The sequence below is a fragment of the Talpa europaea genome (genome assembly GCF_964194135.1).
Source record: "Talpa europaea genome assembly, chromosome: X".
NCBI classification, from domain to species: domain Eukaryota; kingdom Metazoa; phylum Chordata; class Mammalia; order Eulipotyphla; family Talpidae; genus Talpa; species Talpa europaea.
In genome coordinates, this window is record NC_140081.1 from 25,335,554 (window position 1) to 25,407,642 (window position 72,089).

The following is a 72,089-nucleotide window of genomic DNA, read 5'->3' on the forward strand; positions in this document are numbered from 1 at the left end:
AGACTAGGGTCAAACAAGGTGGGAGTCATAGGTTTGAGCACTCGACAGGTTTGCTTAGCACCCTCCCATGAGTAAAGACTGAACCTATAAGGTAGATATTCCAATTTTCAATTGCTGTGCAACAAATAGCCCTCCCCAAACATTGTGGCTTGAAATGACCACCTTGTTACTGTATCCCATAATCTTGTGGATCACGAATTGGAACGGGACTAGGATGGGTGGTTCTTCTGCTGCATGTGGGATCAACTGGGGTTGTGGATGTGCTGGTCTGGAGGGTGCCAGAGGGCTCCCCAAACATGTGTGGTGCTTTGGTGGGATAGCTGGGGTGGAGAGAGGTTGGGCAGGGCTGGGGCTGTAGAACATGGCTCCTCTCTGTGACCTCTCCAGCGTGGTGGTCTCAGGTAGTAGTACTTCCAGGGTGGCCCAGGTCTTGCAGAGAGTGTTCTGAAATGCCAGGACAGGATCTATAAAGCCTTTTCTGACCTAGCTTTGGACATTCTGCAGTATTGCTTTGTTGATTCACTTAGTTGTAAGAGTCACAAGCTCACCCAGATTCATATGCAGGGAGCCATGCAAGTGTGTGAACTCCAGGAAGCCTGGGCCGTGGGGGGACATCTTGGAGACAGTGGAACAACCACTCATATATTTGTGTCCTTAGTCCTGGAGTGCAGAGGGCGAGCATAGGGGTGGGAGAGTTCAGCTCCATTCCTGTTCATCATCAGATGGGTCCCGGGAAATCCTGAGAGAGGAGTAGGAGAAGGAGACACTCTGGGGAACATCAGCCCCAGAGTATCCGAGAGCTAAGTTCCTGAGCTTTGGCTGTTAAACCCTAGCCCTGCTTCAAAACCAGTCTTGGGCCCTTGAACCTGCAAAAATAATCTCAGATTCCTATGAGGGAGTTAATATACTTATGTCCACTTAAAAATATATATATTTATTTATTTATGCACACAAGAACTGGAGTACAGGCCAGAGGTGTGTGTGGGGAGCTGAGGATTCACCAGACACAGAGTGGGGAACAGAACAGGCAGACTGACTGAAATACACTGCTGAGGGGAGCAGCGGGAGAGTCAGGAGAGGTTTGCTGTGCCGTGTGGGTAGTTCCCTTGCCAGCCGGGGATTGAATTCATGCTGCAGAGGCTGCAGATAGCTTCATAGTGCTGTGCTTAACTCCTTGCGCCACCAGGGAGGCCCCCACTTTTTTTTTAAGATTTGTTTTATTTATTTATGCATACAGGACCTGGGGTGTAGGCCACAGGTGTGGGGGCAGGGGTGACAGGATTCACCAGAGACACAGTGGGGAGCAGAACAGGCAGACTGAGTGAAATACACTGCTGAAGGGAGCAGCAGGTGAGACAAGAGAGGTCTGCTGTGCCATGCAGGTCTCCTCCCTGGCGGTGGATCGAACTCATGTCGCTGTGGTTAGGGACAGCTTGATGGCACTGAGACTTGCATCCCTGTGCCACCAGGGAGGCCCATGTCCACTTTCTCTATGAGAAAACTCAATTAAATTGCTGAGTCACAGCTAGGAAATGGTGCAGCTGGAATTCAAACCCAGACATACCCAGTTTAAGTAGCTCTCGCAAGGTCACAGAGAAACCAAGAATACATTTCATACCCATTCATGGTAAAACCCTTAGCAAACTTAAACAAGCATGGACTTCCTTCATCTCATAGATATGTACAAGCAAAACATTCAATAAGCATTATATTTAATGGCAACATGTTGAAAACTTTCTCCTCGAGATTGGGAACTAGACAAGGATGCTGTTATCATCCCTTTTATTCATTATTATACTGGAGGTCAAAGCTAGTGCAATACAGCCAGAGAAAGAAATAGAATCATTCAGGTTGGAAAGGAAGAAATGGAATTGTCATTATTGGCAGATGACTCAGTTGTACACATAGAACATCTGAAAGAACCTATAATCCAACTATGAGGGTTAATCAGAGATATCAGTAAGGCCACTGATTTAATGTAGGGATGTTGTTGATGATTCAATGCGAAATTTATATCAGATTTGAAACACTTGTTTAGCCTTCATAACCCTCTCTCTTTGGTTTGTGACACTGGGGATACTTCCCTTACTCTGGCTTTCTAGACAGTGTCCTCCTTGTGCTGTCTTCTTCCTCTCCCCCTGGATTTCTCCTGAAGTCTGCACCCCTAACATTAGCTATGCTCGGGGTTCTGTGCACAAGCATGCAGCATTGAGCTCCACTTCATCATGCTCCACGTGGACGGCACCGCCCTTGGCTGTCTGACCCCTCATCATTTCTTCCTTGGGCTCTTTTACTGACCTGTTCCTTGAATCTCCCACTCTCCCACTTCTGTTCTTTTTCAGTTTCCCCATTTTTAAAAATTGTTTTATAATACATGTAAATAAAATGTAATATCCTAACCTTTTTGAGTATGCAGTTCAGTGGTAGTAAGTACATTCATATTATTGTGCAACTACCACCACTATCCTCTGCTTCCAGTTGTGCTCAGTTTGCATCCATCTGTCACATGGCCCGAGGGGGACTTTCCTAAAATGCAAACCTGATCTTGCCATCTCTTTCCTGTTTAAATTCTTTCAAGACCTTGAGGTACCTTGATTGAGATCGGCATCCTCTGCATGGCGTAATAGCCCTTCATGTTACCGTCCTGCTTACCTCTGGTGCACCACGAATGTTCTCTTGCTTCCATGCTTGTCTCAATTTGGATACTTTCAAAAACGGACCCTGAGCCAGGAATTCTAGGGCATAAGAGAGGTGATCCCAGGAAACACAGTGAGAGAGTGGGAATTGGGACAGGGAAGGGAGGAAGACAACAGAGGGTGTCTTAACACACAGGTTATCATGTGGGCCACTGGGGCTCAATCCTGTGGGTGCCCCTCTGGGATCCCATGCAGTACACCCCTCAGAACTGTTCCAGAGAGGGGTGAGAAAGCTGGTATATTTATCCACCAACTCCCATTCAATGGTGTGTTAGTAAGCCAACTTTCTGGGAGAACAAAGAAAGTCCCAATGTGTGGTGTTTGCCAATTGCCATGGTATAAATATTCCCTCTGTGGTCTATTACAAGCTACCAATGACTTGACATTTGGCTTGCAATTTTTTTTGGTCTATGTAACACCCGGGCTCTCCAGAGCTAGTACCATTGCTTCAGCACAGCACAGCTCTTTTTCCGCATTAGTTGAGGGTTATTTCTGGGAAGCTAAGCATTTTGGATCTGCCCACACATATGGCGACCTGCTGAGCACGCTCCAGAGGCCAGAGAACACTCTTCCGTGGAGTTTCAGGAAGTCCTCTTTTGTATTTGGGAAGTCTTTTCAGGTTTCTAAGGTGGGTGGAGGGACATGGGTGGGGCTACAGCAAAGCTTGCTATAAGGTCTTTGTAGGGCCTGCTTTGGAAAGCCTGCTTCTTCTTAGTCCTCCTGCTGAGCTCCTGATCATCCTTCACTACTCAGCTCTGATGTTGCCACCCCTTTGAAGCCCTCCCTGAGTTCCCACAAACTAACCTTGCTCTCATTACAACCCCCAAAGTATGCCTTGGGCTTGTTATTATTACCTGCCTTTGTCCCTCACTGCCAAGTGAGGACTGCAAACTGCCAAAGCCAAGGCCGATGTCTAATACTTTCTGTGCCCACAGTGTTTAGCCCAGGGCCCAGCCCAAGCCTAGCTACTTAAGAAATAGGTTACTTGCCCCACCCCACCTGGCACATAGTAATGGTTGAGTCAAATTTGCACTCTCCCCTTCTCCGCTCCCCTCCCATTTATATATCTACTGTTCAATTAATCAGTTGGTCTCCATGACTTTATTGCTTATTCTTATCCATTTCCCAAAGAGGACTTTAGGCAACAAGCAGGTGCTTCCGTTCCCATGAAGGTGTGAGCAACCATATTTTCTGAAGCAATGATCAGGACACGTGATCTCCCACATGTTCCAACACATGGTCTGACAATGGGACAGAATATTTTAAATCACTACCGTCTCAGAGAATCCGAGCTGCGTGGCTCCATGTAGAAAAGAGCCAGGAGCCACGGCCTCATAATGCGCACTCAGAGCAGGCAGGAGTTCTGTTTTAAAGACCTCTGTGATTTTAAGAGCGGCATGTGAAGATAGCTGAGGAGAGAAGTTGATTTCTGCGCACTCTAGCTGGAGTGATCATAGGGAGCAGGGAAAAATTTGTGGCAGAAACAAGCTCTCATTAAGACCATATGCTGTATTTCTAATCGATGGCTCTTAGAAGTAATTCCCCGACATTTCATTCATTTTTACTGCCTCCCCTTCAGGGGCGGGAAGAACGGCGTTGTTAGCCCGCATTTATAGATGAGGGTATTTAGAAACAGAGAGGTTAAATGGCTCAGCCCCCGTCACAGAGTGAATCAGAGACACCGCCAGCCTCGAATCCAGAATTCCGACTTGAGCTTCTGTGCCAAGATCCCTCGGGGCACATTTCCTCTCTAATTTGCATAAATCATCAACATTTTTTTCCAAGCTTGTGCTGAGAAAGCCCCTTTTCAAACAGCGGAAACTCCCTTTGCCTTCTGTCGCCTTAGTTTTATTTTATGAACCAAATTCTTTTACTTCAACATGTAGACTTGCTATTTTCCTTTCCGTTGAGCCCTTTTCAAAAGAGGTCGTGACCTTTGCTTATAGATGCAGTGGAAACGGGTGAGCCCAAATGAAATAAAACAGATGATCTGGAGACCATATAAAGTGTAATTTCAACTAATGTTCAAAATCCCATGCAGTTGATTATAAATCTTGGCTCCTGGCAGGCTATCAGAAAAATAAGAATGGATAAATGTTGCTACCAGTGTTTGAACCCTGTTGGGTGTAAGACAAGCCTCCAACTTGGGGAGCAGATTCCTAGGATTAGAAATGAATCAAATGTACCAGGGTCACACAAGTTTTGAGAAATTTCAATTTGGAAATACATAGGGCATCAGACCTGAGATTGATGGTATGATAGAAACGTGGGCTTCTAATCACCAGCATAGTAACACAATTACTTGCAATCCTTTCACATATTTAAGAAATTCTTAGCTCATGACCTCATCTGTCTGATGGTCCTTAGGTGACTCCGGTACTGAGGTTTCTGGGCATGAACTGCGCTTCCTGGAATCCCAGGTCAGCATTTAGCACATTGCTGATGCTCACAAAATAGTAATAATCCTGAAAGTAAAAACATATGCAATGTGTTTGGGAAAAACTTCCCCTTCTCATTCAAGTGCATTAGATACTCAAGATAATATATGGCTCTTCTGTTTAACAATCAGAAAAAAATAAGAAGTATATCTATTCCAAATCTTTGGTAAAATAAAAGTCAGCATAGAGAAAAAGCTTTTTGTCTACATGGTGTTGGGATCTACTTCACTGCCTATCACATTAGTCAGCTATTGCTGCAAGGATGCCGTGTAACAAAAGTTTTAAACACACCCAAACTCAGCAGCTTAAAATGTTTATTTTATGCTGAGGCTGGCTTGGGTTCTGTTGATCTCAGCTGAGTCTGGCTGCATTCTGTGGCTTGGGTCCAGGCCTGCTCCATGTCTCCTCATTCTCCTTGGACCAGAGCTTCCTGGGGCATTCTTGTCTTTTGGCAGATCACCGGAGAGCAAAAGGCAAGCCAAATGGTGCAAGCACATTTAAAGCTTTTGTTGGCCTCATATCTACTCACTTTCCATTGGTTAAAGCAAGTGACATGGTCACGCCCAAAGTCAAGGAGTGGAGAACACACTACCCCAAGGGGGGAGGGGAAGGGTAGTAAATATTTAGTGGACAATACTCCAGTCTCCCACTATCATCATCCCTTATAACCTGTGTTATCAGCTTAGCTGTGTCCCCCTAAATGCATACGTTGAAACCCTGACCCTCTCAAAGCTCAGAATATGATTGTATTTGGAAATATGGCCTGTAATGAGGTGATTAAGTTAAAAGGAGGCCATTAAGTGGGCCCTAATCCAATCTGATTGGTGTCCTTGTAAGAGGAGAAAATTTGAACATACAGAGAGAACCCAGGATCACGCGCACAAAGAAGAAAGGCCTTGCTAGGACACAGCGAGCCGAGGAGAGAGGCCTCAGAACAAACCAAACCTACTGGCACTTTGATCTTGGGCTTCCAGCCTCTAGAACTGTGAGGAAAAACATTTCTGTTGTTTCAGTCACCCAGTCTGTGGTATTTTGTTATGGCAACCACAGCAAAGGAATACAGCTTATAAACCCCTGCGGCTACCTCAGGGCTGTGCCTTACTCATCGTGTTGTCTTCTCACAACACTTAGCACATTACCTTGTGTATGTATAGCTGACATCACTTAACGTTTTGGTCAATGCCAGACCACCTATATGGTGGTGTCCCAGTAGGCCACAGCATGCAGCCTAAGGGTGTAGCAGGCTGTACTATCGAGGTTTGTGTAATTACACTCGATGACCTTCACACAGTCATGAAATCACCTCACAGTGCACTTTTCACAATGTATTCCCATCATTAAGAGACACATGTCTGTATTTATATATATTTGGTAAGTGAATAAAATCTGTTTCATAATCAAAAATTATTCATCAGTCAGGATGCATGGTTGTGTTAGAAACCCAATGATATTTGTTTAAGCAAAAAGTTAATCTTTTGCGTCAGATGTCTGGGAATGTTCTGGGGTAACTTCTGCCATCTGAGGACTGATTCCAAGGAAACAGGTACCCAGGTATTAGCAGCGGGGACCGCACATCTGCCGTCTCTCTTCATACGCTCTCATGGCCACACTTGACTTTGTTCTTGCAGAAAGCCTGGCGAGCATGCAAATGACAGACTATATTTTCAGAGAACAGTGGCAACAATATCTCATCCCAGATAGTCCTCTTACAGTGTGACTTTGACATTCCTCCCATTGAGAGGTGGGGGCCTATGTTTCCTGGCCTTGAATCTGGATGGGTCTGCAACTGTAGTGGATGTGATACCATGTCACTTACAAGGTTAGGTCATAAGGACAATGTAGCTTCTGCCTTGTTTGCTGGAACATTGCCTTTGGAGCCTTCAGTCACCATGGCAGAAATGAGGCTGCCATGATGCCAGGAAGGCCAAGCTATATGGAGAGGTCACATAAAAGCTTTCTGGTCAAGGGTCCCCACTGGGGTCTCGACTAACAGCTGTTTCAACCACCACAGGTGAGTGAAGATGCTTCTGATGATCCTGGGCCTCAGTCATCCAATCACTCCTGGCCTTCCAGTCCCCCCTACCAAGGTCTCTGATATCGGGGAGCAGAGACAAGTCTTCCTGTGCCCTGTCACAATTCCAACCAACAGAATCTGGGAGCATGATAAAATGGTTGTTTTGAAGAGCTGGGCTTTGACAGTTTGTTAGGTAGCAATAGCAAAAGTGAAATAAAGAGTCCAGGGTTACATCCTTATAGGTTACCTCTCCACTTCTTTGGAAAATTCTGGGAAAGAGGTCCAACTGGACAGACTTGGGTCAAGTGCCTACATGTTGGCCCAATTACTCTTTCCAGAAGGAAGTGAAGTAGCTCTAATCTAGCTTATGTGTAAATTTCTGAGGGCAGGACTCCTATGACTGCCCACCACACCAGTGGTCGGTCCACTGCTGGAATTATTCACTGAAGACCAGAGTGGTAGAATCACAAAGGGTATGAGAATTGTGTTCTAGGCCGACTGAAATAATAGTTACATTTTTTCACCTTTAATTTTTTTTCTTTTGAGGTTTAAGATTATTTCCTTTCCAAGAATACTGGAGATCAAGCTCTATTACTTACAAGCAGTGTGACTTTGGGCAAGTTACTTTACCACCCTGAACCTAATAAGGATATTTTTTTTATACTTCTCTGGCAAGTTGTTAAGGGTTTGTTAAAAATACTTTTTGTTTTGGTCAAAATTCACATTGGGCCAGTCGTCACTGGGAAGCAGGGACTTCAACACCCAGTGAATTGACCACGTTGCTTCTTGCATTAACTTCCATGTGGCCGCATCTTCCTTTCCCACCCCAAAATCCACATACATGCAACCAGTCGCCTATCATGTGTACACATACATATTACTTATTTGTTTTCCATGCATTTCAAACTTTTCTTCTTTTCTGAAAAATGGGTAGTATTTTTGCAGTCTAGAACTATTTCTAGGGTCAAGATTTACAGGGATTAGCAAACTCTGTAAAGGGCCAGAGGAAAAATATTTTAGACTTTGTGGGCCATATAGTTATGTTGCAATTACTGGACTCCACAGACGAGCGAAAGCAGTCACAGGTAAGAAATAAGCGAGTGGAGGTGACTCGGTTCCGATAAATTTTTATTTATAGTAACCGGTGGCTGTCTGGATTTGGTACCCAGGTTGTGGTTTGCTATAGAATCTATAGCAGCACTGCCCAGTAGGAGTACAGTGCAAGCCACATTTACAGCTGCAGGGAGCGATGTCTCTGCAGCGTCAATTCCCAGCATTAGGTAGCACCAGCTCCTCTCGTGCCAGGCAGAGCATCAGAGGCCTGCAGATGCTGGAGGAAGCAAGTTGTCAGAGTACAGCAAACTTTCCCCGGCAACTGCGGGCGAATCCAGGTAGGCTGACGGCATCAGGAACAGAATGTCAATAATGTCTGCCTCAGAAAGCAAACTTGAGGAGGAAGAGTGCGCCTTGGATGGCAGAAGAGTAAAATAGCAAGGTTCTAGGGCATTGGGGATACCATGGTGCCACCAGGCCAAGGCTTCCCTGAAGCTGACCCTACCCCTGGACTTTAAGGTCATGTGTACCCAACATCCCCCAATCAGTATTATTTTTTAAAAAGATTTATTTTTTTATCCATACAAGGACTAGGGTACAAGCCAGAGGTGAGGGGAGAGCCGGCGGGTGTGTGTGTGTGTGTGTGTGTGTGTGTGTGTGTGTGTGTGTGTGTGAGAGAGAGAGAGTATTCACCAGAGACAGAGCGGGGAGAAGAACAGGCAGACTGACTGAAATACACTGCTGAGGGGAGCAGCGGGCGAGACAGGAGAGGTCTGCTGCACCATGTGGGTAACTAACTCCCTGGCTGGGGATCGAACTCGTGCTGCAGTGGCTGCGGACAGCTTCATAGGTTGCGTCGTAACCCCTAGCGACACCAGGGAGGCCCCAGCAGCTTTCTCCTTTAGGCGGAGCAGCACGGGGCTGGAAATGCAGTCGCCATTGCCAGTGCTGGAAGAGGGGGAGACTGGCCCTGGCTCCTTCTTGGACTTCTCGAGCCACCCTTCTAGAGCTTCACTTCTTACTGCTTGAGACAAACAGTTCCTTTCCCGTGAAACCATGACAGTTGTTGAGCTTCTATTATGGGCAGTTGAATGCAGTCCTGCTTGACACAGAATTATGTAAGTCTCTTTATTTTTACCACAATAGACCTTTACCTAGATGACAAAATGCCACCTTCCCAAGGTTCATGGGTATGTGGGAGACCTCAGGAGACTTCACTGTGGCCAGGGCTACAGATCCAAATCAGGACAGATGAAAGTAGGTTTAGAGAGCTAAATGTCCACGGAGGACCTAGCCAAGCATAGTTTAAAAATCTGCAGGGAATCCAGGGGCCATCACGCAGGGTTGGCTGGTAGATCGGGGCCAGTTCTTGCCCCTCATGGATACAGACCATTGATGACTCCCTTGGACTCTACCAGAGGGGAGGGAGCCGTTGGAGGCTAAATGATAACTCCAACCATCATGATGGTGACACCAGACGTTTCTCTAGACCTGAGTGGTCACTAAGCCCTGTCCCTTTCATTTTAGCTGCCTGCACTTTCAGGATTTCCCAGCATTCTCTCCACTTGTCTTCACTGGTAGTTTATGGCATTAAATAAGCAGCCATCACAACAAATTTCCTTTTCTTCTTGTCTTTCCAGAAAGAAACCTAAGAGCTAATATTATTTTCCACTTTTAATCAGGACTTGACAGAGATGGAAAGTTAAGTCATGTAATTGCTTTTGTGTATTGTAGTTCTTTTTTAAAAAAGATTTATTTATTTATACATACAAGAGCTGGGGTACAGGCCAGAGATGTGTGGGAGGGTGAGAGGATCCACCAGAGACAGAGTGGGGAACAGAACAGGCAGACCGACTGAAATACACTGCTGAGGGGAGCAGCGGGCGAGACAGGAGAGGTCTGCTGTGCCATGTGGGTAGCTCCCTGGCCGGCTGGGGATCGAACTCCTGCTGAGAGGCTGTGGATTGCTTCATAGTGCGATGCTTAACCCCTTGCACCACCAGGGAGGCCTTGTTTTTGTAGTTCTTTTCACTATTTTGGAAAAAGAGAAATAGTTCAATCGATAAAATGTGGGCTTACACCAGACCCCAAACATCATGAGCATTAATGGCAAGCATGTGTTATTCTAGAGAATAGGTACCAAATTTGTTTGAGGAGGAAAAACTATGGCGCAGCCCCATGTGTACACAGGCACCAGGGTCTCAAGACATGTTCGGAGACAGGTAGCTGTCTTAGGAATCTCGGGAAAAAAAAAAAAAGTATACTTGTTTTGCACAAACTGAAGATGTAGATTACAACAGGACCATTTGAAGCAAGATTGGCTTTGAGTCAAGAAACAGCTGTCTCGGAACTGGAAGACTAGGAATGCCTGGAGGCACATCCGGGCCATTCCCTGCCTTCTGCCTGGATCATGTGCAGAGTGATGGGCAGCTCGTGAGCCTCTGGGCAGAGGCCAGGAAGAGGGGATCTAAGCAGGTGGGGCAACAATCAACTGTGCATGCCCACCCATGACGGTGGGGCAGGAAGGGGCTCTCTACCCAGCGCTCATCCTCCCCATTGCCAGGAGCCCGGGTGGCTGGGGATGATGGAGGAATGATCTCAGAGACCCACTTGACTCTGTGACTTTCAGCCACTGCATTGTGATTTCCTGCTAAAAAGGCTGGTGCGACCTTAGTCACCCCAGCCCCAAATTGTACGGTGGGAAGGAATTTTTGCTTGGTCATAAGCTTTGGTGTGCAAAGATGAATGCTCTTTATTTTCCCAAAATGAAAATTGCTTTGACCCTGGAGTACACGGTTCCACGGGCGGCGGGCAGATTCCAACCTGTCCAAGCACTTCCAGATTAAAGGTAGTTCCTTTCAGGGGGTTGAGGCTCTTCCTCAGCCCCACTTCCTCTTCCCTTATTCCTAGGGGTAATCAAGAGCTGAGCCCTGGTGCTGGCCCAAGGAAGGGTCCCAAATGCCTCCAGTGGTCCTCACTGACTTCTTATCAGGTCGCCTAACTCCAGCTGCCTGCCAAATGGCTCCAAAACTTAAAACTGGTACCACATTAATCCCCCACCCAAGCCTGTCCTTTGATTGGGGTTGAGCAGGGGCGGCTATCTTTGTTCCACTTGGTATCAACTGGGGTGGCCCAATTACTGGGGGGGGGGGTTGGAATCACCCCAAGGTCATCTGGGGCTGTTAAGTGGCGCACCTGCCCATGGCCTCTGCCTGATGCCTGGGCATCCCCACAACATGGCAGCTGGGTACTAAGGGGGAGGCAGAAGACAGAGAGAAAGAGAGAGGAGGCAGAAACCAATTTGTCCTTTGTGACCTAGCCTTCAAAACTCATGCGTTATCACTTTCATCACATGCCATTTGTCAGGGTGGTCACAAAGGCCTACCTGACTTCAAGAGGAGAAATAGATTCTACCTCTTTCTAGGGGGAATGGCAAGTTTTGGGATAGGCCACTTTCAAAACACAGTCTACAACACCTCTTGTTGATGCATTTCCTGCTGACATTTTCAGAGCTGCCATGGCCTCTGCTTTCAGTAGGGACACTCTTGTTCCCTCACTGCTAACCTAGAGGCCTCTTGGTGTTCCAGCCGTGCAGACAGATCTGCATCCATCTTGAACGGGGAGCATTTGTAGAGCTCATTTCCACATGCTTGAGAATGCTGCTGGCCTCAAAGCCTCCTTGCCCACAGCTACTCTGCTGCTTTGGCACCATGTGGGAATGCAAGTCTTCCTCATGAAGGCTGGCAACTACGGTCCCCTCTGTTTGAGCCCCAGCTTCCTGGTCCCTGTTCTAGCTGCCGGAAGAAGAAGCAAAATTGAAACACTCCTCACTAAGGACACTTATTATGAATTGTATACACCCCTTCATTTGCACCCTTTTGTCACATGACCACATCTAACTGGGGAATGTAGACCTTACTCTGATGAACTATGTCTTCAGGGAAAAATGGAAATTATTTATTTATTTGTTTGTTTGTTTATTTATTTATTTATTTTTACAAGCACTGGGTATAGTCAGAAGCTTGGGAGGATAAGAGAATTCACCAGAGCCAGAGCGGGGAGCAGAGCAGGCAGACTGACGAAGTACACTGCTGAGGGGAGCAGCGGGAAGCAGGAGAGGTCTGTGTGCCATGTGGGACCCTCGCCGGCAGCCGGGGATCGAACAGGCACTGCAGAGGCTGCGGGCAGCTTCGCAACCCAGTGCTCAACCGCTGCGCCACTGGGGAGGCCCCTGGAAATTATTTATTAAGGAAGGAGAGAAGAATGGACTTTTAGTGGGAACTCCTATCTTGAAAGAGGCAACTTTTAACTTGTGTGTTTTGAGGGTGAGTCAGAGATACTAATGTTAGAAGCAGAGGAAGAGTATTTTAGGGAGAGGGAAGAGAGAAAACAAAGGCTCAGAGGCAGGAAAGGGTATAGCTGATTGAGGAACAGGGGTGTATTTCATGCAGATGTGACTTAAGGAAGTGAGGGCAGGTAGATAGGAGGTGAGAGATGCAACGAAGGGAAAGTTGACCAGTACTGGATCATGCAGGGTCATGTTAACTAGGATAAGGAATTTGGATTTTGTTCTAGAACATGTTTCCTAACAGATTCCTCAATGTCTATAATTCCCACCACTAGAAATGATCTGTTAGCGAAAAAAAAAGGCCATTTAAGACATTTATTGAGTGCCTACTTATGATAGGAAAACAGAAGGCATGTTGGGAGATCAGAATAACTTGATATTTGCAGTATGAACATTTGGAAGATACCCAGTTTGACCAGCTTATTAACTGAGTAGCTCTGGGCAAATTACTAAGTTTCTCTGAGCCTGGGATTCCTCTCTAGGAATGCTATGAGTTTTAAACAAAATAATATATGTAACAGTTCATGGCAAATCCTCAGGAGCCTTGTAAGTGCTATTGCTCTTGATATATTGTTACCATATCGGCTTAAATGAATTCATCACATTCTTTCTGGAGAATCCAGGAGCCTATTTGAGGGTAGGTAGCATAGCAGAGGGTGAATATGGAGATGACTCTGGCAGGGAGAGGGCTAAATTTGGTGGCCATAGCAGACACTACTGATGCCAATGTCTATCTTCTCTCAGCCTACCTCTGATTCTCCTGTAGTTGCGTGAGCTGTTTCTGGAATGTTTACAACACTCACCTCTTGTTTCTTTTCAGTCTGTGGGCTTTCTTTGGTGCCAGGGATCTTGCTGGAAGCATGCAACTTGTAGTAACCCTTGATCTATAATGATTGGGAATCAGTGAGTAGGAGGGTACCAAGTTGGGTATTTGGGGTGGGGGTGTGTTCTCAGGCATGTCCCACAGAGCCTCTTGGGGGTCTCCACTGGGATTCAGCCTCAGTTGCTCCCGGTGGTAACTTGCTGATCAACATCCCCAGAATCCTTTGCTCTCTTACTTCTCCCACTTCTTGCTTCTTGGGGTCACCTTCCAAATAAGCCACCTGGACTCAAGTCCTTATCTAAGCTCTGCTTTGGGGGGAAGCTCAATCACCCTTATGCCCACCTGTCTCCCAACTATGTAAGACGGGAGGGCTGACTGATCTTTCCCAGTACTCCTGAGTTAGGTGACCCTGTGATACATTGCAGCTATTGGCTCACAAGCTGAAGTCTTAGGGATGGCTTTTTGGAAAGCTTTCATTTCTTTATAAAAGGAACAAATATTTATGGTGCTGCCCACCTCCTTCCTGCCTTCCTGTCTTGAATATGAACCTGCTCTTGGAGGCTCAGCAGCCACCTTGAGGCCAGAAGGAAAGGCCAAGAGCATCACAGAAATACCGTCCCTGATATTTTAAGTCTCCTGACTCATATCTGCAGACATCTAAATCTACACTTCTTCTTTTGTGAGAAATAGAGCCCTTAGGTTTGTCAGGTTGCTGTTCACGGCGTCCTTGGTTACTTACTCCCTGACACGTTCTGAAGTGATACAGTTGCTCAGAGTGCCAAAGTCAGTGGCAGCTGCTCTCCAGATTTCCCATGGGTAGAGCCAGAGTCAGGCTTCTCTGGAATAGGCCCATGAATGTGGGAGCAGCACAACTTCCCCTCCCTGGTCAACTTCTAACCCCGTGCTAACCCCCTCCAAATTCCACGGCTTCTCCCATGGATGGACAAGTCCCCTGGGAACTCTGCCTGCCGCCTTCTCTACTTGAAGTGTAAGGAATGCAACGGGCCTTGGAGACCACTGGCAAGTCTTTGACCTGCCCCATTTACTCTCTGGCCTCACTTTCCTTCTTTTTCCATTGCAGATTTACAAAGAGGGCAAGCACAGAAGGGAAATGAGAAGCAATTCCCTAATTCACTGTGATTTGCAAATTTTCTTCCCTTTCTGTCTTGTTTGGTCTTCAAATACAACTAGACCTATGGCTTCTTCTTCTTCTTTTTTAAAGATTTATTTATTTTTATTTATTTATGCATACAAGAACTGGGGTGTAGGCCAGAGGTGCAGGGGGTGAGAGGTTTCACCAGAGACAGAGTGGGGAGCAGAACAGGCAGACTGACTGAAATACACTGCTGAGAGAGGCAGCGGGCAAGACAGGAGAGGTCTGCCGCGCCATGTGGGTTAGCTCCCTGACTGGGGATTGAACTCATGCTGCAGTGGCTGACGATAGCTTGATAGCCTGAGACTTTAATCCTTGTGCCATCAGGGAGGCCGCACTATGGCTTCTTTGGAAGGAATCACACGCAATAGTTAACCAGTACTTTACTGAGACCCTAGATTGCGCCCGGCTTGGGGAGATACTCAGGTCACACAAGACCAGTGCCATTCTAAACCAGGATCCAGTCTGGTTGGGGAGGTGCAAAGAGCCACCCACGAGACCCTATAGTTAGAGCGGCCCCATAACCCAGGGATCATGAGTGTGTGTTCTGGAACCAGTCGTCTGCATCCAGCAATATACTTAATCCTTTCTGTGCCTCAGTTTCTTCCTCTGTAAAATAAAGAGAATAGTTGTATCAAATTCTTGGGGTCACTGGTACAGATTAAGGAAATTAATGAAGATGATGTAAGTTGTTGTTCATTCTTCATCTCCACAGGGCCAAGACAGTGCTCTGCACAGCCCAAGCTGCAGGAACAGTCACCCCACATCTACTTATGAGGACTCAGCACCTCCCAGCACTGCATTAGGTGCTGGAGGCAAGGTAGACAGCTAAGGTACCGGCCTTGTGTCTGGCAGACACATAAAAGCCATTACCCCTGTGACAGCTAGGGGTTCCAGGCAGAGGGCTCAGCCAAGGTACAGGCCTTGCTGTGGAAGAGGGTGTGTGGCTGGACCCCAAAGGGGGCAGGTGTAAACGGAGCTTAGGGCAGGATCTGAATCCCATGGGCCTGGGGCCTGGACAAGTAGGTGTAGGCAGATGTTCGACGTCAAATGTCTGATGTGAACCCAACTAGTGGGGAATTCTGTCTTTCAGACGCAGGGAAAGTGTGTGAGAAGCACACACGCAGCCTCCTTTTGACCTCTGCCTCGCCCCCTTCCCACTGGCAGCCTGGCGGGATCTTGGGCCCCTGCAGGAGCCAGGCGACAATCTCCTGCAGGCAAGAGTCCTGATCTAGCCGCACAGGAAGATTAGCAATGGAAGATTAATTTCTCCTTGTCATTTCCCCAGGGGCCTTAAGCAATCTCGGGAGCAATTTTCCTCGCCTCGAACACCGCCCTCGGGAAGCTGGCGGGGATCTGCTGCGGTGTGGCGCCGGGTGAAGAACAGCCCCGGAGTCCCAGCTTTGGAGCTGGGTGGCGAGCCAGAGAGAAATGTGCCTGCTGAACAGTCACTGCTGTCATGTAACGGACGCTGAACAAAAGAAAGGAAAACATAAGCATAGCTTTGCCGTGTGGGCTTTCCATTTGGCTAGGGAGCGTGAAGGACGCCTGAAACCGAGCTCCCGGGCTTTCCGCACAGACGGCCACACGGAGCCCGGCAGCCTTTGTCTCGGATGCGATTACTTTTCAAAGTCGTGGCTCTGCCCCGAGGGGGGGCAGGTGTGTTGGATCCAAGGGCACCATTTCTTCCTGCTAAGGAAAGGGAAGAGGGTAGGGCTGTCTTATGAAGGGATCTGGTACCGAACTGCCCTCCAACAGGCGAGGCTGAGGTCAGAGCTTAGGAAGGACTTCCTGCCTGCCAGAGGCTTTTCAGGGAAACAAGGATAACTATTGTGGGATGAATTTGAAGACGCTTGGGCTGGAGAGTCCAGGGATGGTCTGAAGTTGGGGACAGGGGGCTTTCCATACAGCTGGGCCCTTCAGCCCCTCAGCTGCACCCCATGTTGGTGATTCACTCTCCCACAGTACCTTGATTGGGCACTGATTTTGTTTAAAATAGGGTTCCACCATTGTGACCTGGAATGTGGTATTAACCTCTCAGATGCCATCGCTTCGTCCCTGAAATGGGCTTGATAACGTCTTCCTCACAGGCAGATATAGAAGACGAATGAGCTCATGTCTGTAAAGCAGCCAGCAAATGTGGCCGCTGCATCAGATGGGGGCGTATCTTCAGATGTGAGGAGCAGAAGACCCCACTAAAAGTGGCTTACCAAAAGAGAGCTATAGCTCACCAAGGAACTCCTGAGGCAGGCTGGTCCCAGAGTGGGCCTAGCAACTGAGGGGTTTTTCATCTTTCTGCTCCTCTACCCTAGGCTTGGAGGGGACTCTCCTCACCGTCTAAAGATGACTAAAGCAACCTGGTGCATCACATGTTTAGTTTAAAGACACCGACATTTTCTTCTCTGTGAGTATTTCATTAGCAGATCTTAGTTCTGGTTCCGTTGTCTAGGACAGGGCCACAAGGCCATGTTCAACCAATCTTTCATAGGGGATTTGAGGCCACCATGGTTGACTTAGATGAAGAACAATTCAGCTCTGTAGGACTGGGGAAGGAGTTACTTTTCCTGACCACATCGAGGGGTAAATGCCACAAAATTTGGATTTGACCACAGAGGAAGAGAGAGGGCTCAGAAGGAGAGAACTGACCCTTGGATAAGCAACTCATAGTTTTGACCTCTTCATTCTTTGTTTTTTTTTCTTTTTAAAGATTTATTTATTTATTTATACAAGCACTGGGTACAGTCAGAAGTGCGGGAGGGTGAGAGAATTCACCAGAGCCAGAGCGGGGAGCAGAGCAGGCAGAAGGACCGAAGTACACTGCTGAGGGGAGCAGCAGGCGGCAGGAGAGGTCTGCGCGCTATGTGGGATCCTCCTCTGGTGGCCTGGGAGCAGCTGGGGATCGAACTGGCGCTGTAGAGGCTGTGGGCAGCTTTGCAACCCAGCGCTCAACTGCTGCGCCATGGGGGAGGCCCTGGAAACATAATTTTTAAAGCAGTCATTTTTTATTTTATTTTTTATTTTTGTGGGACCCTCGCCGGTGGCCGGGGAATGAACCGGCGCTGCAGAGGCTGCGGGCAGCCTTGCAGCCCAGCGCTCAACTGCTGCACCACCAGGGGAGGCCCATAGTTCTTAAAACGTTATTGTAAAATTCATTATGAGAGAAAGATCAAGGAAGAGATACTACAGAGAAATAAAAGTATGTCATTGTCTGGTGAGAGGAAGTCAGGAGAAAAAAAATAATCAACATACATCTAAGGGAATATATATATATATATATATATATATATATATATATACACACACAGACATTTTTTTGGTCAAACTTTCACTTCCAAAGTAATCTACATTAAGAACTCCTTCCCCCATCATGAGCAAAACTTTTTTTTTTTTTACTCTTTTTGCATCTCAGTGCTACCAACTATTTAATATATATATATTTAAAAATTAAGCATGGAGTCAAGCATTTGAAGCAAATGTCTGTTGGGTTTAGACTCAGGCAGCATTTTGCTTCCCACATCTTCTTTCCTCTCAGCAGCAAAAGCCCCTCCTCCCCCTTGGAGCCCAGGGCTTGGGGGTGGGGGTGAGGGGTGAGAAAACTTCTATCACTGGCATGGTTACAAGGATTGTTAAAAGTTTATTTATTCTATGTCTTCTCTAGAACCAAATGAGTGTTATTCTGTGCACTGCTGGAGTTCCAGGTCTTTCCTTAAGAGGACATTCCCCCCTAAAGTTGCTGATGTCTGGTCCTTACTGGATTTTAGGAGGCAAGTGATCCAGAAGAAACCAAAACCTCTGCCCGTTAGCAGGATTACCAATTAACCAAACCAGTGAGCGGGAACGTGCAAAAGCTCTTGCCTAGCTTTGGAGTTTCATCCTTATCTTCCGCCAGTTAGCAGGGAGGACACGTGACTTAGGCCAGGCTGTTAATTAAACCAGGCTTTGCAAGGTTCTAAGCTCTATTCATTAAATTGAGTGGGCTGTGTCGCTGACTCAGAAGGGAAGGTAGTCCCTCGGTTATACACTGACATAGGGAATGAATGATTTCCTGTTCCAAACAAGCTGGCAGATCTCCATGGCAGAGGCCATTCGTTGTTCCTAACTAGCTCTTCCCCCACTATTCATAAGTAATAGAATATAGCTGGGTACAGGGCGTCCTGGAGAAAAAACTCTTCTATTTCAAGATATGGCCATGTGACTAATCAATGATCAATGGAAGGCAACTGGAAGTTTTGCAGGCAACTTCTGAAAAGTAGGAAGTATCCTTAAATGGAATGATCTTGCCCATCTTTCCCAGTGGCTTCTAACATTTGCTTGTAATCTAATCTTTTTTTAAACATTTATTTATTTATGCTTACAAGAGCTGGGGTAGAGGCCAGAGGTGTGGGGGGTGAGAGGATTCACCAGAGACAGAGTGGGGAACAGAACAGGCAGACTGACTGAAATACACTGCTGAGGGGAGCAGCGGGCGAGTCAGGAGAGGTCTGCTGCGCCATGTGGTTCACCTCCCTGGCCGGGGATTGAACTTGTGCTGCAGTGGCTGCAGATAACTTCATACTGGTGCATCTTAACCCCTTGCACCACCAGGGAGACCCCTTGTAATCTAATCTTGATGACTGTAGCTGAGGCAGCCATCTTGAACTGTGAGGCGGCATAGACTTGTCAATTGCCAAGATAGAAGAAACATAGGATCCTGAGTGACATATCAGTTTTGGGTAGGTTTTCTTTCACTTACTATTTTTCTACTTAACATGTGGTCTTGGACCAGTAGAATCAGGATCATTTGGGAATTTGTTAGAAATGCAAATTCCCAGGCCATATCCCATACCTACCTAACCAGAAACTCTGAGCGTAGGGTCTAGCCACTGTGTTTTAACAAACCCATGGGTGACCCTGATGCATTTTGTGGTTTACGAACCATTGCCATAGATTATTATTTTCCCATTTTTTTTCTTACTAAGGAATCTTCCATTGATTTTTCTTCTCAAATCTATTGAGAAAAAGTACTTAGGACAAGGACACCCTGATACTCGTTTTGTCTTTCTTCTACCCATGTTCCCCCATCTAATTTAAGAGCAGATATTATCAACATTGATAAGATTATGAAAACACATAAATTATGTGTGGCTGAGGGCAAGACTCCTTAAAGCATAAAATTTTGGCCAAGTAAGAGCAAAACTGGTACTACAAGCTAAAAATATCCAAAGATAAACAAGTTGAGTTCATGGAGGACAATGTGATGGTTAATTTTACCTGTCAACTTGACTTGGGTACCCAGATATTTGGTCAAATATTATTTTGGATGTATCTGTGGCAGTGTTTCTGTATGAGATTAACACTTGTATGGGTAAACGAATAAAGCAGTTGTTCTCTCCAATGTGGGTGGGCCTTACCCAATCAGTTGAATGCCTGAATAGGACAAGAAGGTTGACCCTTCTATGAACAAAAGGGAACTCCTCCAGCCTCCCTGATTACTTTTAGCTGCCCTGTCATTTTTTTCTCTTGTCTTTGAATAGACTGAAACATTGATTTTCCTTGAGTCTTGAGCCTGAAGGTATTCGTACTGAAACAACACCATTAACTCTCCTGGATTGCACGTTTTTGGCCTAAGACTTGAAACTGCACTACTGGGTTTTGAGTCTCCAACTTCAACTGCAGATCTTGGAAATGTCAGCTCCCATAATCATGTGAGTCAATTCTTTATAATGAGTCTCTGTCTATCTCTATCTCTACCTGTGTCCCTGTCTCTGTCTTTACACACACATACTCACACCCACTCTAATAGTTCCCTTTCTCTGGAGAACCCTGACTAATACAGAGAGGGAGACAGTGTGACAGAGAACAAAGACCCCCGAGACCTCTGTATTTGAATACCGGCCCCATTACTAGTTGGCCAAGAAGTTTTTTAACCTTTCAAATCTTCCATTTTTCATTTGTAAAATGGTACTAATCATACCTTCTTTTCCAGGACTTTAACAAAATTAAAAGAGGTAATATTTGTAGGACCCCCAACACAGTGCCTGCATGTGGTTAGACGCACAGTGATTGATAACAATGACAAAGATGATTGGTGAAAATGGTGAGGCCAGATCCATGGTTAATGCATATGAGAAGGGAAGACACTTCCTGACTCTTTTAAGATGAGGCTACTCGCCTGGCATCTTTCTCCAAAACCATGAGCAGGCAAGCCTGTGATCTGTCTGATCTGCTGTCCTTGTGGTTATGATGCATCTTTTTTTTTTTCCTTAAAGATTTATTTATTTATGCATACAAGATCTGGGGTACAGGCCAGAGATGCGGCAGGTGAGAGGATTAACCAGAGACAGAATGGGGAACAGAACAGGAAGACTGACTGAAATACACTGCCGAGGGGAGCAGCAGGTGAGTCAGAAGAAGTCTGCTGCACCATGTGGGTAGCTCCCTGGCTGGGAATCGAACTCGTGCTGCAGTGGCTGTGGATAGCTTCATAGGTTGCGTCTTAACCCCTTGCGCCACCAGAGAGGCCCTATTATGCATCTTTATCCACATGTAGAGATGATGAGGAGTATGGTAGCCCACCCTGAAAATGGCCCCTGTGTGTATGCGTCCAGCTATCCCTGTCCTGGAGCAGTCCCCCACTGTGCTAAACCAGCAGGAATCTACGCTGGATTTATTGTGGCCAATAATCAGGTGTACTGGAGAGGGACTTTTGGAGTGGTCAGAAATGGCATACACTTTCCCCTTACTTGGTTTGCTTGCTTTGGGGGAAGCCAGCTGCCATGTGGTGAGGACATTCGAGCAGCTTTGGGGGAGGGCCACATGGGAGCAACCAGCTTACCAGCCATGTACGTGAGCTTCCGTGGAAGTGACTCTTCCCCACTTCTGACTTTGGGTCTTCTAGCTCCAGATACGGTGGAATAGAGACAAGCTTTCCCCGCTGTGTCTAATCTGAATTCCTGACTGAGAGACATCAAGAGAGACAGTAAATTATTATTGTTTTTAAGCCATGACATTTTGGGATGACTTACTATGCAGCCCTAAATAACTGATATGGGGGCTAAGTTCTCTTAGAGTTCAGGCACTTAATGACATACCTGGGGGTGGGGGACATGTCTCGCAGCCTCCAGATAGACAGGAGGAGGTCACAATAAGTTCCCATTACCCTGGTATTTAGGCCTACTTTAAAAAAATTAAAAATCACACAAGGTTTTAAGACAGTGTCTAAATAAGAAAACCTGAAGGTACTTGAGAACTGCTTCATAATTATATGTAGTTTTGGGTGAACAAAGCCCTGGATTTGAGTTTGTATCAATTAGGATTAGATTTGATACCAGGGGCTGGAAACTCCAAATAAAGGTGGCTGAAGAAAGAGAGTTTCTTTCTTTCACATGTAAAAGAAGTCCAGAGTAGGCAGTCCAAAGCTGGTGCAGAGTCTAAGACTCCAAATCCTTCAATCCTATGGCTCTGTCATTCTCAGTGTGGAGTGTCTCTCTTGGCCCAAGATGGCTGCAGAGGCTCTGGTCATCGTGTTTGCATTCCAGCCAGCAGGAAGGAAGATGGTATGAGAAAGTGTACACTATAGGGGCCTCCCTGGTGATGCAAAGTGTTAAGTCTCAGCACTATGAAGCTATCCATAGCCACTGCAACACAAGTTCGATCCCAGGCCAGGGAAGAGACCCACATGGAGCAGCAGACCTCTCCTGTCTCACCCTCTGCTCCCCTCAGCAGTCAATCCACCTGTTCAGCTCCCCACTTTGTCTCTGGTGAATCCTTTCACTAGCCGCACCTCTGGCCTACACCCCAGCTCTTGTTTGCATAAATAAAATATACCTTAAAAAATAGGTACACACGATATCCTTTTAAAGACACTTTCTGGAAATTGCACCTAAAATGTCTGCTCTTATCCTATTGGCCAGAATTTAGTCTCATATCCACATCCAGCTGCAAGGGAGGCAGGGATGTACAGACTTTGCTTCAACAGCTCTATTTCCAGAGTGGATATCTGGGGACTCAGAGTTCATACTCCCACATTGTATCAGCAGGGATTAGTCTCAACTGGGCGTGACTGAAAACCCTAAATAACAATGACTTAAACAAGATACAAATCTAGTCACATAAAAGTCTGGAGGAAATCAATCCAAGGCCAGTTATGTTAGCTCTTCTCTATGAAATGCTATTGGATCCAGACTCCTCTGTCACCTTTATCTTATCTTTGTGTTCCCTTCCTAAAGACATGTTGTGGTTCAACATGGCTGCCCACACTCCAGTCAGGATTTGCTACATAATTTGTGGGCCTGGTACAAAATGAAAATGCAGGGCCCCTGTTCAAAAAAATTATCAAACATTTCAATACAGCCACAGCAGAGCACTAAACCAAATGCAGGGGCCTTGGAGTTTGGGGCCATGTGTGCCTCACAGGTCACGCACCCGCAGAGCCAGCCCTGCCGTTCCAGTCAGAAAGGGGAAGGAACAATGGTCATTGTGACTGAAGGTAGCATGTGGCCACAGTCATGTCTTGCACAGAACCTTCTATAGAGACAAGGGAAAAATCTGTTCAGAACTGTTGTTTGTGCCTGTCCAGTAGCCAGTCCCCCTCCCTTTGATAACAGTATCTCTTCCACTTATCCATCTCTGAGTGACAAACTGCCTTAAAACTTAGTGGCATAAAATAACCAAAACAACAGCTCACAGATTCTGTCAGTCAGGAATTTGGCAAGGCCATGGAGGGGACAGCTTGTCTCTGCTCCATGATGTCTGGGACCTCAGCTGGAAAAACTCAGTCAGCTGGGGTAGGAGGATACACTTCCAAGATGGCTTCTTTCCTCCTAGGGCCCAAATGACCAAAGTTGTGAATGTTGACAGAGTACCAAGATGGCAATCTCAAGCTGGAAGGATGTACTCATTTCTCAGGGCAGCCACAACAAAGTGTTACGAACAGAGTGGCTGAAACAAAAATGTATGGCCGCACAGTTCTGGAGACTGGAAGTCTTAGGTCAAGGTGTCAGAGGGCCATGCTCTTTCTAAAGTTTCTGAATGGGAAAATCCTTCCTGGCTTCTTCCAGCTTCTGGTAGTCCCAAGTGCCCCTTGTCTTGAAATGCCTTACTCTAACCTCTGCTTCTGTTGTCACCTGGAGTTCTCCCTCTGTCTTCACCTGCATTCTCCTTTCTGTTTGTGTGTCTGTGTTCAAATTTCCCTTCTCTTATAAGGACATAACCAGGGCCTCCCTGGTGGTGCAAGGGGTTAAGTCTCATCACTATGAGGCTGTCCTCAGCCTCTGCAGCACAAGCTTGATCCCCACCCAGGACGCTACCCACATGGTGCAGCAGACCTCTCCTGTCTTGCCCGCTGCTCCCCACAGCAGTGTATTTCAGTCAGTCTGCCTGTTCTGTTCCCCACTCTCTCTCTGGTGAACCCTCTCACCCCCCACAGCTCTGGCCTGTACCCCAGCTGTTGTATGAATAAATAAATAAATCTTTTTTTTTTTTTTTTGAAAAAGGACACAACCATACCCTATTAGGGCCTACCCTATACTAGTGTAACCTCACGTTAACTTAGTCAATGACAGTTGCCACAACCTTATTTCCAAATAAGGTCACATTCTGAGGTACTGGGGGTTAGGAATTCAATGTGTTTTTTTTTTGGGGGGGACACAACTCAAGCCTTTAGAAAGGGCTTTTTATATAACGACTAGGACTGTAAGAGCAAGTGACTCCCCACCAAACGAGGCAGATCTGCCTAGCCTTTTCTTATCCAGCTTTGAAGTCATGGACTATCTCTCTTGCTTGCTTCAAACAGTCAGAAGCCCATCTATCAAGGGCAGGTGTCCTAGTCAGCTCAGGCTGCCATAGCAGAATATCACAGACTAGGTGGCTTCAATGATGGCCATTTATTTTCTCCCTGTTCTGGAGGCTTGGAAGTCCAAGATCAAAGGTGCTGGCAAATTTGGTTCCTGGTGAGGCCTCTCTCCCTGGTTTACAGATGGCTGCCTTTTCACTGTGTCTTCACATAGTCTTTCTTCTATGCACACACACACATACACACACACACATGCATGCGCACAGAGAGAGAGCACGTGCCCTTTGGTGTCTCTTGTAAGGACAGCAGTCCCACTGAATTAGGAGTCCATCCTTATGACCTCATTAGTCTCCCTAAAGGCCCTCTCCTCAAACACAGTCACAGTGCAGATTTAGGGCTTCAATGTGTGGATTTGGGAGGGGGGTGCAATTCCATCCATAACAAAGGTACTTCAGAATAGTGTGACATATATGTGTGACTTTGTTGATTTTGATCTATACTGCAGAAGAGTTTACATGTGCAATACACCAGTGAGGCAACTGTACCTCAGGGATGGATAGTTAGTATTTGAAAAACCTGACCCAGAAATCCACACCCCAAATATAGGGGTACAAGCACGTCAGTGATCTAAATCTACAGTTTGTGGCTTCACCAATTAGCAGAAAACTGTTAGAAAACCATTTTCATTGCTAAAGCAAGTGGTGTTCAAGATGTAGGAATTGGCTAGAAAGATTGCACAGGCACCTCTGCTGGGACCTGAGCAAGTGGGGTTCTGTGATGGGATGAGTTTGGAGCCGGACACCTTGGGTGTGGCATCCCAGGCCACGTGGTTTGTTTGTTTCTTTGCCACTACCAGCCAGAGGACTCTGAGCCTCTTCTAACCTGAGAGTTAGTTGATTCCTGCCACTTAAATATTGTCCTATCCCTGCTCGGTGTACCTTTCAGCTAAGGTACTTGTTTCTGTGCCTAAGGGCAGAGACCTGGCACTTTTGGTCAGTGCAAGAGCCGATTGAGTAACTGTCTTTTGTGCCTGCTTGTTTGAAACGTTTTTATGTGTGATTTTGGATTCAGTTGGAGGCTGGCTATGATTAAAAAAAAAAAAAGATTCTTAGCAGAACACCTGGCGGTGAGATTGTAAGAGACAAGACCAATAGCCTTTAAGTGGCTCTAGACCAGGGTCTCTTGACTTGAGGTTCAAAGAGAGAATTCACAGGGTCAGCTAATTTTTTTTATTAATTAATTAATTTATTTTCTTACATTGTTGTTCATTTTTGTACAATATGTGACTTCTCCCCTCAGGTGTAGTCCCCAGAGTTCTCCCACCACCATAGTTCCTTGTGCTCTTCCCTCCAGGGTCTGTGAATTTGTTGGGGAAAAAAAAAAATGACATCTGAATTCTCACTAGCCTCAAACTGAAATTTAACATTTTGGACAATTTCAAACGTAGGCAACAAACCTCAGTGGTATTAGCAGTACCTGCGATTTTGTCACTGATTGAAATCACATTCCCATTATTGCAGATATCTTGAAATATCATTTATGCACATCAACACTATGAAATGACGGTGGTCATTACAGCTGCCAGAGAATCTTGTTATTTAATGATAGACGAAAGATGCACAGAGATATCTATACCACAATTTAAAAAAATAATTTGATAATGATTTCATTGTCACTGTTTTCCTTTGTAATCCGATGTATTTATTTATGGTTAAGGGCCTCTGTTCTGGAGGCTTCCGTCGCTTCCCAGACAGTGCCAATATATGCTGTACACTCAAGGCCAGACTTGTCATTAAAACTGCAGTGATTGGAAACTCGTGTTTCAAATTGTCTCTTGATATTTTCAATTTGGGGCCGACTTCATCTCAGATCTGATTAGATTATGGTTGGTTTTGCCTCATGATGTGGCTGACAAAGAGCTTATACTAGAAGAAACATCTGCTCTGCCTCCATCTTGTTCAGGCGTGCTTGTATTATTAGTATTATTTTTAACACATGGTTTCTTTTCAGGAATCTTTTTAAGCCCTATGGTTCATTTGGGAGTTAAGTTAAAACTAGGTCACATGATCAGTAAATCCACATCACCGGGTACCTGTAAGCTGCACAGTGTCACAAAATGCTGACAGTAGAGGAGGGAGTAGGCTTCTGCTTTTCTGAAGTCACACTGGTGGCACCCATGACCCTAATTCACACTTGAACTGACCAGGTAAGGCATTCCCGTGGGACAGAGTGCATGGTAAACAGAGACACTAATCACATTGATTTGAATTTACAAATGAAAAAGAAATCAATCTCCATTAATATTCACGTGATAACTTTATGTATTTTTCATTCTAAAAAAATAGGAGTCAAATTCAAGTTGCCGATGTACCCCGTAGAGTGTCGAAGACCACGACTCTACAGCATAAGCCTTTGTTAGCATCTTTTGGCTGTTCCATGGCCCCATAAATTCATGGGGCATTTACTGAAAGCCTTAAGTGACATTCATCCAAACATTCATTTCGTTCATTCATTCAACAATTATTTATTAGGCACTGTGCCAAGCCAGATTCCGCTAGGGGCTCAGATTCAGAGACAAATAATTTACAATGTCCACTCTCCTTTGGCCACACACAGTCCAAGGGGAGATGGGCCATGGGGTGTCCTGGGAAGATGGGAGAAGGGTACCCATGTAGGTGGGTAAGGAGACAGGGAGCACAAGGGTTGGGAGGCTGCTGGCCTGGGCTTGGGCTCAGTCTGGAAGTCATAGGTTCTCATCTGGGTAGAGGAGATGTGTCGGGGATAGGGTAGGAAATTTGGAGGGGGTGTGCCAGGTTTCCAGAAGGAACTCACAACAGTGGCTATTGGGCAGTTGCTTGCTTCTCATGGCTGAGTGGGTGAGTGATAGGCAACAGGGTGAGGTCAAAACCAGGGCTACAGAGCCTTGTCTGAGGGCTATGGCTTATACCATGCAGCAATCAGATGGCTATGTTTGGTGCTGGTCTTTTTTTTTTTTTTTTTTGATCATAGGCAGGAATTTGTCATTTATCTTAACCTGTTCAGATATTTTCCTACCCTGATTAATCCTACATTTCACGCCGTGAAACTTGTAGAAGGGGACTGTGATACCTAATGCAAATCACTATCGGCAGCAAATGCCACTGAAAGAAATGTGTAAAGTGACAGGCAGGGTGGGGCTAGGGGGAGAACAGTTAAACCCCTCCATCTCCATTTAAGTGTCATTCCGATTTTAAATTAACCATGGAAGGAGATACTATACCAGGAGTGAAAAATTCCTCACCAAAAAACATATCATGCCATACTCCAAGGTAACGGCAAAATACTTCCCTATAAAAAATGAAAAAGGAAGAATCTGTGTCATCTAATTATACCCCAGCAAGCTTCTGTTCAATAAAACCATGGACACTGCCATTCAGCAATTTCCCTTCTACACAGGACAGCACCTGGATCCAGACATTTGCAATTTCACTTTGGGGAGACTCAGATCATTTGATGATAGAGACTTTGAACTTAGATGATTCTTTTCCCTTTCTGGTATGATAAAATTGGCCTAGATATTTTTGTCTTCCAAAATACGTATGGGGATGTGGCTGCTGGTGAAGGGAGGCAGAGGCAGGAGTCAGGCCTTTTCATCTTTGCATGGAAAATTGGAATCCAGGCCAGGCTTGTAGTCACTGAGCTTTATTATCACCTCTGGCCACCTTTGGTTTTAAAAGGTTGCTGCAGTCCAAACTCCCAATTTACTAGATTTCTCACTATGTCCAAACACATCAAGTCCCTCTTTCTGGTCATGGCTTATCAAGAAGCTTCTGACCAGCTCCCCCGACCAGCTAGGCTGGTGGTTCTTAATGCTTCAGGCTCAGCAGTCACCCTGGGGCCTCTCCCTCCCTCATCATGGAGAGTCTCTCTGACTCTATATGGGGTGACATTTCCACTTGCCTGGATTCCACATTGTCCTCTTTCCTGATTTTCCCCAACATTTTGGTGGGTCATCTCCTCTAGTAGCTTTCTGAGAAAGGATGCATGGGCAGCAATCTTTTGAGACCTTCCTTGTTAGAGAAGTATTTTTCTACACTCAAACTTAACTTGTTTGGATATAGAATTCTAAGTTGGATCATTTTCCCTTCGAATTTTGGAAAGTCATTTTTCTATTTTCTATCTAATCGACAGTTGCTACTAAGAAGCCCCAAACCAGTCTGGTTCTTAATCCCTTGTAAATAATGTATATTTTCTTTCTAGAAACTTTTAAGATCTTTGTTCACAATGTCCTGAAAGTTCATGATGATATGCATATATGTGGGTCTATTTTCTTTAATTGTATTACATACTAGTCCTTTCAACCTGTAAGCTCTTGTCCCTTAGGTGTAGGAAGTTTTCTTAAATTATTTCTTAGATATTTTCTTCCTTTCTGTCTCTCTTTCTAAAACTCCTTTTTGGGGGAAATTTTGATGAATCATTACATTTTCCCCCTTTATTTCTCATCTCATTTTCTTTTCTCTATTTCCTGAAAAATGTTCCCAACTTTATATTCCAACCTTCTACTTAATTCTTTCCATTAGCTCAATTTTTATTCCCTCAGTACCTCTTTTTAGTGCATTAAAATAATGTCTTGGGCCTCCCTGGTGGTGCAGGTGTTAAAGTCTCAGTGCGATCAAGCTATTGCCAGCCACTGCAGCACAGAGTTCCATCCCTGACCGGCCAGGGAGGTGACTCACATGGCACAGCAGACCTCTCCTGTCTTGCCCGTTGCTCCCCTCAGCAGTGTAGTTCAGCAGATCCTCCTGTTCTGCTCCCCACTCTGTCTCTGGTGAATCCTCTCACACCCCACACCTCTGGCCTACATCCCAGTTCTTGTATGCATAAATAAATCTGAAAAAAAAAAAGAATGTCTCTTATGAGATATTACTGATAGGCAGTCATGCGCGGGTATGTATGCGTGTGTGTGTGTGTGTGTGTGTGTGTGTGTGTGTGTATGAGAGTGTGTACAGCCCCTATTTCCTTCAGGTTGCTGCATCTGTTTCAGTCTTGGTAGTTCATGTTAGAGGTTTTCCTTAAATGTCTGGTGATCACTAGTTATGTGTCTGAATTTACGATGGAGCACTACTAAGCAGTTGCTGGAAAGCTCTATCTATGTCAGTGGATGTGGTATAGCAATTGCAGATTTTACTCTAGACCCAGTTTTCAAAGTGTGGCCCCAGGGCCAGCAACAATAGCATCACCTGGGAACTTCTAAGAAATGCACCTTCGGATTTACTGGATTTGGGACCCTGGGAGTGAGACCCTGTGGTCTGTGTTTTAATAAATCCCCCGGGGTGTTCTAATGCAAGCTAAAGTTTGAGAACCATTACTGTACTAGACCTTTTAATTGGGCGATCTCTGATGTCAATATTCAATCTCCTTCCTAGGGGGTCTAAGCCAGGATGTCAAGTTTCTAGAAAGTTGAGTGGGCAAGAGAGGTTAGCTTTGGGTACAGTATTCATAAGGAAACTGATACTTAATTGCCTGTTTTCAGCTGGGCATCCTACTCTCAACTATGCCTGGTATCTCTATCCAAAGGCACCCCCTTCTTTTTTTAAGATTTATTTATGTTTATATAAGAGCTGGGGTACAGGCCAGGGGCATGGGAGGGTGGGAGGATTCACCATAGACAGAGCGGGGAGCAGAACAGGCAGACTGACGAAGTACCCTGCTGAGCAACATAGGAGAGGTGTGCCGCACCATGTAGGATTCTCACTGGCCGGCCGGGATTGAACCCTCACTGCAGAGGCTGTGGACAGCTTCACAGCATGGCGTTCAACCAGCTGCGCCACCGGCTCCCCTTCTTTTTTTTAATGCTCTGAAGATAATCAAAGTCCAGTCTGTCTGGAGAGGTGGGGGAGAAGGGACAGTCTCTGAGGTGTTGTGAGCTGGGAAAACATCCGAACATCTGACTGTTTCTGAAATGGATTTTCAATTGATCCTCCTATTCTTAGTCTCTGTTTCACCTCTTTTTCCAGAAGGACGCTGTGTTGCAATTTCTGCATCTTTGGAGCAGGGAAAGGTTCTGCAGTGCATTTCAGGTAGCTTCTTAGCTTTCCTCGCTGCCAGTTTGAGATTCAGCTTTCTCCTGCTATAAGTTAGCCCTGCTATAATTCAGCCCTGCTATAAGTTAGTTGCGAAATTTACTTAAGTTTTCCAGCTTTCAAACCTTGACTGTTTTCCCCTTTGCTGCCCTCCTTACACTTGCAGGACAATGCTTTTCAAAAAGCCTTTTAGGGGGCCTTCCCGGTGACACAAGGGATTAAGTCTCAGCACTATGAGGCAGCCACTGCAGCACGAGTTCCATCCCTGGCCAGGGAGCTACCCACATGGTGCGGCAGACCTCTCCTGTCTCACCCGCTGCTCCCCTCAGCAGTGTATTTCGTCAGTCTGCCTGTTCTGCTCCCCACTCTGTCTCTGGTGAATCCTCTCACCCCCCCCCCCCGCACCTCTGGCCTACACCCCAGCTGCTCTTGTATGCATCAATAAATAAATAAATCTTATTTTAAAAAAAGCCCTTTGCTATCATCTTCATGAAGTGTTGGAGTGAAGTAGAGGAACTGCATGTGCCAAGCTCTCCATCTTTAACCAGACACACTTACTGTTCTCTCAAAGTGTTTCCTTTGGGGATGAGAAACTAAACCATCCATGAGAGAATAAGGTTTCCAAAGTTGCTCCCTGCTATTGTAATCCATGACAGGGCTGGGGTTCTCACTGGGCTTTGGCTTGTCTGGGTCCCTGAATAAAAGAGAGAAAGGGGACATGGGGCCTATTGTTCTGGCAGAGTAGCCTGAAAATATGACTTTGCTCCTTGGTCCAGGAACCAGCCGTAGCTCCCCACTGCCCACTGCCTGCAGCGCTGAGCACTCAAGGGAGGCACTCAAGGTTTGCCTCAGCTGTGCTTCATTCAACTCACCGACCTGCCTCTCTCTCTGCTCTCCCCTCCCTTCCTCTGAGCACTGACACAGGTGTCCTGTCCTAGGCCTATCCCTTGTCACCCAGAAAAACCTCTCTCTCCCCTTTGCCTGTGTGACTCCGGCCACCCCTCCACAACCAAGCCAAGGTGCCCCCATTCTCCTTAGGTAGCTGCTGTGTGTTTTAGCGTCTCCCTTCCTCCTAGCTCACGCGCTGCCACTAGCAGCCCACCAGGTTTGCCCTCCATCGTTAGCTTCACAAGGGCAAGAGCTCTGGCCCCTCTTCAGGCCTCCTGAAGAGCCCAGCATCCTGCTAGGAAGCCTGTGGATATTAAATATATATTTTTGATTGATTGGTGAGGACATACTATGCTCATCTCTTATATTCCTCATTATTAATTTATATTAATATACTTTCTATCATTAATATATTAATACATGGCACATAATACATATGAATATATATTAAAAAATGACAAGCAATATTCTAGCTCAGTGCTCAATTTCTCTTTCCCTGTGGTCATTTTCTTCGTATCATCTTGTCCCACAGTCTCAGGAAAAGGTAAGGGGTTTTGTTATAGTTGATTAACAGTCTGTTTTTCATACTGGAATTTCTATCTGACAGGTTTTTCTTTCTTTTTTTTTTTTAAAGATTTATTTATTTATTCATACAAGCACTGGGTATAGTCAGAAGCGCGGGAGGGTGAGAGAATTCACCAGAGCCAGAGCGGGGAGCAGAACAGGCCGAAGGACCGAAGTACACTGCTGCGGGGAGCAGTGGGCGGCAGGAGAGGTCTGCGCACCATGCGGGACCCTCGCAGGTGGCCAGGGATCGAACCGGCGCTGCAGAGGCTGCGGGCAGCTTCGCAGCCCAGTGCTCGACCGCTGCGTCACCGGGGGAGGCCCTGCACAAACGGTTTTAACAACTTTCTCAGAAACCAAAATGGACCCACAAGAAATTCCATCATCTTAATGTATTCAACAGTTTTTATTTTTCCACATTCCTTTTCAATCTCCTCCTAATCCATTTGAAAAAAGAAATTGAGGTGAAATTCATACAACATAAAACTAACCAGTTAAAGCGAACGATTCGGTGGCATTTAGCACGTTGTATCACCATCCTCTCTTTCTAGTTTCCAAATATTTTCATCATCTGAAAGTCCGGATACTTCCTATACTCATTAGGCAGTGATTCCCTACGCCCACCGCCTCCCAGCGCCTGGCAATGACCAATTGGCCTAACCTACTTTAAGAAATTAGTTTTTATTGTAATAAATATGTAACACAAAATTTATCATTTTAATCATTTTTAATTATTGATTTTCTTACCTCTGTTAATTTTGGGGTAGTATTTGATCATTTTAATCATTTTTAAGTTGTAGTTCAGTGGCATTAAGTTCATTCACAGTGTTGTGCAACCATCACCAGCCTCCCTCTCCAGAACGTCCCCATCTTCCTACACTGAGACTCTGTCCCCATGAAGCACCAACTCCCCCTCCCTCAGCCCCTGGCCATCACCATTCTACTCTGTCTCTAGGACATGGACTGCTTCGGGGACCTGACAGAAGTGGAATCATAGTGTTTTTTTTTTTTTTATAGAGGCATGTTTTATTTATTTATTTGTTTGTTTGTTTGTTTGTTTGTTTTTGTTTATACATGCACTGGGTACAGTCAGAAGCGCGGGAGGGCGAGAGAATTCACCAGAGCCAGAGCGGGGAGCAGAGCAGGCAGAAGGACCGAAGTACACTGCTGAGGGGAGCAGCGGGCGGCTGGAGAGGTCTGCGCGCCATGTGGGACCCTCCTCCGGTGGCCGGGGAGCAGCCGGGGATCGAACCGGCGCCGCAGAGGCCGCGGGCAGCTTCGCAACCCAGCTCTCAACCGCTGTGCCACCGGGGAGGCCCGGAATCATAGTATTTGTCCTTTTGCATCCGATTGATTTCACTTAGCAGAACGTCTTCAAGATTTGTCCATGTTGTGGCACGCGGCAGAATTTTGGTTTTTTTTAAAATATTTGATTTTTATTCATTCATACATACAAGAACTGGGGTACAGGCCAGAGGTGGGGGTGTGAGAGGATTCACCAGAGACAGAGTGGGGAACAGAACAGGCAGACTGACTGAAATACACTGCTGAGGGGAGCAGCAGGCGAGTCAGGAGAGGTCTGCTGCATCATGTGGGTAGCTCCCTGGCCAGGGATCCAATTCGTGCTGCAGTGGCTGTGGAGAGATTCATCATGCTAAGACTTTAACCCCTGCGCCACCAGGGAGGCCCCAGAATTTCATTTTTTTTTAAGGCCAAATAATAGACCTTTGTGAGTATACACATTTTGTTCACTATCCAATTCTTTTGTCGTTGGACACTGGGCCGTTTCCACCTTTTGGCGAATGTGAAGAACGCCGTTGGGAACATGGGAGTATCTTACTTGCTGGAGCCGCTGCTCCACTCCACTTTCAACAGGCTTGTAACTGTACCTTAGAGTCTGCTATCCACCTAACCTTGTATCACACCTGCCCTTTCTACATGGTTCTTATGCGTCCTTCTCAATAGCTGCATAATATCCCGCTAAAGAACTCAGTTTTCACCAAGAATTGCAGCGCTAGTTTAGACAAGTTCTTACAAGGCTTCCCTTTCCCTGTCTTTTGAAGTTTTGGGGTGCATTTGGAAAACTCTCCTGAGAGCAGTTTGACCGCCCCCCCCCCCAGCCAGCAAAAGGAGACCAGCACGTGCTGAAAACAGAAACCCACGAGCTGAAAGACAGAGAAAGGAGTTCCTCTGAAGTCGTCTGCTGAAAATAGGAGGCAGGAAAAAGGGGGCGAGCAGGAGCTTAAAGCAAAGCAGAAGTGAATCGGGGCGCGGTTGCATTCAGCCTCAGTGCGCAGCTGCAAGCCCAGGCAGGGAGCCCAGAGCCTGGTGCTCCCCACCTCTGCCTCCCCTGCATCCTCCGTGTGCACACATCCTTTGGTAAACCCCACTGCACGGCGAAGGCCGGCCTCCCGGACTTGCCCTGGTGCCTGTCAAATGGTGGAGGCAGCAGGCCTGCTGCTCCGGACCACGAGCAGTGAGCCCAGAGGCAGACGCCCGCTTCCCCCAGGCCCGGTGGCCGCTGACAACCCCGGGTGCCCGGGCCGGGAAGAAAGTGTTTTGTCTGCCTTTGTTTTGTTCACACAGCCTACTCTTCCAGCCCGTTCACCTTTACAGCATCGCTTGAAGCAACAAAGCAGCTTAATTATGCTGCCTTTTAAAATTTTGAACTAGGCAGGCTTGATTCCTTATGTTAAAATCCTTTTCCTCTTTTAAGAGCTGAAAGGAGCTTCCCTGCTCAGTCTGGTTTTAAAACTCTCACACCAAGCATGGAAAATTCTATAAATACCAAATGTAAACCTGGAGTTTAACCTTTAATTATTCTAGCCTCCAGCTCAACCTCCCAGATTCCACCATTTTCTTTCTGCACATACGCCCTCTTTAAACTCGGTTCCAAGCTTAATCAACACTAATAATAATAAAAAACAATCTCCTCGGGAAGACTTTCAGAGTCACCTGAAAATGAATTAAAATCATAAAACTGGCAGTGGTCTTCAGTGAAACTCATCTGGCAGCCTGTTGTGCTGCACTGACGTCGGAGGCCTGCCTCCGTTTGTCTGACATGGCTGCTATGCCCCCCAAAGTAAAGCCTGCATATTGACTTGGTCCCTCTGTCTCCCAGGTGGTCGCCTGTATGCTTTTGTTCTGAAGACTCCTGTTCTGGTTATCTATTGCTGCGTAATCAACTTGGCATCTCAAAACAACAATCATTTATTTGGCACACACATTTGCAGTCAGGGCAAGCCCAGAGGGTCAGCTTATCTCTGCTCCACACAGTCTCTCAAGCTGAAATCATCCTCCAGGGTGGCTCCATGGTTGAGGGCTGGAGTCACCTGAAGCTTCACTTCTCATAGGTCTAGTGTCAATGCTGGTTGTCTGCTGGGAACCTTGGCTTGGGTTATCAACTGTGGCTTCTCCATGTGGCCTCTCCCTGTGGCTTCTTTGCTCCAAGGTGGCTGGGTTCTAAGGCTGTGTGTCCCATGGTAAGGAGGTGACCATGCATGGTATTTTTATGGTCTAGTCCCAGAGTCATATAGCTTTCCTTCTGTTTGCTTCTGTTGGCAGTCATAAAATCTTGATCAAGTTGAAGGAAAGGGGTGTAGAACTCACCACTGGATGAGTCATTTTGATTGGAGAGTCATTGGCACAGTGAAGAAGAGTCTGTGGGCTGGGAGACATTGTGAGGGTTGTATTCATCTGCTTGGGCTGCCATAACAAAAGACCACAGACTGGGTGCCTTAAACAACGAAGTGTACTGTCCCACAGTTCTGGAGGCTGGAAGGTCAAGATCAAGGAGTCAGCAGCCTTAGTTTCTCCTGAGGCCTCTCTCCTTGGCTTGCAGATGTGTCCTCACATGGCCTTTCCTCTGTGAACACAGAGCCCTGGGGTCTCTCCCTCTTCTTCTTCTTCTTTTTTTTTTTTTTAAAGATTTATTTATTTATGCATACAAGAACTGGGGTACAGACCAGAGGTGTGGGGGGTGAGAGGATTCACCAGAGACAGAGTGGGGAACAGAACAGGCAGATTGACCAAAGTACACTGCTGAGGGGAGCAGTGGGCAAGTCAGGAGAGGTCTGCTGCACCATGTGGGTTGCTCCCTGCCGGGGATCGAACTTGTGCTGCAGAGGCTTTGGACAGCTTCATAGGTTGCGTCTTAACCCCTTGCGTCACCAGGGAGGCCCTCTCTCTCTTCTTATAATGCCACCGATCCTAGCCGATTAGGGCCCCACCCTCATGACCTCAGTTAACCTTAATTACCTCCCTAAAGGCCCTGTCTCCAAATAAAGTCACATTGCAGATTAAGGCTTCAACAAATGACTTTTTTGGGGACTGGGGTGGGAGGAACACATTTCAGCCCCCAAGAGCAGCCATCTTTGGAAAGTAAATTCTACCACGAGACTGTTGTTTTCCTTTCTCTCTGAGTCTCTCAAGCTGAAGTCATCTTTTTGAGTGATAAGTGGGCTGAAAGGACAGTGTCGAGTTTGACCTGCAGGTGAGTTAGGAAGATGCGCCCCTGTAAAGGTCTCTGCCTTCAGGAGCCAAGTCCGCCTGCTGAGCCTGGGCCGCGGGATGTTTGAGGACCAGCAGGATAAGCCTCACTTCTAAACTGGCTGTTGTTCTAAAGTGGCGATCAGTTCACCTCCTGACCCCTGTGTCACCTGCGCTAAACCGGAGCAACATTTGCCATAATTCTCTTCCCTTTATGATTCCACATTAGAGTTGGTCAGAAGAGAAATTTGCACGACATTTGGAAGGTAGAGGTGGAGCAGCTGCCATCCTCTCGGGTCATGGAGGTCAGATGCTATGAAGGAACATGCTAGAAGGTGCCGCATGTCCTTGTTGTCTCCTCCTGTGCTTGCAGCTCTGCTTCCTGACCGCTGCCCTTGTTGAGCCACCCCATGCCAGGCCCACCGCCGAACATACGCACCTTCCATGGGCTGCTCCTCAAGCTCCTTGACATGGTCCAGTTCTGGCTGCAGAAGGGCTGGCCGGTGGCGCTTCTCCATCCTTCCACTTCCCCTTCAGACCCTGCCTTGCCCTGACTCTGCCGCAGTTGGGTTAGGTCTTTCTCTGTTATGTAGCCCTTACTCCACCATCCTCCCCGTGGTCTGCTTTTGTCTGCTTCCCTCTTCTACCCCTGAGCGGTACAACCTTCCTCCTCCTCTCTGTGCCAATCTCTTCGCAGTAACACCCAGACATGGGTGGCCTGCCATGAATTTGGTGAGAATTACTCATAATGGAGACCTTAGGGCAAACCAGCGCTCTCCCACCCACCCAGGAACCACACAATTGGCAGCCCTGGAATAACCTGGGGTCAAGGACCACATTCATGCACCCCACTCCCTAATGGATTCTACCCTCAAAGAATTATGCCATGGGTCCTCACCTTCCTGAGGCCTGGCCCGTGTCCTTGACATTAGACACGTATACACTGAGCTCTGAGTCAGCATTGTAGGGAGCTCGGGGGGGGGGGGGTGAAGGGACAAAGATGCTTTGGAGTGGAGGGAGTGGTCAGGATTATTTGACATTTTGTTGTTTCATCAGAATTGGGCCTAAGCTCTGGGTGCTCAGCAGGTGTGCCCAGAGCAAGGTGTATACCGGGGATGGGGAGGAAATCTGTGGTTGAGAATGGGTGCCTCTTTTTGTCTCCAAGCTTTGGGGTGTTCAAGCTGGAGCTGGCACCAGGGATGCACCCTTGTAGGACTTTGAGAAGTTGGGGGAGTCTTTCGATAGCAGCACGGTCTTTGCCATGACCGTGCACCCCCGCCCCGCCCCCTTCTGCCACAGAGTGCTCCCAATTCTGGATGATTCTCATGAGGCCTAACACCAAGGTGTGTCCTCACTTTTTCTGTGACATCACCCTCTCTCCCGCAGGCTTTACAAACAGTGTGAACACAATAGAACACGGGATCGCCCAGGGCCCTGCACAGTGAGTGCCTGGGGGCAGGCCTTTCCCACGCTCAATGACAGCAGCATAACGAGTCCTCAACATTAAAAAAAATGAACTCGTCCAACAACTTAATAAATCAGCTTGATCTGGTGAGCTCAACTTTCAAGTGATTTCAACCAGAACAGTGAAACACTTTTAGGACCCCCCCCACCCCACTGTATGTATATTTATTTACTTATAAATCACACACATGTGCTAGTGGTTTGTACTAAGATCATAAGGCCATATGTGTGTGAGAGAGGGCCATTATTTTATTATTTTAAATTATGTTTACTGAGGTAATGTTGATTTTCCACACTGTATGTATTTTCGGGGTACAGGTTCACACCTCTACAAATGCATGTTCTCACACTGCGCCCACCATCAGAGCACCCGTGGTCCTCCACCACATTCCACTGGGCGCCCCCCTTTACCTCCTGCCCCCACCCTCCCCTTCTGGTAGACTCAGTTTTGCTGTTTCGAGGTCCATTATTACTAATTGGTGTTGAAAATCCGCATTTCCAGCCATCTTCTTGTGAAGTTTGAAAGGTTTAAAACATACTCCATATCCGATCTGATGGGGTAGCTCGTGATTGGGCAGGGCTGTCCCACTAGGAGAACAGAGTTCTGCCAGTTTCTGCCTCACTTTATACTTGCATTCACTTGTTACCTTCAAGTCATGCTTTCTTTAGAGGAGCTATTTCAAGCCCATCCCCCGTTTGACCATGGCTGGTTTAGGCAGAGCTGGGTAATGTAATCTACAAACCCACCTGAGATGGTGCTCACAACAGGCCCTTTATTGAAGGGCAAAAATCATGTGAGATGGATTACTACCTGAGTGATGGGGCTGCCATTCTTCCCCCAGCCTTCCTTGCCAGACACCCTGGATGCTGAGCAGGGACAAGGGTCTGTCCGCATGCTGCGTATCGGTGATTGCAACTGTCAGCGATTGCTGCAATAATGCTACAGAACAAGCACCCCTAAATGCCGTGGTTATTACAACAGGCATTTCTTTTTCTTCTTCCTGCTCCCCACCAGGGTGGTGGGGGTCTAGTTGATCTTGGCCAGGCTTGGTTATTTCAGCTGCAGGTTGGCCGGGCTTGGTCTTAAGTGCGGAGGTCTTGGGGTTCTACAGCCCTGGCTGAGGAGACTGTGGCTACCCAGGGCATAGCCTCCTGGTGGTCGCAGAAGCTCACACAGGCAAACTGCACAGTGCAACACGTTTCCAGTGCCTGCTCGTTGGCCGTGTCTGTAATCGTCCTTTGGTCAAAGCAAAGCATGTGGTCAAACCCAACTTCATTGGGGGGTGGGGAGAGGGAAAGTATATTGCACCGGAAGTGGGAGGCGCTGCAGAGTAGCACGGCAAAGGGTACTAATTCTATTCCAGGTGAGTGATGAATTAGGATGGATAATCCAAACTACCTCAGATATTCTCAAATTCTGGTATTTTCTTACTGTATTAGCTTGCTAGGACTGCCATCGCAAAATGCCATCAGCCATGTAGCTCACAGATCTGGGGCCTCAAGTCCAAAATCAAGGTGTCAACAGGGTTGGTTTCTCCTGAGGGCCCTGAGGGAGGAGCTGCTCCAGGCCTCTCTCCTTGGCGTGTCTTCTCTCCGTGTCTCCTCACATCATCTTCTCCCTATGTGTGTCTGTGTGCAAAATTTACCTTTTTATAAGGACACTTGTCATAGATTTTGGGCCTACTCTAGTGACCTCATTTTAACTTGATCACCTCTGTAAAGATCCTGCCTCTAAATAAGCTCAACAGTCTGAGGTGCCGGGGATTAGGACGTCAATATGTGACATGGCGGTGGGGGGGGGGGAAACGACACAATTCACCCATAATTCTATCCCTCAAAGGATTGTCTTGTGTACCACTTAGGGCACATGTCTCCCCAATTTTGAGACATCTGGGTGTAGAGACTAGCAGAGAAAATGCCCTCATACTTGGGCATGGCTGGCACTCTTTGCCCAGTGTTGAGCTGACTTTAAGGCCCCCCACCAGCCCCCCCGGTAATCAGAAACCCAGACCTCCTTGGCCATACCACACCCAAGTCTTATTAGTTTAAGTTAACGGATGCAGCACACACTCAGTCTGCCTGGGGAAGCAAATCGTCTATGCCCTTGGTTAGCAGGTGTCACGGAGGTGCATCCTGCATGTTAGTCTGACCACATGTGAAGTGATTACCTTGCCTCCCTTTAATGGGGTGCTGTGATGTTTAATGTTTGCCAGAAGAGCCCCAGAGGAAAGGGCAGAATCAATCCCAATGATGATTCTATAGAGCAGTCCTGCTTTTCTTATTCACGCTCAGGAAGGGGTCTGGGCCAGATGATTGGACTCACACAAGTTTGTGATCTGACCAACAGGGCGGAGAGGACCCACACGGACGCCCGCGGCAAATACCCTGAACACTTTATAGGCGCTCGAGGAGGCCATTCTCTTAGCAGGCCTCCCGTAGCGCTTCTCTGATTCATTCCTGAGCGATGCGGCCCTCGTGTGCTCCCTGCCACAGCAGAAACAAGTGCGTTTCTGCCTCGTCAGCGTTTTCCATCCTGGCGTAGAGGAGGTGCATGCTAGCCATTTCATTAAGAAATTATGTCTCTGATGTGACATGTCGGGTTTCCAGAGGTGGATGGAAAAGTCGGTTTGTGGCTGGGCATGGCCATCTGCCCTGGAGACAGCAGCCGCTCGTGTGACACCTGGCCATTAGCGAGAGGAGGAGGAGGCACAGGCAGTCACACTAGACAAGTCACCGCAGACACAGGCGACGCCGAGACTACAACAGAAGGCTCGGCCGCTTCCTTTCTTCCTCCCCGCCCCCACACGCCTGGTGTTGGAATACTACAGACATCTGGAATTAGGACTGGCTAAACGCAGTCAAACACAGATTTCTTTTTGTGGAAATATTCTGATCTAAGACCCAGGAGGGCAGGGATATTGGGTAATTGCCATCCTTGCAATAAACATATTATAGAAGTTTATAAACTCGGCCTATCTCTTGGCTGCTTGAGGCTTCTGGTGTGCCGGGGATGGCTTTGATTTTGAAATCACTTAGACGATAGGCAGACTTTTCCCCTCCTTGCATTTGCTGTGCAATCTGATAAACACATCTGTGGCAAGTCCTGTTTGGGCTAATTTGGGGCAGACCAAAGGATTGAGTACTTTTGACGAAATAAATACACAAAAACATGTATGTGACCCACTTGGAGTGGGGGAAGAATAGGGAATAAGACAAGATATTCCGAGCACACGATATCTAATCTCCCTTTCAGACAGAAGAAATTCAAATGAGCTTCTGCCATTAAAACTTTGATTATCAGAAACTTCGTTTTAATCAGAGCTTGCCATAAACTCTGTGTGCTCAGCTGACTTGTGTATTTAACATTCTTGATATTATATGCTGTTCCAATTATCCAAATTTTTCTTAAACTCAATTTCCCAGGGCCTCGTGGTGCTCAGCTAATCAAGCTTTAACTTTTTAAAAAAGTGTTTATCTCTAGCTCTCTACAGACACACTGTGTATATATACACACAAGCACCAGATCTGGGAAGATGGGGAGGGGGGCGCTGCTTTCCAGACAGCCAAATAAATTTGTACCTACTGCGTGGTACTTTGCTGATGAAGGGGCGACCCTAGTGCTGGAATCTAAATGTGCCAGCTTCGGGCCTCCCCGGTGGTGCGGCGGGTTGAGCTCAGCGCTGTGAAGCTGTCCGCAGCCTCTGCAGCACGGGTTCGATTCCGGGCCAGCCAGGGAGCTACCCACATGGCATAGCAGACCTCTCCTGTCTCGCCCGCTGCTCCCCTCAGCAGTGTATTTCAGTCTGCTTGTTCTGCTCCCCGCTCTGTCTCTGGTGAATCCTCTCACTCCCCACACCTCTGGCCTATACCCCAGCTCTTGTATAAATAAATAAATCTTTAAAAAAAATGTGCCAGCTTCAAGCCTCACCTCAATGCCTTTCGGGGGTGGACCGCATTTTCATGCCACCTCTGGCACCACCGCACCCTGGCGGGCGGGCCCTTGCACTAGCCACCCAAGGCAGAGGGCACGCCCTGTGGACAGCTTCTTTACAGGTGGCTGCTTTTCCTTTGCCCTGTTCTTAGTTGCTCAGAAAGATTAGCCTTCAGGAGAGTCATCAGCACTCTGCACTCCTCACCCAGCCCAGTCTATCGCAACACACAATCACAGGAAATACCACGCTATGACAACGTGCACGCTCACGCATCCGTCCCCCCACACGCCTCACGTCGCAGGCTCACACAGACACAGACACATGTGCACCAGATACGCTGTCATGCACCCCCACTCTGCACCCACAATTCACTGCACGTGCCCTGCATGCATTGGTGCCCCAGCAGTGAGGGGAGAGGATGGGCTATTGTTTTTGTTTTTGTTTTTTTAATCCCTGAGCCTACTTTGCTTTCCATTCTAGGCTCCATGGACAAGGGTCAAGAATTGTAAAGAAAGTCAATCTTGGCCCCGTTCCAAGCACTGGAAGGGTTGGGGCCCGGGATTGTGTTATTTCAGCAGAGGGAGGGGAGGCCCATAGTTGTCCGCCGGAACGATCACATCCCACACACTGGGCGCGCCGAGCCAAATGTCCACGCAGCATCTTCTGCGCATGCCTACCGAGTCCTTTTGCCCTTTCAACCAAGCTCATTCTGCCACTGGAATGTTCTTTCCCCCTTTTTCTGCCTATTGAAACTTTCCCCTTTCCTCAAAGCCTCTCTCAAGCCCCACCTCCCCTGGAGAGGCCAGCTGGAAATGATCTCTCTCTCATTTCAACTCCTTAAAGGCTTTATTTTCTATAGCACTTATTGCACCCAAAGTAAACACTGCCATTGGGCGTTGGGGTTTTTTTGTACATGTAAGAGCAGGGACTTTGTCTTGTACTTCTTTGCCTCCCAAATGGGGCTTAAATATGATGACTTGTACATAATAGGCACTCAACGAATGTTTGTGGATGATGATAATAGTAGTAACAGCTACTTTTAATTGAGCACCTACTGAGTGCCCGGCACCTTAGCTAGATGACTCTAGTGAACCTTTGTGGTTTTGATGACATACATTTTAACATCTACAATACTTTCATATGTTGTTGTTATAAAATGTTCAACTTTAAGACATCAAGTAAAAATGAAAGCCTCTTCCATCCGCTCCCTTCCTCTTTACCCCTCCCCACGCACCCCGCCGGAGTGATAACCACCTGTCATACTTTGGTCTACCTGACTTTTATCTAATATTTATATATATGTAAGTTATACATATATCATTAAAAATATATAAATGGAATTATACGACAGGTACAGAAACTCAGTTTAAATTTCACAAAATTGTGAGAGAAGTAGTATTATTTTTATTTTAGAGTTGAGAAAAATCGAGGCAAAGAGAGGTTCATTTTTTCCAAATCAGACAGGTAGAAAGAGGGAGAGCTGGGATTAGAACTTGGCCCTTTTTTCATCTGAAACGTTATTGAGTTTCAGAGTTGTCTCTGGACCCTCTCTGTCAGAACACCTGGGGGCCTGTGAATGTCTAGATTGTCCCCTGCCCTGGGCTCTGGGCTCTGATTCTGTAGGTCCAGGATGAGGCTCTGGATTTTGTGGCATAACAGTCACTCACAGATGATTCTGATGTATGCTGAGATTTCTAGACATGCTGTTCTGAAGGTGTCCGGGGTGGTCTCCTGCCTTCTACGCCCTGTCTACCCCAGCCAGAGGGACAGCCAGGTCATAGTGCCCTTGTGCCAGGAACTCCCAGTTTCAAATCCTGGTTCTATTGCTTCCTTCTGTTAACTTGGGCAAATTAATGAAGCTCTCCGGGCCTAGTCCGCTGGTCTGTGAAATGGGAATAGTAAGCCATAAGACCTTACTCACTGATTGGGTTGCCGCTGAGAATTATCTGAGACAGAAAGTGCTTAGAATAGCACCTGGGAGAGTAACATCTGCACAAGTTGCTGCCGTTGTTAGAACCAAACTGCTCCAGCAGCTTTCTGGGGAGCCCTCAGGTCTCTCAGGCCAGTGTTAGACAGCCAGGGCACAAGTTATGGTTCTCAGAGACACATCCTGCTTGGGCCTACCTAGAGCCATTCCCTGGCCATTGGCTCTAGTGACAGGCAGCTGCAAAGCACTCCAGAGCATCTAACTTTCTCAAGAGGCTTTTCCTTGCATCTCTCCTATTTCTCTCCTGCCATTCGTGGACAAGGCTGGTGTCTAGCCAGATTCCCTGTGCTGACTGGCATGCTCATACCCAGCGGCGTGCTCTGGACGATCGCTCTCTGCCTGCAGCGCAGCCTTGCCCAGGGCTGATGGCTTGAGGCTTCTGTGTCTGCTGACCCCCCTCTCTCGTCCCCCTGTGGGGGTGGCTTGCGGTCAATGGCTGCCTGAGATGGGGGGTGTGATGGCCTGGCCCCTCTGAATCATGTATAGGGAAGAAGGACTCTGATGCCGGCCTTCCATTTCCTGGGGGTCAGGCTGAGGCTCGACTTGGGGGAATCTGCGTCTTTGCCTGGCTTCTTCCCCTGCCCTGCTCTGCTCCCCTCCCCTCCTTACCTTTATCCCTTGGGAGTCCTCCCTCAGTAATTCACTTGCAGCAGAGTCTGTGTCCAGGGAACCTGACCCAAAATGCTGCTGGTCGCCATGGCCTGTGGTAATCACCCTGAGATGCATGGAGACTGTCTCCAAGCCATTCCTTGGCCTCTCTGTCCCCCGCTTAATTATTTCCCTCCCAGGGCCTGTTTTCTAGCCTCTAATCAGAAGGTGGCATCAGGGAGAAAGTATGATAAATGAAAAAGGGAGCCGGTGTGCCGTGTGAAGCAGAAAAATGCAATCACCTGGGAGCCAGGAACAGTGGGGAGGTCCCACGCAACCCTGAGTGTCAGGATCAGCGGCTGTAGGCACTAATTTGCCCCTTTTTTTTGCACCTGTGCATCCTGGGTCAGGAGCCCTGAACGCTGACACAATTAGTGCTGCTTGCTGCAGGAAGCCCAGCGTAGTGAAAGCTGCGTGCACGGGAAATGCAGAAGGCAGTCTCAAACTTGCTGGTGCCATTGCATTGCAGGTTTGGAGGGGCAGGAAGCACTGGGAGTTCACAGAGGCCCCGGGCATGGACCTGCCCTGGTCTGTTAAAAACAAAATGGCCATCAAGAATGGCTGTCCTGCCCCACTGCTTTTTTTGGCTGAGTACTTTCTTGACAAACATCTGTTGACATCAGAGCCTTTGTGCTTCTCACTGCCATGCAGTTCCAGAAGCCATTTAGTAGGCAGGTGATTACTGCTGTAATGTTGGACATTTGGTTTTAACTCCCTTCCTTAGTTCTCTGAAGGAAGCCAAATGATATGTGGCCTCTTCCTTCCCTTCGGAAGTCAGGACCGGGAAGGCCGGGAAAGGGGATGTCAGATACAATTAAGGATGTTTCGAGTGTCTGTAAAAATTACTTATGCTTTCAATACAAAACATGACACACTAATTAGAGTAAAATGTAAAGAAACACAAATACCTAGGGGCCAATCTAGCAACTTTCTGCATAAATTTTATGTCCCAAATAAATGCTTAATCATCTTCTAATTTTTCTTCTTTGGTTTCAGGGAGCTCCAACTAGTCACCATACACACACACACACACACATACACACCATATACACACACATAGATATGTGAATATATGTGTACACACACGCATATATATTAATGGCAGGCTTGGATAAATCTTCCCAGCTCCCTCATAACTGGGTATATCCACATGGATGGTTGAAAAGTCACTCAATTAACCAAGAGCACACACACACACACGTAACAGACTTTTCTTTTTAGAGAAGTTTTAGATTGACAGGAAAACTGGGGAGAGAGTATAGAGTTCTCATTTACCCCTCCCAGATCCCCCTATTATTAATATCTTGTGTTAGAATATTGGTTCAGTGTTGATACATTGTTATTAACCAATCTCCTGTGGGTTTTGACAAATGCATAATACTGTGTATCCACCACTGCAGTATCACACAGAGTCGCTTCACTGCCCTAAACACCCTCTGTGTTCCATCTATTCATCCCCCACCCCTCCCTTGGGCTCCTGGCAACCAGATCTTTTAACTGTGTCTGCTGTTTGCCCTTTTCCAGAACATCATATAGCGGGACTCAAACAATATGTAACCCTTTCAGATTGGCTTCTTTCACTTCGTAACCTGCATTTCAGCTTCCTCCATGTCTTTTCATGACCCGATAGCTCATTACTTTCTAGTGCTGAAAACTATTCTGTTGTCTGGATCTACATGCCTCTTACTGCATACGAGACAGGATGGGCATCCATCCAAAGGGGCCTAAGATCAGTCTCTCCCTTTGAAGAAATTCTAGTCTAGTTGGGGAGAGAAGACACACAGCCATGTAAGTCACACATGCCAGACAAAGGACATATGTGGAGTTAATAACTGCTGTACCAATTATGAGGAAGGAAAGTTCGGGAGGATTCAAAGAGGAAGTGCGACGGGATGGGTGGGGGCTGGGGGCTGTTGACACAGAGGACTAAGAAGGGATTCGAGAAAGGTCCATTTGTCTCATCTTTTAACCCTGTGTCCTGTCACTCAGGTAGTAGAGAAGAGAGAAAAGGGAAATGATGTGCCTATGGTGTGTCCATTTCTCTGCCTCCACATAGGGAGTTTGATGATGAGAGCGTCCCCTCTCAGGACGTGGATGGCTGCAGCGAGGGCACTGGAAGCTTCGTGAAATTCCATTCCAGGCAGCAAAGCCTCTCAAATCTTTAGCTACACTTTTGTATGTGCGTGGAGTATAAAGTTTACTTTAGAAGACATCATTTTTCATACTAATTTTTTTATTGTGGTGAAATATACAGAACATAAAAGTGACAGTCTTAACCATCGTAAAGTGTACATTAAATACACGGGTGGCATTAGATACAGGCACATGCGCATTTGGGTGCAAACCTCACCACCATCCAGCTCCAGAAAATTCTCTTCGTCCCAAGCGGAAACTCCATATCCATTCATCATTCACTGCCTCCTCTCCTTCTCCCCGCAGCCCCTGGCCACCACCATCCTACTCTGTCTCTATGACTCTGGCTACTCTAGGGACCTCCCAGAAGTGGACTCATATAGCATCTGTCCTTTCTTGTCCCGCTCACTGTTGTCCGCAGTGGCGGCACCGTTTGCAATCCCACCAGCGGGGCACATGGGCCCTATTCTCTCCACATCCTTGCCAAGTTCATTATTTTCTGCATTTGTATAAAATAAAAATAGCATCTTAATGGGTGTGGAGTGGTTGCTCATTGTGGCTTTGGTTTCTTAAGTTAAACTTTGACTCGTGGGGGAAAGAGTTGGGAGGAACAATTCCTGCACAGGGTGTCAACCTGTGTCAACCCACTGGGGCCTGTTGTATAAAATATGTTATAAAATGTTCAAATCCCTTCCCGCCCCTCATCCTCCCTCACCAAAGATTATCAGTGCTATCAGTTCATATGTCAAAAAGTTCTAAATATTTAAATGCACACAGAGAAGCGCATGGAGTTGTGCTTTATCTTTTGCTCATTCATATATTTAATGGCAAGCAAGTTCAACATACGGGGCACCCAAAGACTGGGGTGGGGAGGCCTGGGGAATCCCAGCATAAGGGCATTGGGTGAGGGATGTGGGGGAGGAACGGAACCTAGAAGTGGGTTTCTGGGGTTCATACTTCCCTTTCACCCACCTCTGTTAGCAAGAGTTTTGGTTTCATTTTTGCAGCACATTCCAGTGTCTGTTGTCAAGCATGCAGAACTTTCCAGGAAAGCCAAAGGCTGGCTGAGCTGACTGGTGAAGATGCAGCGAGACACTTTTAGATTTAGCCAGTTCATTACATGTGCAGTGAAAGGAGGATGAACTAAAGGTGCTCGCTCCCGGGGTCCTTGTCACTATAGTCTGAGTGGGCTCCCCCATTGCTACGGGGCTAATGTTAGATGGACAATATACAAGGGAGGGGGGTTGTGATCTGTATCTCTAGCCAGAGGGGGCAGTGTGAAAGTCATATCTTCTCAGAACTCAGGAGGTGATGAGGAATAGTCCCCCCAAAACCTCACAGGATAGACGAGGGTGGGAGGGTAATATTAGCTGAATTATGTCCTCACCCCTCAAGTACATACAGTCAAGTGTTGCTTAACAATAAAGATACATCCTGAGGAATGCATCATTAGATGACCGTGTCATTGTGTGAAGGCCACAGAGTGTCGTTACATGCACCTGCATGCTATGGTCCACCACAGACCTAGGACCTCTGTCACATATGCGGTCCATGGTTGATGGAAACCAAGAGACACGTGAGTGTATATTGAAGTCCTAATTTCTACTACCTCAGAAAGTGAGTGTTTGAGATATGGTCTTATAGAGGTAATTCAATTAAAACGGGGTCTCATGGGTGGGCCCTAATCCAATCTGACTGGTGTCCTTACAAGAAAAGAAGTTGAGGACAGAGAGAGGGACCAGCAGAAAGATCAGGTGAGATCATGGGGAGGAGACAGCTGCAAGCCAAGGAGAGGCCTCAGGTGAAACCAACCTGGTGGCCACTTGGTCTCATATTTCCAGCATCCAGAACTGTGACAAATTCTTTTTCTGTTATTTAAGCCACCCAGGCTATGGCAGGTTGATCTGGCCGCCCTAGCAAACTGAGGCAGGAAGTAAGTGGAAGATAGCTTCTGAGCAATTGCTCGCAGGCCTTGCCTTCTCGTGTTCTGCCAAGATTCAGATCAGCTGTGGCTCAAGCCTGCTATGTGGTCCATGCGGACATGTGGGAGGTCACTAGGGAACTATGGTGAGCTGTCTGTGGGGCACACCTGCCAGTCACCTGCTTTGTGGATGAGATATAGTGCTGGCTGTGGCTTCCAAATATTTTACTGAATATATGTGTATGTGTCTGTATAAATGTAAATACAATTCAGTACTATGTTATATATACTATATATATATATATATATATATTCAGGACTATGTAGACATGTATATTCACTTGTAAAGTATTTTAAAAAATTATTTGTAATTAAATTTATTTTCTTACATTGTTGTTCATTTTTGTACAGTATTTGATTTCTCTGTAAAGGATTGTTTTAACTTGTGTTTTTTTTTTTTTATTTTGGAAAAGTGGATTATACTCAGCTTCTCTTGCAAGAAGACTCTTTTGCCACTGGATGGGCAGTGTCACAAGCAGGCTTACAGTGGCCTTCTGACCCCTGGATTGCTGCTACAGTAGTGTACTCTTGAGGCCCGTCTTTCTAGGGACTGTACCCTGAGTCCGTGCTTTCCTGGTGGTGGTAGAGATGACTTGAGAAATGAGCCAACAAGGAGACCCACTGTGTTTTCAACACCAGAGTTCTGCACCCTGGCAGTGGGGGTGCAGTGGGGGTGCAGACAAGTACATGAATTGAGATACATAGAATATATGTAAAATCGGACCCATTTTCCTTCCCCACTTCTTTCCCTTCCCTGGTACATATTTCACAAGTCCTTCCAGATATTTAGTGCACACATTTCTCTACATTAAGGTTTCCTTTGGTCTTTTGTTTGTTGAAAAAGTGAAATCAACCATACCTATTTTTTGGCAGGTTGCTCTTTCTCACTTGAAAATGCATGGTCGGCCTCACACCCACGCAGCTCATTGTCGTTTATCAGCTATGTACCAGTATCCCAAGTCAGGATGATATTCTTTTTTTTTAAAGATTTATTTATTTATGCATACAAAAACTGGGGTACAGGCCAGAGGTGTGTGTGTGGGGGGGTAGAGGATTCACCAGAGACAGAGTGGGGAGCAGAACAGGTGGAATGACTGAAATACACTGCTGAGGGGAGCAGCAGACAAGTCAGGAGAGGTCTGCCACGCCATGTGGGTAGGTTCCTGGCAAGGGATCCAACTCGTGCTGCAGTGGCTACAGGTAGATTCACAGGTTATGTCTTAACCCCTTGTGCCACCAGGGAGGCCCGTCAGGATGATATTCTTTTTTTTATTCTTTAAAGAATTATTTTGAAGTGAGTCCTTTATTTTTTTATTTTTAATTTTTTAAAGATTTATTTATTTATTTATACAAGCACTAGGTACAGTCAGAAGTGTGGGAGGGTGAGAGAATTCACCAGAGCCAGAGCGGGGAGCAGAACAGGCAGACTGACAAAACACACTGCTGAGGGGAACAGTGGGAGCGGCAGGAGAGGTCTGTGCGCCATGTGGGACCCTCTCCGGCCAGCCGGGGATTGAACTGGTGCTGCAAAGGCTGTGGGCAGCTTTGCAGCCCAGCGCTCAACCACTGCGCCACAGAGGAGGTCCAGGATGATATTCTTAACCCCAGCATTATTAGTCAAACAGAGGTTGACCCAGTATTTTGGATCCCTGGCCAGGAACCTACCCACATGGTGTGGCAGACCTCCCCTGCCAGGGAGGTTACCCACATGGCACAGCAGACCTCTCCTGTCTCGCCCGCTGCTCCCCTCAGCAGTGTATTTCAGTAGATCCACCTGTTCTGCTCCCCACTCTATCCCTGATGAATCCTCTCACCTCCCCCTCTCCACACCTCTGGCCTGTACCCCAGTTCTTGTATCCACAAATAAATCTTAAAAAAAAAAAAAAGAGGTCTGTGCCCAACAGAAATGAGGTTTTCTATATGTACCAAAAGTAAAATACAAGAATGTCTGTAGCAGCAATATCTGTAACAGGCCCAATCTGGAAACAACCCAAATGTTCTTCACAATACCCTCCTCATGACATTTTGGTCTACTATGGGCTAAGTATGCGATGCTGTTGTAAACAGGCTCGACCATCCAGCCTAGGTGTGGAGTGGACTGTCCCATTGGTGTGTGCAATGACACTTTGTGTCGTTTATACAATGAAGAAGTTGCCTAAGAAGGCTTGTCTCAGAACATATCCCTGTCATTAAGTGACACACAACAGTAATTTAGTTTGGTCTAGTTATGCAGTGAAATTCTATACAGCAACGAAAATGAATGTTCTGTGTCATAGAGCGACATTGATGAAACTTACAAATAGAATATTTGGTGAAAGAAGTCAGACACTCTGGGCCTCCCCTGGTGGCTCAGGCGGTTGAGTGCAGCGCTGCGAAGCTGTCCGCAGCCTCTGCAGCACTGGTACGATCCCGGCTGGCCGGCGAGGGTCCCACATGGCGAGGCAGACCTCTCCTGTCTCTCCTGCTGCTCCCCTCAGCAATGTATTTCATCAGTCTGCCTGTTTTGTGTATTGCTCCCCGCTTTGTCTCTGGTGAAACCTCTCACCCTCCCGCACATCTGGCCTGTACCCCGGTTCTTGTAGAAATAAATAAATAAATAAAAGTCTTAAAAAAAAAAAAAAGAAGTCAGACACAAAAGAATATTTACTGTGTAATTCCATTCATGAAGCATTCAAAAACAAGTAAATCCTGCTAGAGTCCGGATAGTGATTCCCTCTTGGAGGATTTCCTGACTGGGAGAGCACATGGGGACAGGGGTTTCTGGGTACCAATCATGTTCTCTTCCTGGATCTCTGTGTTGGTTATGGGTGTGTTCAGTGTCTGAGCCACATGTTTATGATTGGTGTATTTTTCTACACGCATGCCTTGCTTTTTTTTTAAAGCTATATGTATTGAAAATACTGATTGGAACTGCCCAATCATCATCCAAAAATGTTGCACCAGTTTGCACGCTCACTGACGACATACACGATTCTCCTTTTCCACATCCTTGCCAGCAGCGGTGCTAGAGAGCTTTTTGATTTTTTGCCAGTTTGATGACTTTTGAAAAAAGCTATCTTCTCATTTCATTTGCATTTTCCTAATCACCTGTAGATTGAGGATCTTTCATGTTGAATGGTCATTTGAACTTTTTCCTATGAATTACCTGTTTATGCTCTCCCCCATTTTTCTGTTGAGTTGTCTGCTTCTTAGTTATGGATAATGGATATTAACTTTTTCCTGGATATGTTGCAAGCCCGTGCTCCTAGAGTACCTTTTGTCTTTTCACGTTGTTTATGGCCCATGTCAGGGGCCTGCTGAAACTAGGCAAGCGGCACAACTAAGCGAAGCAGGCTTGCAGGGCTGTGACAGGCTGGGGAATACACATTCCTCTACTGGACTCTGGCCAAGCGGTGCTGGATGGGGAAGTGAGAACCATCGTGCCAGATCTGATTCTTCAGGAGATGTTGGAAATATGGATTTTATGGGAAAACTTCCTATTTTGAATTGCTGGCAACTTGTTCAAGAAATTTTTAAGCAATATAAGAGACAACACATATTTGGGCTGGGTGGATCTGCAAGACACCAGCTTACAACCTCTGGTTGATGCTGTATTTCACTGCCAAAAAGTTTCATGTTGTCGATTTCTCCATCTTTTTTTTATGACTTTTGAGTCATTTTTTTCTTTTCATCATCAGTTTTTAACACATTTTTTTCACTCTCTAAATTCTCTTAAGGATACAGAGAGAGGGTTTTCATGCTTTTTATTCAGGTCTCCTTAATGAGGAATAAAGGTGAATACACACAGTACTGGACTCAGAATAGAGGAAGTGCTGACCTTGGGGACATGGTTGGCTAGGTTTGGGAATGATTAAAATACTAGAATTAGAGCTCCTTCCATTTTGTCATTCAGTGCCAAGGACTCTCCATACTGTGGGATTATAAAGGAAGGAGTAAAGCATTTTATTCCACGGTGAATTAAGAGTCTCCAGGGAACACTGTAATTCATACTAAAGTATAAGTGACTTACTTCAAACCCCTTCCTGGGAGCAAGTGTTAAGTCAGAGCAGGGGGAGAGAGCAGCTGGGCACCGAAAGTCTGAAGGTTCCGGAAGGTGAAAGGACTCAACTTGAGCCCCGCTCCTGCTCCTGGGTCTGCCTTTCTCCTAGACCCTTCCCACTCTGCTTGGCTTCCAGTCTGGCTGGGGCTGCCGACATTGCTCTAAGCAGAGTTGATGGGAAGCAAAACAAATACCCCCAGTCTTCAGGGGTAATTTAACTGCCTTTGTTGGTATCATCTGGGCATTTCTCACTCATGCTAATGAACAACTTGCTTTGGCCAAGGTAGCACATCTAGAAATTGCTCTGGGGTTAGAAAAAATAATGTGTTTGATTAAATCAACACAGGAGCAACAAGGGACAAAATAAGGGCTGAGCATGGCTCATTCCTTTTCTGGCACCAATGGCTGAGCAGCTGGGCTCACCCAGAAGGGTGGGTGCTGACAGACATGTGTTTATTCCTAGTTATCACAACTGCATTTATTGAGTGCCTAATGTGTGTGAGGCACTATGCTGAGCACTGTAGATGTAGCACCCCACCTTCTTTAATCCATACTCAGCCTGCAAGTTAGGGCTGTCATTGTAAGCCGTGGGGTCCAGTGTGAACCAGGTGGCAGGCATAAGCCAGGTCTGAGAATTCAACATCTAGCCCAGCACTTCCTGCCCTCCCAACCTGAGGCCAGGCAGGGGCGGCCATCTCCAGGCTTGCAACGTCCTGGGTACCGGGTCTCCAGCCCACAGGAGGCTACAGGAAGGCAGTCTTGGGCACTGACCATGAAAGGCCTAGGAGCACTGACCTTACCCCCTCTGCTGTGCCTCAACGGCCCTGCCCCCTTCTGCTCCGTTCCTTCGCATCTCCCCTGGTTGAAGACTAAGGTGTCTTGAGACATTAGCTAATAATCCAGGTGTGAACCAATAATGAAGGTGCTGGAGGCGAAGAGTTTTAAGGTGTGACTTTTCTAGACCACATGCATTCATAAAAAGCAGCACAGACAATGTAGCTTACTTTCTGGTTTTAAAAGCAATTCATGCCCTTCGTACAGAAGTGGAAGGGATGCAAGATATAATGAAACAAAAAAATTCTCATTTTACCACCTGGAGATAATCAACATCAGCATTTTCAGAGGGTTCCTGCCGGTCATACCTATATAAAATTTCAAATATATATGTAGTATTTAAGCAAAGTTGAGCTCATTCTAGCGATAGACTTTTAGATCAGCTCTTTTCACACTTTGTATCATATGTGAACATTTCTGAGAGGGCTCCTATGAAGGCAGAAACCTTTCTGGGGTAAGATGGGGGGCATTAAGGAAAGGGGAGGGCATTGGGGTTTTCAGCTGGGGGCTCGTTACCCCCCCCCCCGGGCGTGGTTGCTTCTGGGCCCCTGGGTGGAGAGTGATGGTGTTAACTTGAATGAGAGCTGGAAAGACCCCTCTGCCACCCTCATCCATGTCACCAGATTTTGGGAGGATGGCAAGCAGGGGCCTCTGGTCATGCCCCCCCTTGTGAATCAGGCCCCTCCTCTGTGGTTTTGTGCGAGTGTGTTCAGGGGCTGTATTTGAGGGGCAAATGGGCTGGCTTTTGGCTCCAGGGGTGGGGGCAGGGCCCTTTGGCCGAGGCACTTCCTGCCTCCTGGGAAACAAGCCGCCTTTTGGCTGTGACCGTGGTGCGGCTGACCCCCATTAACTGTTTTCCTAGAAGTGAAAATGGATTTGCTCTGAGTTCTGTCATCCCCTGGGACCCAGGGCTCACAGAAGCTGTGCCGAGAGCACAGGACTGACCGCCAAACGGAGCCAGGCCAACTTGCCCTCCAGGGGCCGTGGGCTTGGTGCCGGCCTTGTGAGCATGCCCCCGCCTCCCTCCTCCCCCCCCCCTGACAAAGACAAAGTTCGAGAAATAGAGACAGGTTTGGTGCTTCCCTGGAAGGCTGTTCATTCGTGGGTGCCTGTGGAGGAGGCCATAGTGGTCAGGACTAGACGGATCTTGTTTAGTGTCCCTGTTCTGACCCTAGCCAGGCCACCTTTGGCAAGTTACTGAACCTCTCTGAGCTCAGTTTCCTTGCCTGTAAAATGGGCCTAACAGTCCCTACTTCACAGATGCTCTGTGGATTAGTGGCTTTAACTTGCACACCGACAGCATATGGGTTCATGTCTCTTAGGCACAGAGTTTAAAATGGGAGGTACTCACTAAATGATCACCATTATTGTGTCTGAAATTTACTCCTCATAACTCTGGCAGCAAGTATTATCACCCCATTTTATGGAGGAGCCTATTCCTTAAGGCTCAGAAGGATTCAACTGTGTTTCAAGTATTTATTACTGTGTAACGGCCAGTGGACATCTTAGTTATTTAAGACAACACTGACTGATAATGAATGAATGAATGCTAGTTTCTCAGGTTCTGTGGATTAATTGGCTGGTTCTGGGGCCCCTGGTAGTGTCAGCTGGGGTCTCTGGCGTGGATACAGCCAGCTGGCGGGTCAAGGAAGGTCTTTCACATGTCTTGGTGCTGGCTGTTGGCTGGACTGCCTCGGCTCCCTTCCTCGTAACCTTTCCGCCAGGCTATCTTGGCCTAACTCGGGCATGGCAGTTGGCTTCCAGGGAGGAGTGTTCCAAGAGGACAAGTCTCAGCTTGCAGGAACTTACTAAACCTCTGCTTTACATCATGCTCATCAAGGTCTTAGTGGGCAAAGAAAGTCACGTGACCAAACCCAGGAAGGGAGAATACGAGGCCACTAAGGCTGCCCCTGGAGCACTGGGGGCTGTGCAGGGAACACCCTACCAAGGAGTCTTGCCTAGGGTCCCTATTGAAAGGCATGGCTGACAGTTGGACCCAGATCTATCTCATTTCCCACTCCATGCTCCTCCCTCACAGCATGGCTGAGGTTGGCGCTGTGGCTGGCATTTGCGACCCCAACACCAGTGAGAAGGCAAAGTGATTTTCCATCTTGTCTCCAGTGCACCCCTGTCCCCTGTCCACGATGTCCTTCCTCTCCGGCTCACCTGACAGAGTGCTGGTCCCCTCTTCCCTTTTGTCTCCCGTGTCAACCACAGAAAGCTACTCTGCCAGTCAGGGATGGTGGCTCCATCTCTCCTGGCCTCTCTGGTCACAGCCACAGTCTGGCTGCTGACCTCAGTGCACATGCCTCTCTGGACCTTGGCTCTATTTTGGGGGAATCCTTGATAGGATCACAAGGGAGCAAAGACATTATTGTGGAGGTAAGTCCAAGTTTATAACACATTGTGGCCATCCCAATCTGTTGCATTCCAGTACCTTGACCCCTCTCTTCACCCAGCCAGAGGGTGATTTGGGTTGGCTCCCCAGTGATGACTGTGAGAACCCGGGTTCTTCCAGCAAATGCCTGTCTCTGACCGGGTGCAACCCCATCAATTCCACCCACTGGTCAGAACCCAAGGCCCATCACCTAGGTGAGGAATGCCCTTTTCTCAGTCCTTCCCTGCTCCCGTTCTGCACCCACAGTGAGCACTGCTGCCTTCCTGTGGCTGGACCCTCATTCGCTGCACTTCTTAAGGCCCCAAGAGGGTAAGCCATTTGTTCAACACCCTGTTGTGACTTGACAGCAAAGCTGGGGCCTTGAACCTGGGGTGTCATCTCCAGCCATTATTCTTACAGGACCCTCAGTACCCCCAGGCTGCATTTTTGGTGTCTGAGCAGGGACAACAGCTGTTCTGTCTCAGCATGGAGAGGAGGCTAACAGAAAACAAAGCTTCTGGAGAAAAAAGAAATGTTTTCTGGATGCTGAATTGGTGACCTTGGGGGAAGTATGTGTGTGGGGGAGGTCTCTGACCTGTGCCCAGAGAAAGGGCATGGTCAACGAGAAAGCCTTTGATGGAGAGTCTGAAATGAAGACCAGGAATGTCATCCTGCAGCTGCCCCAAGTGGATACAGAACCCTCGGTTGGACCAGGCCAGTTCCCCTGATGTAAGGCCAACAGGGTGAGGTTCTGGGGCACAAAGCTCCTGGGATGTGGTCTGGGGTGCATGAGACATCTAAGTATTGGTGGTGTCCAGTAGGGTCTTGCTGAGGGAAGCCAGGCAAAATCTGGCAACTGAGCTACAACAGCCAGGGCTCTCGGCTCCCAGCAACAGGAAGCAATTCTGGTTTATTTAAGAAGAAAAAGACTTTATCAAAAGGATCTGGGGGAGTTCACAAAATAACCAGGAAGGCTGGAGAACCAGGTTTGAAAAGCAGGCCAAACAAAGGAAGCCACCTAGCAATAAGGACTGTGGCCCAAATCGGGCCAATCCGGAGATAACCCCACTGCCAAGTCCAGGATAGCTTTCAAGGCCACCTCTGAACATGGATATGGACCCTGCCATCCCAGGAATGGAGTGCCATTGCCATGGCGACTGCCGCCTCCACCAGAATGGACCTCTGTGCCGCCTGCATCTCTGGATCACCGGCTCCTGATGCCAGGTCTTTGATGGGGCATCTGATTGGTTGAGCCTAAGTCAGGAGCCCATACCAACTGCAGTAGCAGCTGCGAAAGTGACTATCTGGAGTTTTTAGCTTCTTTGGTGGGAGGCAACTAGGTAGATGGAGAATTTCTTAGACGTAGTGATGGAGGTTGGACATGGGTCAGCTGTGCACCCATGTCACCCGGAAAAATGCAGAGCGGTGGCCCCAGTAAATGTTAGAGAATTATATGCCTCCAGGGACAGCCTGACCTTATTATCTTTCCTTTCTCCCAAAGGTAATGGATGTGTATGTGTATAAGGACAGAACAAGTTATGCAATATGTGGTTAGGAGCCCTGGGCTTGATCCTAAGTCTCCTCTGCTTGTCAACCTTAGACAAGATGCTCTCAGTCTTGGGTCTCAAGATGTCCAGTCTTTGAGCATGCAAAAAAAAAAGCAAAGCTGTGTGGTAACTTCTGTATAGTCTGGGTCGTCCGGCCAAAAGATGCCCCCAAGCTGCCAAAGCCCCAAATGGAATGGGGCTGTTGATTCTGTGTAACAGATGCATGTGCAGGTTTTAGAATCAGAAGATAGGGATTTCCCAGCCAGGCGATCCTGCACATGCTCCGTAACTTCTCTGAACCTTACCTTAGTTTCCTTATCTGCAAAACGGAAATGCTCTGGCAGGCATCCAGTCTCCATTTCAACCTGGTCCAGAGGTGCCTCCTTGGTGGGCAGCAGCTGGAAAGCTGAAAACTACAGCTCCCAGATACCTTTGCAGCTGGGGCCATGGTTGAGAAATAGTCTTGACCAATTGGATGCACTTATGTGAGATTAAGAAGGCTGTGGTGAGGCTACTTGTCCACTACTCTGGCTGTTGCTGCTGGAGGGGTGTGTGTGTGTGTGTGTGTGAGAGAGAGAGAGAGAGAGAGAGAGAGAGAGAGAGACAGAGAGAGAGAGAGAGAAAGAGAACATTCTAGTGTTTGATGGGTCATCAACTTTGTGGGTATTGAGAAGTGAAGCTGTAGCAATGGCTTTTTTCACCCCTGGATGGCAGCTATATAGTGTTCTTTTAAAATAACTATCTCCGTGGGTAGCCCCCTCCCTTCCCACTCTCTTGATGGTGGCAGAAATGGCAGCCATCTTGGTGGACCAGTTCAGTGGTGTTATAGGAGTCTAGAGCCTGCTCCTCCATCCCTTCCAATGGTCTTTGTAAGCACCAATTTCCTGTGTTCAATCCCTTCTTGCTTAAAATAGCTTGCAGAAAACAGAGAGGTTTTCTGTTTCCTGCAACAGGGCCCTAACTGCCATAGGGCTAACAGCCATTGCTCATACAGCAGTTAGATTGAGGGGCCGTGGTTTGTAGCTTTGCAAACCACAAAGCCCTTTGCATTCATTAGGTGCTTTTCAAGGACAGGTAGGTATCCCTTTTGTCAGGGGAGACTAACTGGGACAGAAGCCAGCATGATGAGCTACTCTAATTTTGTCACGCTCCCTATCAGTTCTCGTACAGAGAACCACTGGGGCAGAAAACAACCTGAAAGAATCCAGGTAATTTGGGTGGGCTGCTATTTTCAGAGGCCGAAAGTATTCTATGAATCCAGCTTCTGCCAGCTATTAAATGACATGCCACAGGTGGGCCAAGGGCAGCTGGGAAAGATGACAGATTTCCGGTGCGAGTGTACAGGGTCATGACACCAGGGTTCTTCCCTACCTGTAACTGGGCCCCCCCATTAACACTGCTAGCTTGTATTAAAGCCCACTTTAATTCTCTACCCCCTCAGTCAAATGTTTGTATTTATGAAACCTCCCCCCCAGTGTACCCTCGCCTCGAAGATTTGAAAGCCTAAGACCAAGGCTCCCCATTAGTGTAAAAGTTACTAGAGAAAAGAACTGCAAGAATGTAAATTCTTCCGGCAGCTTGGGAAGAAGTTCAAAATGCAGGGCCCCCAACATAAGGGTCTTGGGTGTAGAGGGATGAGAGAATGCTGAATTGGAGAAAGGGGGATAAAAGTAAAGGGGGATCTAGTGGGTCCCCCCAACTGTGCAGAGAGTGGAATGCTTTTCTCCCCTCAAAGTACAAACCCCTCAGCCTCTTGCTCTCCCTTATCCTGTTTCCTGCCACAAAATGGACCCTCTGTGCAGTGAGGGGCCAGGCAGGTGGCCCTGGGGGCGATGAAGCTTCTGGAAGCTGGGCTGGGGTTGGCTGCCAGAACAATCCAGGCTCCACTCCAGCCCATCAGGGGGCTTGAGGCTGAGTGGGCGAGATAAACTGTTTCAGTGGTTTTCAGGAGCCCTAATCAATTGCAAGGCAGGGCAAAGCCCTCCGGGGACAGATAAAGCCAGCCCTGAGCTTCAAGCCCAGTTGGAGCCAACGTTTGTGTGGTTTGAACTTTTGTGTGGTTTGGACAAGTTGGCCAGGCTCTGCTGGGGTGGTTTACTCTATTTCCAAACTGCAGTACAGAGGCAGATGGCCCTGGGCCCCACAAGTCACCCCTGAAATGAGATAGGTGGCCCGTCCTTCTCTCCCCACCGGGATCCCACAAGTTGGGAGAAGAGAGGCTGGGCAGGTCCGGGACCACATCCCTGGTTCTCACCAGTGGCGCGGGGTGTAGATAGTTTTAGAAACGCTCTCAAAGCAGGCAAGACCTTTGAGTTGGGGAGCTGGGCTGCTGCAGGTTTGATTGTCTGCTGCCGGTTTCAAACTGGAGCCCAATACCCACTTCAGATTCCATCTTCAGTCGTGGATGCCACCGGCTAGCGCAGTGGCCCAGCGCAGAGGAAGTCCGGGACGCTGGGGACACCGCCTGGAGCCTCTGCGCATAGCACCAGGGCGGCTTTTCCTTCCAGCCTGAGGTTTCTTGTTTAACCTCTGAGGTGCCAGGAGATCCGGCACGCTTGCAGGCTGGCCGTTGGCTGACTCCAGAGAAGCTGGACACCCCAGATCCCGGCCCTGCCAGCGGGCAGCCCACGTGCCAATGTCTGTTGCTTTTATGAGTGGGAAAGCCAGGCTGTCCAGTGAGGTGGAAGGACGTTGGGCCGGCAGAGACCCATCTGACAATGCCCTGTCCCCTCGGAAGCCCGTGCCAGGCTGCGGGGGCCACGGCAAAATAGAACCAGGAACATGTGCTGCTTGGGAGGGTCTATCTCAGTGACGCCTGCACCCTGCCAGGGGCCTTTCTGCCTCCACAGAAGGTGGGGACAGAGGGAGAGGCGAGCATGGAAAGAGAAAGGGAAGTGGGAAGAAATTGGTCACGGAGGAGGCTATTTTTATTCCTCGCTACAGCTGCGTGCATTTCTCTGACCAACTAGGCAGCAAAAATTAGACTGGCTGCCGCTGAAAACAGACCCTAAACTTGGGGGTGGGGTGGGGCAGGGAGTCGGAGGTGCACAGGCAAGGGGTGGAGAGGGGGAAATCCCTGAGGATCTCGAAAACCACAGCCTACAGAAGCCAGTGCTGCCAGAACACCACCCCCTGAGGACACCCCTTTCCCCAGAAGTCTAAGCCTTAACCTTGACTCTCAGAGATAGGGTGTCCTTTCCCTTCTTGTGACATTTGGGGCATGCCCCAGTGAAGATTGGGGATTTGTGCATCAAGGTCTCCCCGTGGGAAGACTTGGAATAGAAGCGCCTTATTCCTTCACTAGGGGAAAAGACCTTGGGTGATGTCAGTTACTAAGGTCACCCCAGCACCTGGAGAAACTGGCAAATGTCCCAAACAGGAAACCAAGCCTGAGGGCGAGGGCCCTAGAATTACAATCTTTTGAGGTCATGATTGTCTAGGTCAGCAGTTCCCAATGCGTGGGGATTCCTGAGTTTCTCATCCCTTTTCAGACTGTCTTTTTTTTAACTGCAAAGTTCCACGAAGCTGAATTTTCTTCATATACTTCGACCTAAACAACGTACTTCAACCTCACAACAAATTGGATGCACAGCAGCTGTGAGAAAACAACGGCCTTCTATTACACCTGATATTGACAAGGCTTGCAAAATGTATGTATGCGATGTCCGTATGTCAAACCATGCACTCTGCTCTCCCAATTTTTCTGTTTCTGAAAATAGTTTTTTCCCCATAAAATTGTGCTGTAGATGTTAGCATGTATATTAGTGATCTATTGCTATGTAACAAATTGTCCCAGAACTTAGTGACTGAAAAGAACAAACATTTATTATCTCTTAGTTTCCACTGGCCACAAATCTGGGAACAGCTACTGTAGCTGGGTGCTTCTGCCTCCCGGTCTCTCAGGAGCCTGGGATCAAGGTGTAGCTAAGGGCTGCTGCCATCTCAGAGCTCAGCAGGAAGAAAAGACCCATGCAAGTGGCAAGCCTCAGCTCCTTTCCTTGCTATATGGGCCTCTCCACAGGTTTTTTTTTTTTTTTTTTTTTTTAAGAACTGGGGTACAAGCCCGAGGTGGGTGGTGGTAGTGAAAAGATTCACCAGAGACAGAGTGGGGAACAGAACAGGTAGATCTACTAAAACACACTGCTGAGGAGAGCAGCGGGAAAGTCAGGAGAGGTCTGAAGAGCCGTGTGGGTTGCTCCCTGGGTGGGGATCGAACTCATGCTGCACAGGCTTCAGATAGCTTCGTAGTGCTGCATCTTAAATCCTTGTGCCACCAGGGAGGCCCAATATAAGTCCATTGTTACTGAATATAAATAAATAAATATATGCTTTACCATTTTTTCAGTTTTCATCTTTAATATGGAAAAATTGACAGATATGACAACATAAGCAAAACCTTTTTGGGTTTTCCGATAATAAAAAGTTAGGGTGTCCCAAGGCCTAAAAATTTGAGAACTGCTGTATTCGCTGTTATGGTATCTACAGGAGAAGTTGTACGTTGGTGGCATGTGGAGGCCGGTCTACCCATCCACCCGCCCACCCATTCACTCATCATTCTATCATCCGCCCACTTCCCCTTCCTTCCATCCCTCCTTCCTTCCTTCCGTCCAGTCATTCATCTGTCCATCCATCCATCCTTCCATGCATGCATTATTCCATTCATTATCCATCCTTGAATCCATCTACCCACTCAACTATCTACTGGTACATCCAATAAAGATCTTCCAACCACCAGACTAGGGCTGGTGCTTTAAGAGCGAACAAGACTGCCAGTGACTCTCCTGCAGAGCTTATACCATTTTAGTGGAAGGCACAATTAGCAAGTAAATAAGATAAATTTCAAAATAATAACTTCAGGTTGTGACAATTTGGGCCACCAAAGCCTAGAATCCAGGGAAGCAGTTATTCTCAAATTGGCACCATTTTGGGGGTGGTAACAGAATAGGTGGCCCAGACTGGTGATGGGGTGCGCCCAGGCTTCAGCATCCAGGGAGCAGGAATGTGTCCCACATGTGGCCAGATGGATATGGAGCCTTGGTGAGCTAGAATGATCTGGTGTATCTCAGGTGCTTTATGCATAGTTAATTTTGGGCCATGAAAATAAAGCCTTCTTTAAGTGTCTGAGCAACCCTGAGGTGGGGGTGAGGGGTGGGGATTCGACCAGGCTTGCCCTAGAGGCTGGAGCCTTGGTGATCATAGGACTTGGAGTGAGAGACCCTCAAGTGAAAAATGCAATTCTTATGGGCAAGGTTCCGGTTTCTTGGTTCAATTTCCCTTTCCTCAATGGAGGATCTCCTGGAGTTGACCCGAAATGCTTTTGCTTTTAATTTGATTCTGGAGACGACTGCACGGCTCACAGTGTCCCTTGTGAATGCCTATGCCAGAGATTCTACTATTTGGGAGTCCCCTGGGAAAATGCTAAGATTCATAGAAAGTGCCTCAACCTGGCACTCCTCAAATATGTAAAGACTGGGTTCTTTTATCATCTTGTCACTGACATATTGTAAGTTTAGGCTGTCAATCTTCTGATAGGACGAAGAAGGGGAAGTCTGGGACAGAGAGAGGCTGCTAGCTCAGCCTGGGCTCTGGGACAGGAAAGCAGGGGTGGCTGGGATGCAAGGGTTGCATAAACACTCTTCAAGACTTCAAAACCTGGCCTGGTCCACCCTGCTTTGAGGATTGGCTAAGGTAGGCGCACCCCCTCCCGAGGACCCCCTTCCAAGTCTTGAAAACCATTGAAACATTTATTTTATTTATTTAAAAAAATATTTATTGATGCATACAAGAGTTGGGGCACAGGTCAGAGATGCAGGGGGTGAGAGGATCCACCAGAGACAGAGTGGGGAACAGAACTGGCAGACTGACTGAAATACACTGCTGAGGGGATTAGCAAGTGAGACAGGAGAGGTCTGCTGCACCACGTGGGTTGCTTCCTGGCAGGCCAGGATGGAACTCATGCTGCAGAGGCTGCGAATTGCTTCATAGTGTGGTGCTTAACCCCTTGCGCCACCAGGGAGGCCCAACCATTGAAACATTTTAAAGAGGAATTGTACTCCTGAAGGCCACCAGCCCCCCCACTCCCCGCAGGGAACTTGGGGTGAATCAGTTATGCCTGCTTTTGTTGACTTTGCCCCAAACCAGCGGCCTCCAGAACAACCAGGCCAGGCCCTTTGGGGATGGCATATGGCAGGGAGGTTTCTTTGAAGTGGGGAGAGGTGTTGCTTAAAATGTGGCCTCTCTGTGGCCCTGGCACAATTCTCCTTCTAGAGCAATCTTCTCCAGGGTGGCTAATTGGTGGCTTCAGGCCTCACTTTTGAATATGAGCAAAATGCTAAAAGATGTGAATATTTGTGTGCAAGTTCAACCCCTATTCAGCTCTTGAGTCCCTTTTGGGAGAGGACAGGGTGTGACCCTTGGTTTCAGGCCTAGACGAAGATGAAATTTATGAGCTAATTTAACCATCGCAATGGCCCAAGATGGCAGTGGATGTCAATGCTTGGTCTGGCCCAGCAGCATGAGCATCACCTGGGAAGCTGTTAGAAATGTGAAGTTTGGGGACTTACCACAGACATACTGAGTTAGAATCTTTGGGGGTGACAGTGGGACCTGGAATCTATGTTTTCACAAGCCTCCAGGTGATTCTGATGTCCAAGTTCAAATATGAGAGCCACAGCTTATTCAATTTTCTATCTTCATTTAACAGATGAAGAAAAGGAAGTTCAGAGGAACTAAGTATCTTCCCGGATCATGTGGTCAGCAAGTGGGGTGCTGGGAAGCAGACCCAGGTTTTTCATTACAGGAACTGCAGTTTTTTCTTTTGTCTCCTCCTCTCCCTCCCCATCCTGGGCCCTCCACCTTTCAGTCTCCAACTGCTTTGGGGGGTGGGGTTCCCAGCTTGGCTGCGTAGTGACATCATCTGAGGGGCTTGAAAAAATATTGCTGCTAGAACTCTACCCTAAGAAACGGAATCTCCGGGGTGTGACTCTGGCATTTGTATTTTGTATTCCCCGCTCCCAGGCTGCCTTACCCAGATTCCTCTGCTATTCAGAATGTTTCTGCCCAATGCATTTGCACTAAGGTGTTAGTAACCGGATGTCTTACCTTTCTCAGGGTATCTGCATTTGAAAAAAAGAACCAAGAACATAAAATAATGACTTGCATAAGATCAGAGCAAGCGGGAGACCAGCTTTTGATCTTTTTTCTCCCACCTGCAGCAGATTTATTGCTCTCACACATCCCGCTAGGAATCTACCCAGCAGTCTCAGCTGAGAGTTCTGAATATGCTGTGTCTTTTTGAGGGGATTTTGGGGCCAGAAGAACTTGAATGAATCTTTGTTTTTTTGTTTTTTTTTAATGCCCTTAAGCCATCCATCTTGCCCACACAGGACTGAGTTTCCAAAACCAGTAACAGCCAGTAAGTTCCATTTTGACAAGCTAGCGAAACCAAAGTCATTTTTTAAAAAAACTGTTTTTAAAGCATTCAAGAGTGAATGCTAAGGAGCTCATCCCCTTCAGGTCTCCCCGTGCCCACCCAAACTTACTGAGCCACAGAATTGAGGGGGTAGGTAAGCCATAAGTTATAGATAAAAGTAATTTCCTGGACCCCAATTCAATCCAATAGTATGTGTGAAACTCACAGCGTGGCTATTTCTAGGGCATGAAAAGACTTAGATATTCGCCTAGGCTACAGATTCTTTTTCTAATTGTAGAAAGCCTTTGATTTTTACAAGTGAAGAAAAATACAAGTCCACCCTAAAATGATTTTTTTAATGGCAGCTATGTCTCTCTCTTGCTTCCTGCACCTCGCGGGGGGGGGGGGGGGGGGGGGGAACCGGGACACACAGCCCATCTCCGCCCCTCAGGAAGCAACACTTGTCAGCAGCTGGGCTCCCAGGAACAAAGGCCTAGGTTCATTACCACAGTATGGACCCTGACATGCTCCTCCCGGGCCACCTCCCCCAGAGCTCCTCAATTCACACCCCAAATGAAGTGCAATTGGACCTGGACACCTTTGAAGTTCCAGAGCAGATTGCCAGCATTTGGAAATGTCCTTGATTTGCATGGTGAGGACCTGGTTGGTGGTGACTTTTTCCTTCCTCTCATCTCACAGTTTTAAAGACAGAATTTTTTTTAATGGCATCCCCCAGCCAGGAAGCGTTATCATGGAACAACTAAAATTCTTAAAGCCAAAGAAAGAAAAGGCAAAGTAAGCCCAAGGATTGGATTTGTCTTTAATATGCTCCTTTGCCCAGTGTCTTTGTTCTGTGAGGGCCACATGCAAAGTCACTGTTTCCTCTCAGGCTTCTTCCCAGGCCCTGGGGGATGAAGAGGATTCAGGAGACTTGACTGGGGTGTTCTGAAGGCCAGCAGTCTGCTGTCAGACCTAAAGCAAGGAAACAGGCCCAGCTGCAGGGCAGAGAGTTGGTGAGGGGGGCAGGGAGTTGACTGGGGAGCACCTCTCTCCCTTCCCAGTGAATCCAGGGCTGCTCAGCAGAATCACACCCATTCCCAGAAATCAGTGCACCTGTGTGCACCATGGGCCCAAGGCTCGATGATTCCCTGGCGTCCACAGAGGGGCCTTCCTGGGGGAGTCGTGCCTCTGGCCTAGGGGGGCATTTTTTTTAAAGATTATTTATGCATACAAGAACTGGGGTACAGGCCAGAGATGGGGGGGTGAGGGGATCCACCAAAGACAGAGTGAGGAACAGAACAGGCAGACTGACTGAGGGGAGCAGTGGGCGAGACAGGAGAGGTCTGCTGCGCCATGTGGGTCAGGGATCAAACTCAGAGGCTGCAGAGAGCTTCATAGGTTGCATCTTAACCCCTTGCGCCACCAGGGAGGCCCTAGGGGGGGCATTTGTTGAGCCCATGAGGAGACAGGTTGTCAATCTCTTTGTTCTGGGAGGCAGCCCCTAACCCCCAACTCATCTGCTTCTGTGAGCTTCTTCAGGAGTAGCGATTCCCTGAAGCAAATGATCCACTTTCCCTTAGAAAGTGGACCCTACCCAACAGAACTTTGTGGAAGGAAATGCTCTCTATTTGTGCTGTCCAATGAGCACTTGAGATGAGGCTAGAACAACCAAGGAAGCAGATTTTAAGTTTTACTTCCTTTCATTTCATTTAATTTAAATAGCTGCACGTGACTAGGGGCTACCAAACTGGATAGACAGCACAGGGAACACACGTTTAAATAAAACCCAAGAGTGGATGCCCCAGTTTCGGGGATGTATGGCACAGACTTCTGACTCCCCGAAAAGGCCATCAGAAAAACTTCTCCATCAAGCAAAGCTAAGTTTATGAGACTTTGCTCAGAAATGGAAAGCACCCCTGTACAGGATGTTAGTAATGTCTCCAGGGAGGACAGCAGAAAGGGTATTGACAGCATTTCAGAGCCTGGGGGGGTGATTTTGAAATTGGATCTTTCAAGGCAAGAAATTGGGATTGGGGGAGTTTTTGATAAAATAGCTGTGGATTGGTGAGCACAACAAGGCAATTGTCTTGTAGTAAGTCTTGACGGGCTCGCTCTTGCTCTTGATTCCAAGCTGTTTTAGTTGGTTCAGCCTTATCTTTCAGGCAAGTATTTCTTAGAGCAAATCTCTAAGTTATGTCTGTTTGTTCCCAGTATTATTAAAACATGGGGATGGGAAAATATGCCCAGTTTCAGTATTGTTTAACACAGGGATAGGGAATAATAAATTATCCCAAAATGTAATCACTTAAAAGAGCAAATATTTATGATCTCAGTTTCTGAGGATCAGGAATTTGGAAGCAATTGAGTTGGATGGTCCCGCCTTGGGGGTCTCATAAGGTCGCAGCCAGTCATTTGAAAGCTTTGCCGGGGCCAGGGGACACACTGGAAGGTGGTTCACTTACATGGCTGGTGAAAGGGGGTTGGGTGTTGGCAGGAGAGCTCAGTTCTTTGCCATGTCCCCTCCAATGGGGCTGCTTGAGAATTTTCATCCTACGGTAGTTGGCTTCTCCTGGGGAGGATGATTCAGAGGAGACTGAGGTGGAACTCACATCATCTTCTATGGTCTGATCTTGGAAGTATCACATCTTTGCTAACATTCTATTAAGGATCAGCCTAACAAGGTCAGCCTTATTCTACACGGGAGGTGACTATGCAAGGGAGCTAATATCAGAGTAAGAATTATAGGAAGGGGGAGTTGTGTAGTTTCAGCTCTCAGTTTGAAGTGGGAGCAGTGGTAGAAGGAGTACAGAGCTTCCTGAGTTTTAGAGCTGAGACAACTGTGGCCAGCCTGTTTAAGTTGGGGTACATGGACCCCGCCAGATGACCCAGACTTCCACCCACTTTCTTATGGCACATAACTGAAACAGTTACCATCGCTGTGTAAGAAGTCACTCCAATATTTAGCAACTTCAATCATTTTATTGTGCTCATGGACCCTGTGGGTCAGGAATTCAGACAGGCCCAGTAGGGAATAGCTTTGTCTGTGCTCCACTATGTCTGGGGCTTCAGATGGAAAGACTCAAAGGCGCGTGATGATGAGATTGTTGGGGGCTGGAGTCACCTGCAGATTCAACCGTCAACATGTCTGGTGCCTGGACAGGAAGGATGCAGAGACTCCACTGTGGGCTGGGGAGCCTATAGGTGATGTCGCCAAGTAGCCTGGGCTCCCCCACAGCATGGCGGCCTCAGCAGAACGGGACTTCTGAAATGGTGGCTCCCAGCTTCAAATGGGATTGTTCCAGCAACAAGATGGATGCTACATGGGTTTTTGTGACCTGGTCTTGGAGTCACCCATCACATCCTCCATACTTTATTGACGGAAGCAGTCCCAAACCTGAGGAAGGGGGCACAGACTCAGTCTTCCAGTGGGGGTGTTGATGTCATGTTGTAGAAGAACACGTGGGAACGGATGATGTTGTTACAGCCCCTTTTGGAAAATACAGGGTGCTACCCATGCTGATGTCCCAAGGCTTTCATTTTTGGTGGATGGAAGCAGTGGGGGCTGAGGGAATTGGGCCCAGCCCCCCCCCCCCCGCCCATAGCATAATTTTTAAGCAGTGTTTGTTCCATAGGTCACTGTCCCAAGTAGAATTTTGAGTGGGACATAAAAGGAAGAAGAGATAAACCCAGGGAAGGGGGCTCTTCACACTGGCCTGTAGGCGGTGTCCCAGAGGGTGGGGCCAGAGAGAGTGCTAGACTTCCTGACTGTGACCTCAGACAGGTGACTGTGACATTTGTGTACCTTAGCTCTAAATTGGAAATAATAACCCCTGCCTGGGGATGGTCATGGGGAGCAGGTTAGGTGTGTGGAGAGTTTTGGGCAGGGTGCCTGGCACATAGTGGGTAACCAGTAGTGGGAGCTGCTATAATGTCACCATATTTATTTCTGTTACCAGGCAAAGGGTCTTAAAACTGTCATTGGGGGGGGGGCTCCCTGGTGGCGCAAGGGGTTAAGACGCAACCTATGAAAATCTCCGCAGCCTCTGCAGCACAAGTTCGATCCCTGGCCAGGGAGATAACCCGTATGGCACAGCAGACCTCTCCTGTCTCGCCCTCTGCTCCCCTCAGCAGTGTATTTCAGTCAGTCTGCCTGTTCTGTTCCCCACTCTGTCTCTGTTGAATCCTCTCACCCCCCACACCTCTGGCCTGTACCCCAGTTCTTGTATGCATAAATAAATAAATCTTTTTTTTTTTAAAGATTTATTTATTTATTTATACAAGCACTGGGTATAGTCAGAAGCGCGGGAGGGTGAGAGAATTCACCAGAGCCAGAGCGGGGAGCAGAGCAGGCAGAAGGACCGAAGTACACTGCTGAGGGGAGCAGCGGGCGGCAGGAGAGGTCTGCGCGCCATGTGGGACCCTCCTCTGGTGGCCCAGGAGCAGCCGGGGATCGAACCGGCGCAGCAGAGGCCACGGGCAGCTTCGCAACCCAGCGCTCAACTGCTGCGCCACAGGGGAGGCCCAATAAATAAATCTTTAAAAAAAAACTGTAATTGGGTCAGAACCTCTCTCACCTGTTCTAGGTCCTACCACCTGCGGCCACAAATGCAAACAAGAGGGTCTTTGGTGCATAAAAAGAAAAAAACCCACCTTTTTAATCCAACAGGGTAGAGGGAGCGGGAGAAGGTCCAGTTACCAACCAGTGGTATGAGGTGGAGCAGAGTGCAGCAAAGCCTGCTGCTGCTGCAGTTGGGGGTTCCCTCTGGTGCCAGGTGGGCAGCTAGGTGTCTTCTGTGGCTTTGACAAAGAGAGCAAGCCCACGTGCACTGCTCCCTTTGAAGGGCTCACAGAATGGCCACTCAGCCCCACCCCTCCCAGCAGCCCCCTTGCTCAGGACATCAGGGGCTGCATAGGTATTGTCCTTACCGCTTGGATGGTGGGGGCAGAGTTCAGCCCCATCTACACCTGGGCTCTCCAGTACCCCCACCCCTTATCTAACTTAAATTCAATCAGCTGTGGCACAATATTAGCTATGCATTGCTGGGCAACAAATCGCCCCCAAATTTAGTGCTTGAAATATCAAAAGACATTTTTTTTTCACTCTCCTGATTTCTCTGGCTCAGCCATCAGGAGCTTGTTTAGGCAGTCTCGCTCAAGAGGCAGTCAGAGGCCAGGCAAGGCCTCAGTCGGCTGAAAGGTCAGGTGGGGCTGGAGCATCCACTTCCAGGATGGTTCACTCACGTGGCTAAGTTGGAGCTGGCTGCTGGAGGAAGGCCGCAGTCCTCTCCACGTGGGGCCTCCTCAGGGCCACCTGAGTGTCCTCACAGCACGGTGGCTGGCAAGGCCTGGAGCAGGTTTCTCCAGGAGGCCAGAATTTGGATCTGCCTTGGCTCCTGCTGTATCTCCAAAGCCTGATGCCTGACTGTTAGCCTTCTGCGAGGGTTTGAAAGACAGAGCTGCCTCAGCTGCTGTTCCGCCCTAGTCCCTTTTCATTCTCCTGCAAGGTCTTTTGATGTCTCTGCCTTTGTCAGCAGTGGGCTCAATGTTTTAAAAAGGATCCCAAGGTTTTGGGAAAGGGAGAACTCAGAGAGAAAGATAGCCAAGGCTCAGGGCCCAGCTGCCCCTCCTTACGGGAACTCCTCTGCCTTGGACTTCTGAATGTGTTCTCAGGGGAGACCACGTTCACAGAAACCCAAACAGCCGTCCAGCAAGACAGAGAGTCAGGCAGGCCCTGAGTGAAAGCACATGGGAAGGAGATGACATTCTGCTGAGGGTAGCCAAGGGGCCCATGTTCTGGTCGGGACAGAAAGCACAGGTCAAAGTGGCCGTGCTGGTCAAGTGGCAGATGCCAAGGTCCTGAGGTAGAAAGGTAGGGAGCAAGCAGGCCCTAGGGCCTGTGAGTGGGAGGAAAGGACCAGATGAAGCTGGAACACAGGCTTAAAGCCACATCACAGAGCAGTAATGGGGTAATTGAGGCGGGAGGTAGAAGAGGAGCTGGGGTGGGGAGGGTAGAGCAGGCAGCCTGCAAGTACCTGGGCAAAAGTCACTAGGGTCTGAACTAAGGCCACAGCCCTGAGACAGGGCCTAAGGAAAGGGGAGAGGCAGCTTAGGTAGATATTCAGATACATGCAAACTGGTAGATTAGATGGCCAGATTAGATTAGAGGGGAAGAGGTGAAGGACTGGTTTTCCTCTGAATGTTGGGAGGCAGCAGTGCTTTAAGAAGGCTCGAAGTGTTGGCTCCATGTCTTGGGACCAGAACCCCAGGGGTCCGGCTACTGTCTATCTGGGGTGAGGCCCCACTGCTGCTGTCTCCCAGGCAGCAGACCTTGCTGAGAACAATGCAGTAATAACCCTATGGATCTGCAGGTTGCTAGCCCTAGCACAAGTATCTTTGTTTCGGTTCATTGCTGTACTGGGAATTGTTCCCATTCTACAGATGAAGCAACCGAGACTTGAGGCATGGTGTCTTTTTTCTATGGTCAAGGAGGTGGCAGGGCCAGGCCTGGAACCAACTTGTGCTAATGCCCAGTCCAGTCTTCTCTCCAAGGCACATCCCTGCTCCTTCCTCAACAGCCGCTTACATTGAACCAGGTTCACAAGTGTTTGCAGAGTTCATCCAGGGCCTCTGCGAGGTGGGTACGTGCATGGCAGGTTTGGGTGGGGCTATGAGCAGCTCTGGTGTTTTGTTTTGTTTGCGGGGGAGGGAGTGGGGAATCCTGACAGAAGTGTTCGAAGTGTGGGTGTATGGTGGGATGGGCATAGGGGACAAGGACAGGAAGATCAGAGCCATCAATCAGAAAGGGGTCTCTGAAAGCAGAGTGATCTTGGTGACAATGATCTTGGGCAAGAGCCTATCAAAGCAGGTGTCAAGTTCAGGAGCTCTTGATAGCAGGCCTCTCTGCTCGCTCCCTCTCCTGTGCCAGGTGTTCAGAAACTTGACCCTCCCTCCTTTCCTGATTTTGTCTATTTATGGCTCCCGCTCTGCTCCTAGGAGTTCTCTCCACCCCATGCCCTTCTTTTCTCTTTTCTGGTTCCTTCTCCCTACAAACAGTAGCAGTTTAGTAGCAGCACCCAGAAGGGAGGATTCCATCCCCTTCATTCCTTCCCAGGTCCCCTTGCAGCCGGAACACCTAAGTGCTTTCTGCGACAAGCTCTCTAAATGATTGGAACTTTCTCCCAAATCAGCACTTTTTCATGCTACATTAGCATTTATTGGTTTGATATTTACATTTGGCAAAGGAGCACCCAGTCCCAGTGTCCCTGGGAGCACACCCCGTCAACTGAAACAGACTTTAATTGCCACTCACCACCCCCACCCCCATCTGCCACCTACCTTGTCTCTCCACCCCTCTCTGGCTTTTAAAAACAGGGTTATCTTCACAGACCAAAAGGTCCCTGGATAAACAGGGGCCCTGCCCAGTGGAGAGGGGGGTTC